The sequence below is a fragment of the Pristiophorus japonicus genome, chromosome 18 (assembly GCF_044704955.1).
Source record: "Pristiophorus japonicus isolate sPriJap1 chromosome 18, sPriJap1.hap1, whole genome shotgun sequence".
NCBI classification, from domain to species: domain Eukaryota; kingdom Metazoa; phylum Chordata; class Chondrichthyes; family Pristiophoridae; genus Pristiophorus; species Pristiophorus japonicus.
The window spans coordinates 30,170,895-30,242,983 of NC_091994.1; the positions used below are offsets into that span (position 1 = coordinate 30,170,895).

The following is a 72,089-nucleotide window of genomic DNA, read 5'->3' on the forward strand; positions in this document are numbered from 1 at the left end:
GTATGAAGAATGTTCCTTACAGGGGGTAAGAGAACATTAATGAATGTCAGCTTAAATCCCTCAGTTTCCCAAAACCCATGACTGTCACAGTTTCCTGGGACTGATCGTACAAATCATACAATCGATTTGCAAAGGCCATGGGGTGTTCGTTAGCCTCTTGCCAGGCATCCCCAGCTGCACGGGTGAAATTGACTGAGTTCATGCCCAAACCGGCACAAATTGCATCCATGACATTCTGCCAACCCTTATTTTTATCATAGATTTCTCATGGGAGTGACGCCTTGAGTTGCCGTGAGGCACATGCCAACATAATTTGTTGATGTCTGTCAACTCTAACTCGGGGTGACAGTGACGGAAATCACCCCAGTCACTTGTTAGGGCACCTGGGATCGTCCCCCAGTTTATTGCCCCCAATTCATGGGCCAGTCCGGCGGGGTCAAACTTCTACTGGTAATAGATATTTCCTGATTTGGAGGCAGGTTATAAGCTATAGAGGAGGTATTATTATCAAATTCATCATCCAAGGGTAACAGGTCATCAAATCGAGTAGTAGTAGTGACTATGTTAACCTGTTTGGTTTCTATCGGGGCAGTTGTCCTGGATAGGGAGGGGGAGGCGCAGAGGGTGAGGGACTATTTGGTAAATGGGGTTATTACTGCACTGGGCTTTTCTTGTTAGGTTGTTAAAATTAACAATGGAATTCCCGGGTTTAAGCAGTAGTTTGTCTCCCCAGTTTTCCCTTCACTTCCATAATTTTTTATTCGCAGCGAGTATGGTCAGCGCTCGCAAAATTGCCCTGGTGTCTTTAAGTTGTGAGATCAGGGATTCATTTTTAATTTCTAAAGCCTTGTTATCTTCATCGACTTGATAGTGGCATGTTAAAGCAAGTCATGCTTCATCTGCCGAGGATTGCTCTTGACGGAGAAGGGCACAGGCTGTGACGTGTCGGTCCTATCAGTTCTGTAAGAACCTTTCAAGTTGTGCATTTCTCTCTATCAGGAGTACAACTTCACCTCCCAAGTGAACGGCACACAAGTGAGCCGCAGGAGCTAGCCTATTTCGGCCTTCCATAATTTCGCACCCACCTGGGACGCTATCTCGCCCCAAATCTCAGAGTAACTCTTCTCGTAATTCCCGTCACCCTGCACAATTCTGATTACCGGTTGGGCCCCCGGGGCCCCTAACGTATCCGAGGGACTGTTCGCAACTTTGTCTCTAAAATACCCATCTGCCATCCCGATAACATCTTTATAAACCAAACCTATCCTCAACTCGTTTCCACCACAATAACCCTTTTGCTGTCCTGCCTGGCTCGCCAATTTGTTAGAGGTTTGCTTATCTCTAGTCTTTCAAATTAGCAGGTTCGAATGCAAACCCATATGGTGGGTATATTGTGTTTAATCGGAGTTTAGGACGGAATATAACACACTAGTTATACAGCAAAAGCATACGACTGTCACAAGTAGCTGGTACCTGACAGACAGTATGCATGCACGAATAACTCTTCTTATTCGTTCTCCTTCTTGTCTCACGTGTCTCTCTCTCTCTCTCTTCTTGAACTACCCAAGAATGTTAGATTAGGGTCAGCATGGACCACTCTCAAAAGAGTGTTCGACCACCTGATCCACTCTTGGGAGACGTACAATCATTTAAGCACAGTATTATTCACGTCACAGTTTCATTCGCTTAACCATATATTTTTAGGTATTCCTAATTTCTAATAGTGAATAAGAGTTCTGTTTGCTCTGAGAATCGTCAGCCCAATTATTGTTGAATGATGCCTCAGTGAAGGTTTCATATTGGCTCATAATTTTGTCAGAATGGATATAATTTGAAAGTTGCAGGCCCATGTGAAATTGCCAATACAAATTGGTGAAAATGTATTTAGTACACCAATGCCGAATTTTTCAATGGTAAAATGCTGCCATGTAGAGGTTATGCATTTTTCTTTGATCTGTTTACTGGAAATACAGTGTTCCAGAGATTTCAGGAGAAGATTGTGCTTGATGGGAACTTGGATTGAAGTTCTTGATACAGCACTGATGTCCTGATTCACTACCCTGTGGTGTGTTTGATTGTAATTCTCACAATAGCACTAAAAGTTGCACTTTAATTTAATTTTCTATCTGTAATACAGGTGAAGTGAGACCTGCAATGCACCTATATTTTGTGTTTAATCATGTGCTCTTCTTCCTTTCTAGCGGAAGCACCAATTGTACCTGCAACACAAAATCCAAATCAGAGCCAGGGACCGTCTAATTTTAACGTGACCTTCATCATAAATAACCTGCCATTCACAGGGAATCTGCACAACGACACATCATCACTATATCAGTCTGCATCACGCAGTATTGCTTATAAGGTACTGCAGAAAAACAATAACTATTAAAACATTTTGGTTATCATTGAGTATATTTATCCCACTAAACTCTGAATACATTCTTCTTGCAGCTGAATAACTTATATCGCAACAGCAATATAAAAGCAGCATTTTCAAAATGTATAGTAGGCTCTTTAAGGTAAGAACTGTTATTTAATCAATACTTGCATTATAAATGAAGGAACATATATGTTCTATCTGCCCTCATGCTCTAGATGTGAAATTATTTTGAATATTTTGATTGGTAATTGTTAGTCCTGCTGATTATTATATAGCATATTGTTTACTGTGATTAAGTTCACATCAGACTCCGTGCTCTGAATATGTTTTTGTTTACAATTTCAATCTTTGAGTACATTGTCACTTCACTGTTGTTTACTAACTAGAGGACATTACAAATGTCCCACTGTGATACCATAGTTAAACACTAAACGATCCTGTCTTCATCATACTCCAGAAACAAAGTAATTAGTCTATTACATTGGGTGGAGCGCACAGATGTCGTCTCACGGTGGGCCCATTTAAAGTTCCAGAATATAGGGGAATAATTATAGATTATTTAACTTTAAAAAAAATTGTTTAAACAAAAACACATACCTCTGACTTGTTGATGTCCAATGGTAACCAATGTTATTTCAACAAATGTTTAACTTAACTATTATTTTCTCGGTTGCCAGTGAAATGAGCAATCAGAAGACCCAAGTGTATGCAAGGTGTTCTTTCAAGAATAATTCTACTGCAGAAAAAGTTGATAGAGTTACTGTGTACCATCAGTTCAATTACAATACAAAGAACATCACGACTTTGGAACCTTATTCTCTGGACAAGAACAGTCTTTACGTAAATGGTATGCACTGTCTGGTTATTTTACATTATCCTGTTGAAACCATTCTGGAATCTCATTGGGGACCTGTGTTCACAGGGAGCACGGGTCATATATTCTGTAGTCCGATGTTGTGGTGCTATCTCTGAAAGGAATTTCCTTTGAATTCAGCTTTCCCACTAGAAGTGTGGTACTGTACTACATTGTTACGTTTTATATCTTATCAAGTGCTCAAGGTTATTCTTGCTTCAATAAGATTATTTCACCAAAGACATAAAACATATTGGCCCAGAAGTTATGGTCGGAGGCTTCCCGCGGGCGTTTTGTACACGTCCCTGGGATCACATGGGCCAGCACAACCAATCCAAGTAGCGGTATTCCCATTCATACTTGCGGTGATTGGAATCATCATAAGTATGAATGGGAACACCCCCAAAAACACACAAATACTTAAAATATATATATTTTAAGCTTCACATATTTAAAATTAATCAAAATAGAATTTAATTCATTATTTTAAAGGGTCTAAAAATAAATTTACCTTATTTAACAGGATTATAAATTATTGAAAAAAATGTCTATTTCTGTCCTCTAAAGTCGTACGTTGATAAATCATAGTATATTGAGCACATTTCTAATTGATTACATTACGCTATTCTGTTTTCAGGCTATCATGAATCAACACCGCCAACCAGTGAGTATGACTTCTGCAGGATGCATGTGTTTACGTTTCGATAGTGCCAATTCATATGCATTCTTGACTATGTTAACAAAGTGCTTAGTTTTCTTCATAGTTCTATAATTAACTGAATTTAAGTGAACACTTATTGTGCTCACTTTTCATGTTAAGCAATCATTCAGTTCGTACGAAATATGATATTTTCAGTTACATGTTGCAACATTCAGTTTATACCTTTTCTTCCCTTTTGTTTTGCATGAATTGTCTATAGCACAAACGGAACTGTAAAATAGAGCAGCAATACAGCTGGGTTGTTTATTTCATTGTAAAATGTTCTTCCTTTCTCGTAGAAGCACCAAATGAGAACCAAACCCCCCCTGGGTTTAATGTGACTTTCACTATAACAAGTTTGCCATTCATGGAATCACTACATGACCACACGTCACCCTTGTACAAATCAGCAGTAACTATTATTACTCATCAGGTACACCATCAGAGCAATATTTATTAAAATGATTTTCTGATCATTTAATATATTCATTTAATTAAAATATCTTTCTTGCAGCTCAATATCTTGTATAGGAACAGTAATATAAAGACCAAGTTTACAGACTGCAACGTAATATCCTTAAGGTAAGTGTTATTCTATATTTTGTCCTCATTTTTTCATTTAATCATTGAATCTTAGACATTTTCACACAGATCTTTTACCTCCACATCCATGCGCCAGTGTTATCTCCACAACAGAGCTATCTGCCTGAATATCATTTCTCTGCTCTTTCCCAGCATCATTTAACAGTTTTCCTTCTCGGGTGTAGCTGGAGGGAAGATAAGCCTAGTCTACTCAACCTCCTCTCAGGAGAATCATCCCAGGAATCAGTCTAGTGAACCTTTATTGCTCAACCCTCTGATACGTCCGTACTATACAGTATAAATGAACACGAGGCTCATGCTTGAGAGAAAATCAGTCTGTGACCTGTCCTTTATTCCATAGCACTCAAGTGATGGAAGTGGGTGGAGCGTGCCCTTTTATATCTGAAGGTCCAGGTTTGGAGTGTCTCCCACAAGTTCACCACCTAGTGGTCATTGTTCTCACAGTGTACAACTTAGGTCAGATTATACATGGGTTACAATGCTGGTTGAATACATGACATCACCTCCCCCGCCAAAGTCTTATTGGGATCACAGGTTGAATCTCTCTGATGCTTTACGCTCTCTTGTAGAGCGCCTGAGTTGGGGCTCCGGTTGTTGGGCGCTGGCTTGAGTGTCTGCTGTTTGCGGTGCCTCAGGCCTGTCCGGACTGCCCACAGTGACTGGGCTCTCCTCCCTTTGGTTCCTGTGTTCGGTCACCTGTGGAGGAGTGAACTCGATACCATGTTCTTCCTCTGCTTCTTCTATGGGGTTGCTGAACCTCCTTTTTGTTTGATCCACATGTTTGCAGCAGATTTGTCCATTAGTAAGTTTAACTATCAGAATCCTATTTCCCTCTTTGGCAACCACAGTGCCTGCGAACCATTTGGGCCCTGCAGCGTAGTTGAGGACAAAAACAGGGTCATTTACATCAATACATCACGCCCTCGCATTCTTATCATGGTAGTCATATTATGACTGGCGCCTGCTCTCAACAATTTCTTTCATGGTGGGGTGTATAAGGGATAACCGGGTTTTGAGCGTCCTTTTCATTAGCAGCTCTGCGGGTGGAACCCCTGTGAGCGAGTGTGGTCGGGATCTGTAGGCCAACAGGAGGAGTGATAAGCGGCGTTGTAGGGAACCCCCTTGGATTCTGAGCATCTCCTGTTTGATTATCTGCACTGCTCGTTCTGCCTGGCCATTTGAGGCCGGCTTGAACGGTGCCGTTCTAACATGGTTAATTCCATTGCCTGCCATGAAGTCTTAGAATTCAGTGCTTGTGAAGCACGGGCCATTGTCGCTGACCAAGATGTCCGGTAGTCTGTGGGCAGTGAACATTGCCCGTAGACTTTCTACTGTGGCAGAGGATGTGCTTGAATTTAAAATGTCACACTCGATCCATTTGGAGTAGGCGTCTACGACAACCAAAAACATTTTTCCCATGAAAGGACCTGCGTAGTCCACATGGATGCGTGACCAAGGCTTGGCGGGCCATGGCCAGGGGCTAAGGGGGGCTTCCCTGGGTGCATTTCCCAGCTGGGCACACGTGTTGCACCTGCGAACAGAAAGTTCCAGATCTGCGTCTATCCCTGGCCACCAAACATGTGACCTGGAAATTGCCTTCATCGTGACAATGCCTGGATGCTCATTGTGGAGTTCTCTGATGAACACCTCTCTGCCCATCTGGGGCATGACTTCCCCACAGTAGGCAATCGGCCTGAATCGAGAGTTCATCCCTGCGCCTGTGAAATGGTTTAAATTCCTCAGGGCATGCCCTGTACGTGGCTGCCCAGTTCCCATTCAGGACACATTTCTTGACTAGAGACAATAGCGGGTCTCTATTTGTCCAGACTTTAATCTGACGGGCTGTCATGGGTGAGCCTTCGCTTCCGAAAGCTTCAACAGCCATGACCATCTCAGCAGTGTGCTCGGTAGCCCCCTCAGTGGTGGCTAGTGGGAGCCTGCTGAGTGCATCGGCGCAGTTTTCGGTGCCCGGTCTGTGCCGAATTGTGTAGTCAAAGGCAGCTAACGTGAGTGCCCATCTCTGTATGCGGGCCGATGCGTCTGCATTTATGGCCTTGTTGTCGGCCAAAAGAGATGTTAGGGGTTTGTGATCTGTCTCCAGCTCAAAATTCCTGTCAAACAGGTACTGGTGCATTTTCTTTACCGCATATGCACATGCGAGCGCCTCCTTTTCTACCATCCCGTAGCCCCTTTCTGCCTGGGACCGACTTCGAGAGGCATAAGCTACCAGCTGTAACTGACCCTTGGCATTGACATGCTGCAACACACACCCGACACCATAGGACGACGCATCGCACGTTAACACAAGTTTCTTACATGGGTCATATAGCGTTAACAGATTGTTGGAATGAAACAAATTGCGTGCTCTATTAAAAGCCCTTTCCTGGCTGTCCCCCCAGACCCATTTGCGACCTTTGCGTAGGAGCACGTGTAGCGGCTCTAGCAGCGTGCTCAATTTGGGAAGAAAGTTACCAAAATAGTTCGGGAGCCCCAGGAATGAAAGCAGCTCCGTCGTGTTACGGGGTCTGGGTGCTCTCTGGATTGCTTCCGTCTTGGACGCAGTAGGGCTGATCCCGTCTGCTGCTACCCTCATCCCCAGGAATTCTACCTCTGGAGCTAGGAAGACGCACTTTGCCTTTTTCAGTCGCAGCCCTACCCGGTCCAGTCTGCGTAGCACCTCCTTCAGGTTGTGGAGGTGTTCTTCAGTATCGTAACCCGTGATGAGGATGTCGTCCTGAAAAACCACCGTCCCTGGAATCGACTTGAGGAGGCTTTCCATATTTCGTTGGAAGATCGCGGCGGCCGAGCGAATCCCGAACAGACATCTGTTGTACTCAAACAACCCCTTGTGTGTCGTGATGGTGGTCAGCTTCTTTGACTCACTCGCCAGCTCCTGGGTCATGTAAGCTGAGGTCAGGTCCAATTTTGAAAAAAGTTTGCCACCGGATAGCGTCGCAAAGAGATCCTCCGCTCTCGGTAGCCGGTACTGGTCTTGGAGTGACACCCGATTGATGGTGGCCTTGTAATCGCCACATATCCTGACCGACCCATCCGCCTTGAGCACCGGCACAATCGGGCTCGCCCAGAATTCGACTGGCCTTCCCTCAGCAGGCGGTCCAATTCGCCTTCTATCTTTTCCCGCATCACGTACGGCACTGCTCTGGCCTTGTGGTGTACTGGCCTGGCGTCCGGGTTTATGTGAATCACTACCTTGGCCCCCATGAAAGTGCCAATGCCGGGTTGAAATAATGAGTCAAATTTGTCCAGGATCTGTGAGCATTATACTCGCTCCACAGAGGAAATTGCATTGACATCGCCCCATTTCCAGTTCATGACAGCAAGCCAACTCCTCCCCAGCAGTGCGGGACCGTCCCCTGGGACAACCCAGAGTGGCAACCTGTTCTCTGAATCTTTGTGGCTCACGACTACCGTGGCGCTGCCAAGCACCGGAATGATCTCCTTTGTGTATGTCCGTAGCTGTGCGTCAATTGGCAATAATTTTGGCCTCCTGGCCTTGGACGCCCACAACTTTTCGAACTGTTTGATACCCATCAGAAATTGGCTGGCCCCTGTGTCTAGCTCCATTGATACTGGGATGCCATTGAGGAGCACTTTCATCATTATCGGTGGCGTCCTGGTGTATGAACTGTATACGTGCTCCACATGAACTCGCTGAACTTCAGCTTCCAGTGATTTCCCCCAGCGTTCATTCCTGCAATTTCTGCAGGTATTTTGCTCATCGCTGCAAATTCCAGCTGAGTGTGTGCCTCCACGCCTCCAACATGAGCTGCTGTTTGAAACAAAAGGTCCCTTGCCAGTCGATCGTCCCTGACTGCCCCTGTTATTGTCCTTGAGTGCGCCATTAACAGGTGTTGATGGCCCCATTACTGGCCGCATTGTCCCTTGCAATGGCGTGAATCGCCGTTCAGCTTGCCATTGTCTCTGTCGAACTCCCCCTCTGGGTTCGACTACATGTTGGGGCATGCCCGACTGCCCTTGCCTGCCTGGAGAACTGTGTGCTTCTTTAACAATGTTGAATCTTTGTTCCAACCATTCCTTAACACAGTACCTCTCGTCTGTTCTGCTCGTGGCCATGCTCGCGTGGTTTAAATCTCAGTTTTTCATCGCCATTGATAGGTCCTTACTATCCAGTATAAATGCACACGAGGCCCATGCTTGAGAGAAGGAAGTGATGGAAGTGGGTGGAGCTTGCCCTTTTATATCTGAAGGTCCAGGTTAGGAGTGTCTCCCTCAAGTTCACCACCTAGTGGTCATTGTTCTCACAGTGTACAACTTCGGTCAGATTATACATGGGTTACAATGCTGGTTGAATACATGACACCCTCTTAGGAAGGTATATCCTCCCTTGGGCAAAGAGACCAAAACTTTACACTGTGCCCCAGGTGTGGTCAAACCAAGAGCCTATATAATTGTAGTAAGGGTTCTTTACTCATATAATCCAATCCTTTGTAATAAAGGCTGACATACCATTTGCTTTCCTAATTGCTTGCTGTACCTGCATGTCCAGGTTCTGCTATCTCAGCGGTTCCATGAGCCTTTAAATGTGTTGTCACTTTAGAACAGGTGTTCCACTCCATTTAGGAAATGTTGGGGTAGTTTTACCCTCTGTGGAGGTTTTAGTTGCCTGACTTGTGGATCGCTTGCACTGATCATCCACCAATGCCGGGAGCAGTCCTGGTGCATTTTGAGAGCTGGCACTAAATAACATACGACTGACTGACTGCGAGCAGAATACAATCCCCCAGGCTCAGGCGACTGGCTCCAGGCTGCCACAATAACAGGCGACCCTGCAGACACTTGGACAGGAAAGGAAAGGTCTCAAGGGGGCATTTAGTGGGCTATGGAGGGGAGGGTGAAAGGTGGGGGGGCCCGGTGTAACAGTGGCCAAGTTGTTTATTGGTAGCTGCTCCAGTCTCCCAGTGGTAGACCCTTGTGAATGTACCACTAGTTGTCGGTTGGCAGAAACGGAGTCAAACCCTACTATTTCTGGGGCACTGTTTTATTGTTACCGCCAGGCGTGAGGTTTCAAAATCTCAGCGGTTGAATCATTTTAGTTTCTAGCTTTTAAAATAATAGTTTAAATCAAAAACGTTTGTATTATTTTCTTGTTTGGCAGTGCTACGAGCAGTCAGGAGACCCAAGTGTATGCAAACTGTTCTTTCAACAATAATTCTGCAACAGAGAAAGTTGATAGAGTTACTGTGTACCATCAGTTCAATTACAACTCAAACAACATCACTACTTTGAGACCTTATTCTCTGGACAAGGACAGTCTCTACATAAATGGTATGAACTGTCTGCTTATTTTACATTATACTGTGGAAACTATCCTGGAATCTCAGTGGGGACCTGTGTTCACATGGAGCACAGGTTGGATAATCTGTACTTTGATGATTTTGTGTATCTCTGAGCGGCATTTCCTTTGAATTCAGCTTCCCCACTGGGAGTGTGGGACTGTATTGTTACCTTTTTATTTCTTATCAAGTTCTCAAGGATTTTCTCTTTGCAATAAGATTATTGCACCAAACATATGAAACATTTTATAGTATATTGTGGAAACTTCAAATTGATAAAATTACACTATTCTTTTTGCAGACTATCATGAAGCAATTCCTCCAACCGGTGAGTATAATTTCTGTTATTTTGTGCTCACTCTTCCTCCTGAGCAATCATTCAGTTCGAACAAAGTTTGATATTTTCAGTTTAATGTTGCAACATTCAGTTTATGCCTTTTAGTCCCTTTTGTTTTGCATCAATTGTCTATAGCAAAAACGGAACTGTAAAATAGATCAGCAATACAGCTGAATTGTTTATTTCATTGTACAATTCTCTTTCTTTCTCGCAGAAGCACCAAATGAAAACCAAACACCCCCTGGGTTTAATGTGACCTTCACTATAACAAGTTTGCCATTCATGGAATCACTACATGACCACACGTCACCTTTGTACAAATCAGCAGCAACTATTATTACTCACCAGGTACACCATCAGAGCAATATTTATTAAAATTATTTTCTGATCTTTTAACATATTCACTTATTGAAACATTGAAAATATCTTTCTCGCAGCTCAATACCTTGTATAGGAACAGTGATATAAAGACGGAGTTTACAGACTGCAATGTAATCTCCTTAAGGTAAGAGATATTCTATATTGTCCTCGCTTTTTCAATTAATCATTAAATCTTAGAAGCTTCAGCACAGAAATATACCTTTTACCTCCACATCCATGCACCAGTGTTATCTCCACAGCAGAGCTATCTACCCGTATACCATTTCTCTGCTCTTTCCCAGCATCATTTAACAGTTTTTCTTTTCGGGTGTAGTTCGAGGGAATATAACCCGAGTCTATTCAATCGCCTCTCATAGGAGAATCATCCCAGGAATCAGTCTAGTGAATATTCATTGCTCTACCTTAGTCAAAGAGACCAAAACTTTACTCTGTGCTCCAGGTGTGGTCCAACCAAGTGCAGAGATAATTATAATATACTTGTAAATTCCAATCCTTTGTAATAAAGACTAACATACCATTTACTTTCCTAATTCCTACTGTATCTGCATGTCAAGATCTGTTATCTCAGTGGACCCATGAGCGTTTTAATGTGTTGCCATTTTGGGAAAGGTGTTCCATTCCATTTAAGAAATGTTGGGGTAGTTTTACTTCCTGTGAAGGTTTTAGTTGCCTGGCTGGTGGATCGCTTGCACTGATCATCCAACAATGCCGGTAGCAGTCCTGGTGCATTTTGAGAGCTGGCACTAAATAACATACGACCAACCAACTGCGAGCAGAATACAATCCCCCAGGCACAGACTACCAGCTCCAGGCAGCCACAATAACGGGTGGCCCTTCAGACACTGGAACAGGAAAGGAAAGGACTCGAGGGGACATTTGATGGGCTATGGAGGAGATGGAGTGCTAGGGAGGGGAGGGTGAAAGGTGGGGCAGTGGGGGGTGGGGGTGGGGTGGGTGGGCGGGGGGGGAGCCTGGTGCAACAGTGGCCCAGGTTGTTTATTGGTAGCCCAGATGAAGAATCCTTGCCCCATCCCCACAAAAATAAATTAAACCTTATCTTCAGGGCTTCTCTGTGGCTGGACTTCCAGCTGAAATTGTGCATGCTCCACTCAGTTGAGCGTTATGTGTAACATAGGACGCAGATTTACACATTAAAGGGACATGCTGCCTCAATCAGGCAACTGCTCCAGTCTCCCAGCGGTAGATCCTTGTGAATATAGTGTCGGTTGTCGGTTGGCACAAACGGGGTCAAACCCCACCATTTCTGGGGCACTGTTACTGCCAGGCATGCGGCCTCAAAGTCTCACACGTCGAGTGACTTTAGTTTCTAGAGTTATTGATAAATTCTGGTGAATAGCAATATTCAATTGGTCACAAATCCAATCTTACTTCAAAATTCTGTTATATATTTCATAATTGTTGTTGTAATTTTCTTGTTTGGCAGTGCTACGAGCAGTCAGGAGACCCAAGTGTATGCAAACTGTTCTTTCAACAATAATTCTACTGCAAAGAAAGTTGATAGAGTTACTGTCTACCATCAGTTCAATTACAACTCAAACAACATCACTACTTTGGTACCTTATTCTCTGGACAAGAGCAGTCTCTACGTAAATGGTATGAATTGTCTGCTTATTTTACATTATACTGTGGAAACTATCCTGGAATCTCAGTGTTCACAGGGAGCGCGGGTCAGATAATCTGTACACTATGTTGTAGCACTGCCTCTGAAAAGAATACCCTTGAATTCAGCCGCCCCACTGGGATAGTGGCGCTGCATTGATACATTTAATATCTTATCAAGTACTCAAGGATGTTCTCGATGCAATAAAATTATTCCACCAAACACATGAAACAGTTTATAGTGTACTGAGAAAACGAAGTTGATTAAATTACGCTATTCTTTTTGCAGACTATCATGAATCAACTCCTCCAACCAGTGAGTATAATTTCTGTTATTTTGTGCTCACTTTTCCTGCTGAGCAGTCACTCAGTTAGAACAAAGTTTGATATTTTCAGTTTAATGTTGCAACATTCAGTTTTGCCTTTTATTCCCTTTCGTTTTGCATGAATTGTCTATTGCACAAACGGAACTGTCAAATAGATCAGCAATACAGCTGAATTGTTTATTTCATTGTACAATTCTCTTTCTTTCTCACAGAAGCACCAAAAAAGACCGCAGAACCCCCTGGGTTTAATGTGACCTTCACTATAACAAGTTTGCCATTCATGGAATCACTACATGACCACACGTCACCCTTGTACAAATCAGCAGTAACTATTATTACCCACCAGGTACACCATCAGAGCAATATTTATTAAAATGATTTTGTGAACATTTGTTATCTTTGTCACATTGAAACATTGAAAATATCTTTCTTGCAGCTCAATACCTTGTATAGGAACAGTAATATAAAGACCGAGTTTACAGGCTGCAACGTAGTCTCCTTAAGGTAAGAGATATTCTATATTGTCCTAATTTCTTCATTTAATCACTAAATCTTAGAAGCTTCAGCACAGAAATATACCTTTTACCTCCACATCCATGCGCCAATGTTATCTCCACAACAGAGCCATCTGCCCGTATATCATTTCTCTGCTCCTTCCCAGCATCATATAACAGTTTTCCTTCTTAGGTGCAGTTCGATGGAATATAAGCCTAGTCTACTCAACCTCCTCTCATAGGATAATCATCCCAGGAATCAGTCAAGTGAACATTAATTGTTCTCCCTGTAATGCAAGTATATCCTTCCTTCGGCAAAGAGACCAAAACTTTACACTGTGCTCCAGGTGGTCTAACCAAGCGACTATATAATTGTAGTAACGGTTCTGTACTCGTATACTCCAATCCTTTGTAATAAAGGTTAACATACCATTTGCTTTCCTGATTGCTTGCTGTAGTTGCATGTCCAGGTTCTGTTATCTCAGCGGACCCATGAGGCTTCAAATAGGCTGTCACTTTTGGGTCAGCTGTTCCATTCCATTTAGGAAATGTTGGGTTAATTTTACCCCCTGTGGAGGTTTTAGTTGCCTGGCTGGTGGATCGCTTGCACTGATCATCCAACAATGCCGGTAGCAGTCCTGGTGCATTTTGAGTGCTGGCACTAAATAACATAAGGTCTCGAGAGGGCATTTGGTGGGCTATGGAAGAGCTGGGATCCTATGGAGGGGAGGGTGAAAGGTGGGGGGTTGGCGGAGTGGACCAGTGCATCCATGGCTCAGGTTGTTTGTGATGAAGAATTCTCACCCCATCCCCACAAAAATAAATAAAAACTTCTGGGCTCCTCATTGGCTGGACTGCCAGCTGAAACTATGCAAGCTCCACACAGTTGAGTGTTATGTGCAACATAGGATGTAGATTTACCCATTAAAGGGAGGTGCTGCAGTCTCGCAGTGGTAGGCCCTTGTGAATATAGCGCTGATTTTCGGTTGGCACAAACGGGGTGATAGCCAACATTTCTGGGACGCTGTTATACTGTTACCACAAGGCGTGAGGGCTCCAAATCTCACACATCGAGTCATTTTAGTTTCTAGTTTTTTAAATAATAGTTTAAATCAAAACAAGTATTCAAACTTTTACAAGTGGGCCGAAATTGAGCCCTGCCCCAAATGGGGTGCAGCTACCATTTTTGAAAGTTTTTAGATACTGGAAAAATTCACATCTTTGAAAAAGATTTTGTCTCGGGGTGGTGTTCCGGTCAGCTGCAGGACAGTGGTGCCCTTGCAGCGTGTTGGCCGCCCTGACCAGTCATCAGTGCCACACTGGTGACGTCAGCGTGTCGCTGACACATCACAACTCCCCTTCCGTTAAAGGGGAGGGCCGCTGCGAACTCTGCAGCCACTTCAGTGGCAAACACTGGGCCAACAGGGAGGGGTTCAGAAGGGTCAGTAGCCTGGCACCCAAGAGGGGGTGCCAGGCTGCCTGTTGGCAGCGCAGCCGAACCCGCGGCCATAACTGTCGGCCCGACCTGGTAGTCAGCCAACAAAAAAAACACATGGAGTCGCCGGCAGTGCCATCCCTCCTTGAAGGGCAGCCGTGCCGCCAAGCCACAGCAAGGGCACTGACAGCAAACGCTGTCAGTGGCACCATCCAGTCGCTGCGCCGCTCCCGCGGGGCAATTTCCAAAAGGGCCAATTTCCAGCGGGGCTATTTGGGGAAGGGGTTGCCGCCAGTTAGTAAGAGGTCGGCGCGTGTACACGGCAGCGGGAAAATGGGCATTGCATCCAAAACTGAGGAAGGGCAATTCCTAAAATGGCGGCCGCTCCGCGGAAATTCGGTGGCCAGTCCACACCAACCCGTGGTCGCTGCTTTCAGGCAGCAACAGGCCTTATAGAAAGAGACAATTTCGGCCCCAATGTTCTGATGAATAGCAATATTCAGTTGGTCTCATCTCCAATCTTACTTCAAAATTCTATTTTATGATTCATTAACTGTTGTTATTATTTTCTCATTTGACAGTGCTACTAGCAGTCGGGAGACCCAAGTGTATGCAATCTGTTCTTTCAACGATAATTCTGCTGCAGAGAAAGTTGATAGAGTTACTGTGTACCATCAGTTCAATTACAACACAGACAACATCACTACTTTGGGACCTTATTCTCTGGACAAGAACAGTCTCTACGTAAATGGTATGAACTGTCTGGTTATTGTACATTATACAGACTGTTCAGTCACCAGAGAACTCACTTTGGGAGTGGAAGCAAATCTTCCTCGATTCCAAGGGACTGCTTATGATGATACGGTGGAAACCAACAACACCTTGTATTTATATTACACCTTTAACGTGGTGAAATGTCACAAGGCGCTTTGAGATTATGAGATAAAAAATTTGACATCGAGACGCATAAGGAGCAATTAGGGCAGGTGACCAAAAGCTTGGTCAAAGAGGTAGGTTCTAAGGAACATCTTGAAGGAGGAAAGAGGTAGAGAGGCGGAGAAGTTTAGGGAGGGAATTCCAGAGCTTAGGGCCTAGGGAACAGAAGGCATGGCCACCAATGGTTGAGCGATTATAATCAAGGATGTTCAAGAAGGCAGAATTAGAGGAGCATGGACATTTCGGGGGGGTTTATGGCTGGAGGAGATTACAGAGGTAGGGAGGGGCAAGGCCATGGAGGGATTGGAAAATAATTCAGCTACAGAGAAAGTTGATAGAGTTACTGTGTACCATCAGTTCAATTACAATGCAAACATCACTACTTTGGGACCATATTATCTGGACAAGAACAGTCGCTACGTAAATGATATGAACTGTCTGCTTATTGTACGTTACAATATAGAAACCATTCTGGAATCTCAGTATCAACCTGTGTCCACATAGAGCATGGGTTGGATAACCTGTACACTATGTTGTAGCGCTAACTCCTAATGGAATATCCTTGAATTCAGCCTCCCCACTGCGAATGTGGCATCGCATTGTTACCTTTTATATCTTATCAAGTGTTCAAGGTTTTCTTTGCTGCTAAAAGGTTATTGCACCAAACAAATGAAACATATTATAGTATATTGAGGAAAGCGCCAATTGATTAAATTTTGCTATTCTGTTTTCAGGCTACCATGAATCAACTCCTCTAAACAGTGAGTATGATTTCTGCTGGATTCATGTGTTTACATTTCTGTACTAGCATTTCCTGTGCACTCTTGATTATTTTAACAAAATGCTTAGTTTTCCTCATAGTTCTATCGTTATCTGGATTGAATTGAACAATTCCTCTGCTCACTTTTCATGTTAAGCAATCACTCAGTTCGAACAAAGTTTGATATTTTCAGTTAAATGTTGCAACATTCAGTCCCTTTTAGTCCCTTTTGTTTTGCATGATGTGTCTATAGCACAAATGGAACTGTCAAATAAATCAGTGGCGAAAGTAAATGTTGGTCCCTTAGAGGACGAGACCAGGGAATTACTAATGGGGAACATGGAGATGGCAGAAATTCTGAACAAATATTTTGTATCAATCTTTACAGTAGAGGACACTAACAACATTCCAACAGTGGATAGTCAAAGGGCTATAAGGGGGGAGGAACTTAACACAATCACAATCACTAAGAAGGTGGTACTCAGTAAGATAATGGGACTAAAGGTAGATAAATCCTCTGGACCTGATGGCTTGCATCCTAGGATCTTAAGAGAAGTAGCGGCAGTGATAGTGGATGCATTGGTTGTAATTTACCAAAATTCCCTGGATTCTGGGGAGGTCCCAGCAGATTGGAAAACTGCAAATGTAATGCCCCTATTTAAAAAAGGAGGCAGACAAAAAGCAGGAAACTATAGACCAATTAGCCTAACATCTGTGGTTGGGAAAATCTTGGAGTCCATTATTAAAGAAGCAGTAGCAGGACATTTGGAAAAGCAAAATTCGGTCAGGCAGAGTCAGCATGGATTTATGAAGGGGAAGTCATGTTTGACAAATTTGCTGGACTTCTTTGAGGATGTAACGAACAGGGTGGATAAAGGGGAACCAGTGGATGTGGTGTGTTTGGACTTCCAGAAGGCATTTGACAAGGTACCACATAAAAGGTTACTGCACAAGATAAAAGTTCACGGGGTTGGGAGTAATATATTAGCATGGATGGAGGATTGGCTAACAAACAGAAAACAGAGAGTTAGGATAAATGGTTCATTCTCTGATTGGCAATCAGTAACTAGTGGGGTGCCACAGGGATCAGTGGTGGGACCCCAACTATTTACAATCTATATTAACGACTTGGAAGAGGGGACTGAGAGGGGACTGTAGCCAAGTTTGCTGATGATACAAAGATGGGAGGAAAAGCAATGTGTGAGAAGGACACAAAAAATCTGTAAAAGGACATAGATAGGCTAAGTGAGTGGGCAAAAATTTGGCAGATGGCGTATAGTGTTGGCAAGTGTGAGGTCATGCACTTTGGTAGAAAAAAAATCAAAGAGTAAGGTATTATTTAAATGGAGAAAAATTGTAAAGTGCTACAGTACAGCAGGACCTGGGGATACTTGTGCACGAAACACAAAAGGTTAGTATGCAGGTACAGCAAGTGATCAGGAAGGCCAATGGAATCTTGGTCTTTATTGCAAAGGAGATGGAGTATAAAAGCAGGGAACTCTTGCTACAGTTATACAAGGTATTGATGAGGCCACACCTGGAATATTGCGTAAATTTTTGGTTTCCATATTTACGAAAGGATATACTTGCTTTGGAGGCAGTTCAGGGAAGGTTCACTAGGTTGATTCCGGGGATGAGGGGGTTGACTTATGAGGAAAGGTTGAGTAGGTTGGGTCTCTACTCATTGGAATTCAGAAGAATGAGAGGTGATCTTATCAAAACGTATAAGATTATGAGGGGACTTGACAAGGTGGATGCAGAGAGGATGTTTCCACTGATGGGGGAGATTAGAACTAGAGGGCATGATCTTAGAATAAGGGGCCGCCCATTTAGAACAGAGATGAGGGGAAATTTCTTCTCTCAGAGGGTTGTAAATCTGTGGAATTCGCTGCCTCAGAGAGCTGTGGAAGGTGGGTCATTGAATATATTTAAGACAGAAATAGACAGTTTCTTAAACAATAAGGGGATAAGGGGTTATGGGGAGTGGGCGGGGAAATGGAGCTGATTCCATGATCAGATCAGCCATGATCTTATTGAATGGTGGAGCAGTCTCGAGGGGCCGTATGGCCTACTCCTGCTCCTATTTCTTATGTTCTTATGTTCAATACAGCTGGGTTGTTTATTTCATTGTACAATTCTCTTTCTTTCTCACAGAAGCACCAAATGAGAAGCAAACAGCCTCTGGGTTTAATGTGACCTTCACTATAACAAATTTGCCATTCACGGAATCACTACATGACCACACGTCACCCTTGTACAAATCAGCAGCAACTATTATTACTCGCCAGGTACACCATCAGAGCAATATTTATTAACATGATTTTCTGATTATTTAATATATTCATCTTATTGAAATATTGACATTATCTTTCTTGCAGCTCAATATCCTGTATAGAAGCAGTGATAATAAAACTAAGTTTAAGGACTGCAAAGTAATGTCCTTAAGGTAAGGTTTATTCTATATTATCCTCATTCTTCATTGAATCAATCTTAGAAGTTTCACCACAAAAAGATTCCATTTGGCATTTCATCCCAGTGCCAGTGTTATTTTGACAACAAAGCTCTCTACCTCATTTCATTTCACTGGTCTTGCTCAATATCTTTGAACAGTTTACCTTTACAAGTGATTATCTCACTTCTCTTAAACATCTGATTGCTTCAGCATCAATAATCAATTGTGGTAAAATATTTCTTCAGGCTGCTTGATTTCCACATTTTGTAATCTTCCAATTGATGCATCCGTTACTGATTCACCAAACAATGGATATTATTTGTTATTATTTACTCTTCCAACCTTTTCAAAACATTTAATGCTACCACCAAATATTGTAATTAGCTGGTCATTGCCAATAAGTCCAGCTTCCTATTTTTTCACTTTCTCTGTGAATAATTATATTCTATACGACCGAATGTGATTCAATTGATTCTATGTTTCTGGTGATAATTATGATTTTATTTGCAATCTCTGTCTTTTGAGATCTACAAACAAATTCATATATGGTCATTTGAAGAATGGCCCTACTGTATAAATCGAGTGCACTACATTGGCCTTGCAGTAACAGCACATTCAAAGCTCTATTTGACCTGACAACATAACAAATGTTTTAGTGCCAGAATATCATTTTCTCAGTCAATGCATGAGCCTTTCAATAACTTTTTGCAGGGGACAGCTAAATAGCGTTCTGCATAAAATTGTTGAATACTTTACTTTCTTTTTTTTGAAAGCAATTGCTTAAGTAAAAACATGTATTCAGACTTTTAAAGAATGAATTGATAGATCATGGTGAGTAGCAATATTCATTTGAATCATCTCCAATGTTACTGCAACGTTCTGTTGCATGTTTCACTAATTGTTATTGTTATTTTCTTGTTTGGCAGTGCTACGAGCAATCAGGAGACCCAAGTGTATGCAATCTGTTCTTTCAAAAATAAATCTGCTACAGCGAAAGTTGATAGAGTTACTATGTACCATCAGTTCAATGACAACACAAACAACATCAATACTATGGGACCTTATTCACTGGACAACAGCAGTCTCTATATAAATGGTATGAACTGTCTGGATATTTCACATTGGGGCTGAATTTGCGGTCGGAGACTTCCCACGGGCGGATGCCCCCGACTTGCAAAAATCTACGAACTTACCTGGTGGTCTGCGAGTTTCGGCAACTTGCGCTCTTGGGCCACTATGCGTAGGCCTGCATAGAGGCGCACCACTCCTCGGGGTACATGCTCTTCGTAAGCGCCCCTGGGATCACGTGGGCTTGCCCAACCATTCAAAGAAGGGAATCTTCATTCATTACTTATGGGGATTCCGTATGTACAGATCTCCCATAAATATGAATGGAGATCACATAAAAAAATACCTCTATACATCAAATAAACCAAAAATGAGTACATTTTTAAAATGAACTAAAATAGCATTTAATTAAATATTTAAAACAAGAATCACATTTTTTGAACAATATAAATGGACATGTTTTAATGGGGTTAAAATAAACTTCCCTTATTGTACAGGGTTATTAATGTACAAATGAATGAAAAAAATATATTTTTATGTTTTTTAAAACTCCTGCTTACGCCTTACATCTGCTTTTACCAGGTGTAAGAATTTCATGGAAATTCGCTGGGCAGAAGTTGGGCAAATCACCCAACTCTTGCCCGTGGAGGTCCGTTTCCCGGGAATACATGCGATCTGTCAAGATAATTCTTCATTTAGCGCATAGGCAGTGCATGACTAAACCCGGAACTTGCGCGGCTCCTACGGGTGTGTATGCATCTCGTACGTGCCCTTAGTGGCCGCAAATTCAGCTGCATTTTATCTGAAATCTCAGTGGGGACCTGTGTTCACAGGGAGCGTGGGTTGGATAATCTGTATGCTATGTTGTAGCACTATCTTCAAATGGAATTCCCTTTAATTCAACTTCAACTGGAGTGTGGTCTGCATTTATACCTTATGGGGGAGAAATTCGGGAACACCTCATTTGGTGACTTTTAAAAGTTGATAAAATTAGAGCCAGACCCTAATGTTTTTTAACTTTTGAAAAATTTGTTTGCGCTGAATCAAGCCCTCCACTTCCTTCCCGGAGCATCAGAGGCAGTAGGCGGGACGGTACTTGCACAGCGCTACACAATGGGCCGTGCAGCGCTGCCGCTTTGGAAGGCCCCTTCCCCCTTCCCCCCCTTAAAGGGAAGGGCCATCGCTGCAGGCTCTGCAAAAGAAGAACTTACCTGGACCCCGTAAGCAGCTGCGATCCAGCCCGATCAGCCCGATGCACTGCAGCAGAGTGCAACGCAGATCGATCGCCGGGGGGAGAAACTTGGGGAAAAAAGATCACAGATAGCACTGTCATTTTTTTTTACTTACCTTGGGCACCTCGTCTTTAAGAATCGCCCCTGAAATGCCTGGCCCCCCGATGAACGCCTCCTGCAGCTGCCAGTGTTTTCGCCCTGCGATGCTACAGGGGATGGGACTGACGTTCAGGTCTGGGGCGCTACCGGGGCGATGCGCGCTGCGATGACGGCACGATCTCCGGGTGAAGATGATCGGTGCGCAATGCCATACCGCCACTGGGAACCTCCCGCTGAAAATGGCGGAAATCTATCTTCTCACCCGGTCGATAAGTACTTAGTGGCCCATTATTGCCCCCCAGTGGCGTAAGTGGGAGGTGCTAAGGAGGCCAATTTCTAGGCCATTATATCTTAACAAGTGCTCTAAGATTTTCTCACTGCGATAAGATTATTACACCAAACATATAAAATATTTTATAGTATATTGAGGAAAGTTCCAATTGATTAAATTACATAATTCTGCTTTCAGGCTATCATGAAGCAACACCTCCAACCAGTGAGTATGGCTTGTGTTGGATTCATGTATTCCCATTTCATGTGTACTCTTGATTATTTTAACAAAGTGCTTAGTTTTCCTCAAACTTCTATTATTAATAGAATTCAATTGAACACTTATTATGAACACTTTTCATGTTTAGCAATCATTCAGTTCGTACGAAGTATGATATTTTCAGTTACATGTTGCAACATTCAGTTTATACCTTTTAGTCCCTTTTGTTTTGCATGAATTGTCTATAGCACAAATGGAACTGTAAAATAGATCAGCAATACAGTTGGGTTGTTTATTTCATTGTACAATTCTCTTTCTTTCTCACAGAAGCACCAACTGAGAAGCAAACACCCTCTGGGTTTAATGTGACCTTCACTATAACAAATTTGCCATTCATGGAATCACTACATGACCACACGTCACCCTTGTACAAATCAGCAGCAACTATTATTACTCGTCAGGTACACCATCAGAGCAATATTTATTAACATGATTTTCTGATTATTTAATATATTCATCTTATTGAAATATTAACATTATCTTTCTTGCAGCTCAATATCCTGTATAGGAGCAGTGATAAAAACACTAGGTTTAAGAACTGCAAAGTAATGTCCTTAAGGTAAGATTTATTCCACATTGTCCTCATTCTTCATTGAATCAATCCATCTTAGAAGCTTCACCACAGAAATATACCTTTTACCTCCACATCCATGTGCCAGTGTTATCTCCTCAACAGAGTGGTCTGCACGTACATCATTTCTCTGATCTTTCCCAGCATCATTTAACAGTTTTCCTTCCCATGTGTAGGTTTCATTCACTCTGAAATGCCATAATTTCTTCATGTTCAATATCTATTTGTGGTAAAGCCTTGCAATTTCTGCTTCAAATCCCAGTTCAGACAGCTTCTTTATGCTGTCATGATGTTCCTAAATTCATGCTCCATTTTATGACTGGTTCATCAACCAATGGATATACCTTTTCACTATTTACTATTTAAATCCTTTGAAAACATTGAAAAGTTCCATGAAATAGCAATAGCAATGTTTTGTCTTTAAGCAGTGATAGCAGATGAACACAATTTCTCATATTTTCATATTGTACTGTTAATAAATATATACAATGGGATAGATTTTAACTTGAGGCCTTGGCACCAAACTGGCGTTGCAGATCAGCCTCACATTAGAGAAACTGTCGGAATTTCACTCATTTGAAATCAATGGAAATGTAGATCAGGCTATTTCTATAACACCAGTTTATAGACTGAAAATCTACCCCTATGTCACAGTATGATTCAATTCATTGTACATTTGTGGTGATAATTTTATCTGCAATCAATGCCTTTTAACACCTACGCACATGTTACTTTACTTGATAGTTAAATACCATCTGAAAAACAGTTTGATTGTATAAATAGAGGGCACTACATACATCTCACTGTCATAGCACCTTTACACCACTGGTTAATCTGAAAGTATAATTTATTTTACTGTCCAGATTCAGTAATCTCAGTGGATCCATGAACCTTTAATTGTTCTGTCACTTTGCATTAGTGCTGCATTCCGTTTGTGAAATGTTGGGATAGTTTTATCCCCTGTAGAAATACATTTGGCTGGCTGGTGGATTACGTGCACCAACCATCCAAAAGTGTTGGCAACAGTCCTGATGCATTTTGAGAGCTGGCACTAAATAACGTACAACCAGTGAGCAGAATACAATCCCTCAGGGACAGACTGCCGGGTCCAGGCTGCCACAATAACAGACAGCCCTGCAGACACTGGGATGGACAAGGAAAGGTTTGGGGGGCTGGAGCTGGTGGGGGCGGGGCAGTTATTGCCCGGTGCAACAGTGGCCCAGGATGTTTATTGGTAGCCCAGATGAAGAATCCTCGCCACATCCACACAAAAATAAATAAAAACTTATCTTCTGTTTTCCTCTATAGCTGGACTGCCAGCTGAAACTGTGCATGCTCCACTCAGTTGAATGCTACATTCAACATAGGATGCAGATTTACACATTAAAGGGACGAGCTGCCTCAATCAGGCAACTGCTCCAGTCTCCCAGTGGTAGACCCTTATGAATATACCGCCGGTTGTCAGTTGGCGCAAACAGGATCAAATCCCACCATTTCTGGGACGCTGTTACTCTGTTACCGCCAGGCGTGAGGCCTCAAAGTTTCACAGGTTGAATACGTTTAGTTTCTAGTTTTTAAATTAATAGTTTTCATAAAAACATATACTCAAACCTTTACAAAGTGATCAGTGAGTAGCAATATTCAATTGGTCAAAATTCTGTTATATGTTTTATTAACTATTGTTATTTTCTCGTTTGACAGTGCTATGAGCAGTCGGGAGACCCAAGTGTATGCAATCTGTTCTTTCAACGATAATTCTGCGACACAGAAAGTTGATAGAGTTACTGTGTACCATCAGTTCAATTACAACACAAACAACATCACTACTTTGGGACCTTATTCTCTGGACAAGAACAGTCTCTACGTAAATGGTATGAACTGTCTGGTTATTGTATATTACACTGTAGAAACTATTCTGGAATCTCAGTGGGGACCTATGTTCACAGGACGCATGGGTCGGATAATCTAGTAGTGGGTAAAATGATGGAATCAATTATTAAGGATGTCATAGCAGTGCATTTGGAAAGAGGTGACATGATAGGTCCAAGTCAGCATGGATTTGTGAAAGGGAAATCATGCTTGACAAATCTTCTGGAATTTTTTGAGGATGTTTCCAGTAGAGTGGACAAGGGAGAACCAGTTGGTGTGGTATATTTGGACTTTCAGAAGGCGTTCCACAAGGTCCCACACAAGAGATTGATGTGCAAAGTTAAAGCACATGGGATTGGGGGTAGTGTGCTGACGTGGATTGAGAACTGGTTGTCAGACAGGAAGCAAAGAGTAGGAGTAAATGGGTACTTTTCAGAATGGCAGGCAGTGACTAGTGGGGTACCGCAAGGTTCTGTGCTGGGGCCCCAGCTGTTTACACTGTACATTAATGATTTAGATGAGGGGATTAAATGTAGTATCTCCAAATTTGCGGATGAAACTAAGTTGGGTGGCAGTGTGAGCTGCGAGGAGGATGCTGTGAGGCTGCAGAGCGACTTGGATAGGTTAGGTGAGTGGGCAAATGCATGGCAGATGAAGTATAATGTGGATAAATGTGAGGTTATCCATTTTGGTGGTAAAATCAGAGAGACAGACTATTATCTGAATGGTAACAGATTAGGAAAAGGGGAGGTGCAAAGAGACCTGGGTGTCATGGTACATCAGTCATTGAAGGTTGGCATGCAGGTGCAGCAGGCGGTTAAGAAAGCAAATGGCATGTTGGCCTTCATAGCAAGGGGATTTGAGTACAGGGGCAGGGAGGTGTTGCTACAGTTGTACAGGGCATTGGTGAGGCCACACCTGGAGTATTGTGTACAGTTTTGGTCTCCTAACCTGAGGAAGGACATTCTTGCTATTGAGGGAGTGCAGCGAAGGTTCACCAGACTGATTCCCGGAATGGCGGGACTGACCTATCAAGAAAGACTGGATCAACTGGGCTTGTATTCACTGGAGTTCAGAAGAATGAGAGGGGACCTCATAGAAACATTTAAAATTCTGACGGGGTTAGACAGGTTAGATGCAGGAAGAATGTTCCCAATGTTGGGGAAGTCCAGAACCAGAGGTCACAGTCTAAGGATAAGGGGTAAGCCATTTAGGACCGAGATGCGGAGGAACTTCTTCACCCAGAGAGTGGTGAACCTGTGGAATTCTCTACCACAGAAAGTTGTTGAGGTCAATTCACTAAATATATTCAAAAAGGAGTTAGATGAGGTCCTTACTACTAGGGGGATCAAGGGGTATGGCGAGAAAGCAGGAATGGGGTACTGAAGTTGAATGTTCAGCCATGAACTCATTGAATGGCGGTGCAGGCTAGAAGGGCCGAATGGCCTACTCCTGCACCTATTTTCTATGTTTCTATACTCCGATGTTGTAGTGCTATCTCCGAATATAATTCCCTTTGAATTCAGCTTCCCCACTGCATTGTTACCTTTTATATTTGTTCAAGTGCTCATAGCTTTTCTGACTTCATTGTGATTATTGCTCTAAACATATGAAACATTATAGAGTATATTGAAGAAAAGCTTGCCAATTGACTCATTTCATTCCAACGTACTATTCTTTTTCAGGCTATCATGTATCAACTCCTCGAATCAGTGAGTACAATTGCTGTTATTTCACTTATTTGTGCTTCTCTACAATCCTTTTGCTCTCTATTATTTGAACATTTTTTTCTGTGCTTCATTTTTTATGCTCAGCTAGGTTCAATTGAACAATTTTTATATAGTACATTGAATTTATCAGTTAGGAACATAGGAAGAGCCTAGGAACATGAGGAGGCCATTCAGCCCCTCGAGTCTGTTCCAACATTCAATTAGATCATGGCTGAGGAGTATCTCAACTCCATTTACCCGCCTTGGTTCAATGGGCTAGATGTTGTACAGCACCCCATTTGGGGCAATAACTTTTGTAGGAACGCAAAGGTATCGCTATGTGTAAAAGATTTGCAGATGATGGAAACTTCCGCTTTAGCACTCCAGGAGGGAAATGGTGTGTTAAATCAAGCGCTACCCCTTCCCTTAGAGCGCTAAAGGGAGTGTGAGGGGCGGTAGTGGCAGAGCGCTGAATAATGTTCAGGGTAACACTGCCATCTTTGGAGGCTCCTTCCCTCATTTAAAGGGAAGGGCCAATGTTAGTTTCATTCAATCTGCATCATATCTCTGAGAGTGCAGGGCTGACGAATCACGGAGTCCAAAAAAAACAAAAGACACCAGACTGGGGAGAATGATAAATTTTGCCCTACCTGACCACCACTGCCTTTAAATAGCACTCTCCATGCGACCAGCCGAGCTGACAATGCCTCCTGCAGCGGCTGTTGTTCACGCTCGCCGGTGCTGCAGGGGCCGGGAGTGAACATTGCAATGGGGTGGTAATGGGGCACTGCACACTGCGCACTGGATGACATCATGATCTACGGGGCGCTACAGAGCGAGTAACCCATTAGCACCGTTACCAGCCCCCGCAGGCGCTAATGGGAGGTGCAAACCAAGCCAATTTCTCCCCCCAAATCTCTTAATACCGTTGCCTTGCAAAAATCTATCAATCTCAGTTTTGATTGTTCAATCAGCAGGTCCTCATATTAGAACTTGAACTACAGTATAATTGCTACTTACATAACCTAGATTATGGATACGGAGATCATACCTAACTAACAAGGTATTAAAGGGAAAGGAAAGTCTATGGGGAGTAGTTTTTCTATCCCTTTCTTGATTGTGTTTGAGAGATGTTTGTAAAAATTCATCTGGCTAAAGTATGCCACCACCATCAGCCAGTGTTTTTTTTTGATCAAATAAAATTATTTTTATGTGGAGACAGCCATATAATAATGTCCCAGAACCTGTATTATTAAATACTATTCACACTATAGGTTCTTTGGAAAATATTTGCTTTGTCCTCTCCCTTGTTGCTGATCAAGTTGTGGTCTTTCTTAAATGTGGCAATAGATATTTTGGGATTTTGGGGACTATTTCTTTGGTAAATTTCTTTATTGTATTCTCTCCCATAATCTTTTTGTATTTAAAAAGGGTGGCCACCCTAATCGTTGCCTTGGCAGTTGCAAATGTATATACTTTGCAAGATATCAGGGGGTTCTCATGGTGGCAGAGAGCACTAACCCTTTATGCAGTGGTATTCTCTGATGTTATCTCATACTCAACCCTCCTTTCCGTAACTTCCGACCCAATACCAAGTCGGATGTCTTTCGGGCGGCCTTGGGTGCTGGATGTTAGTCCCTGAAATTGGCACCTGTTTTACACCAGTAAAATTAGGGGGTGGAAACTGGATCTTGTTTTGCCTGTTTTGCCTGTAGTACAGAAACCTCCCGTGGAGCAGAAAGGTTCCTAGGGAGGTTTCTGTACTACAGACAAAACAGGCAAAACAAGATCCAGTTTCCACCCCCTAATTTTACTGGAGGACTCATTAGTAATGAGAACATGATTTTATTCAAACTACCTGCAGCTCATGCAGTTTTAAGAAAAGTTTGTTTCTGTAGGAAACGAATTATTCAGTATTAAGGTGAGAATCTAGTACAGGTCAAAATTTTAAAATCTGTGGGTGTGGAAACTATCCAAAATATAATTGGGCAATCAGTGAAATGTTTCCCAATTTTTATACATGTTGGAATGTTTGACCAATGCCTTTTAATGACCTTAAGTTGTCTCCATTGTAAAAATTACAAAACAAAACCAATTGGCAATAAGCTGTATTATGTATTTAATTCTGTACTCCTGTTTCTTTCTAGATAAACAAACAATTGTGGTTGTAACACAAAATCCAGTTGAGGGCCAGAAACCTTTGTGCTTTAATGTGTCTTTTGTCATCACAAACCTACCATTGGATCCAGTTCTATTTGACTCCACTTCACATTCGTATCAGTCTGCTTCACGTAACATCATTTATCAGGTATAGCTAAATAAACCAAAAGAATAATTATTGGAGTAATTTACTTATCAAGTAATGTTAATATCCTATAAAAAACAATATATGTTTTGCAGCTCAATGCCTTGTATAGTAACAGCAATATAAACACAGTCTTCTCAGAATGTACAGACATCTCGTTAAGGTAAGGATCTTCTCTTAGCTGTTCCAAGTTTGGTCACAGTTTTGCTCATACACTTTTGAGTTTCTTCTCAGTACACAGCTGCTACTTAAATGGTATTTGACTGGGAGGTTCTTCTACTGACAATACTAATACTTTAAAAATTATTAATTAGACTTGCGATTCTTTGTATTTAGTATTTGAATTACTGTCAGATTGTATGATTCTCCATGTTATACAATCATCAAGAAACAGCCCTATTGTAGAACAAATATCTCAGATATTTTTACTTTGTATTTAAATGAGAGTTATTTTTAAAAAACATGCTTCATATAAGTCCCTTTAAAATACAACTTTATAAAGCAAGCGTTGATCTGTACATATAAAAATGTTCCCAAATTATGAGTCTGTCTGAGTCAGTTTTGATGAGCTGAATACGAGAGAACTGCTGTACAAGTCTACAGTTATCTATAATCTCGCATGTGTGCCAACTGGGATTAGAGTTGGTGGGGCTGAAATTGCCCCTCTCCTTAAGGCCTGTTACCACCGCAAATCGGCAGCCACGCTGCGGAGTGGAGTGGCCGCCGATTTTTCGTGGACTGGCTGCTGCTAGTCCAATTGCCCTCCCGAGTTTTCCCGGCAGTGCCCCGATCCCCCCTCCCACCGCTCTGCTGCTGCCGATTGGTGGTAAGCGCGTCATCACCGTGCGCACCGCAGGCCTACACCGTCCCATCCCCCCCCCCCCCGACGGTGACATTCCCCTCTGAAAATCATTGGCCCACCCGGCGGTGCCAAAACCATTTTTTTCCCAGTGGTCCACTGAGCCTGTGGCCTTCTGCAACAGCGGTGTGACTTCCCTTAAAGGGGAAGATGCACTGCCGCTGCTGCCATGTGATTTTTTTTTGTCGGCCGACTGCCATGTCGGCCCGACAATTATGCCCCTGGGTTCAGCCGGGCTGCCAACGGGCAGCCTGTCACCCACTCTTGGGTGCCAGGCCCCGTCCCGGCCGAAGTTTTAAAATTGCAGAGGTTCTCCCCTTTAAGTGAAAGGGAGAGACGTGGTGACGCAGCGACGTGATGACATCATCGGGGCTGTCACTCTGCATCGCCCCCAACCTTCGCCCCTCAATTGTTGCCACTGTCACGTATCCGCCCCTCAGGTGCTGCCACCGCCCCCATTAAGAGCAACTTCCGGATCCAAGGGAAAGAAAACAACAAAGAGCGGAATGTCGCTCAAGAGGCGACCTGAACCGCAGCTGCGGTAAAAACCATTGAAACGGGGTGGGAGTGCCCCATTTTGGGCGGGGGGGGCAATTTCTACCCCGGTGTCTTTGGATGCATCATTCCAAATGTGGGGTGTGAAGGTGTCTTATGAATGGACTATTGTATTCTCAGGAAAAGCAGGGAGGGATGGTGGATGTTTCTATTCCTTGATTTTGAGATTCACCAGATGGCAACAGGAGTATATTTGACATGTATAGCAGGCATCACATTGGAAATCAAAGATGGGATGTTTAAGGAATTATCGCTAAGGTTCTTGGACATAGTTACCTGTTTTTATAATCTGCTTTAATAAAGTCCTGTTGATGAACCATCATCAAGGAGTGGGAACCACTTCTGACAATGCCACATGAGTTTCTATTGACCGGCATGCTACATGCACAGGAGCTGTCTTTTCCAACGTATTTGAGACTGAAGTCAGTCCCACTTGGTGGACTTGATGTGCTAATGCCTCTAAATTTATACAAATTCAAATCAAATTCATTTTGACATTTTACATTTTAATTTGTTGCACTGTTTTCTGGTGATGACAAATAGCAGAGGCCAATTGGAATGCTCATCACTGGCCTCTCTGGACCAGCCACCACTGTTGTTACCACTGGGTTGACTTCCGAGTATCCCTTTTCCCTAGAGTGTCAGAGTAAAGCACTCTGCAAACTCCTGACCCTCCCATCTGCGTGTGCAATTCTTCACAAAATATAACTTTAAACAGCACCTATTAATCAATAAGATTAAAATGTAATTGCATCCTATACTCAAAAACAACTCTGAGTCATCTTTTAATTTTTTGTTATTTGCATTTTTTAAGGTTAAAGATATGCAATTGTTTTAATTGATTAATAAAATTTTCTCTAAAGATTAATAGTATTACTTATGAATAATTTTTGATGATTAATTCATTTTCTTGGCAGTGCTACAAATGATGATGGTGTGAAAGTGCATGCTGCCTGCTTTTTCAACAATGGTCCTCAGAACGTTGATAATGCTATTGTGGAGCAGGTGTTCAGAGACAGAACAAACAGTACCTCTACTTTAGCAACTTACAGACTTAACATCAACAGTCTCCAGATAACTGGTATTTCATCATTGACCATTTTATTTAAACTCTGTCTTACTTAATGCCCTATATATATCTCAATATCTCAATCAGACTATCTCTTAATGCTCTATTTATATATATATATCTCAATATCTTAATCAGACTATCCATATCAACATGGAATTTCAACTGAGACAACTCATTCTAAATACATGCACTTACTTTTTCAAGTTATCTGCTAAGTCATCTCCTTAACTTGTGAATAGACAAATATTTTTCTTTGTTGTTTCATGATAAGATTTATTATTTGAATAATAAACCAAATACATGCATCATTTCTTATTACACTTCCAAAGGACATCAATCTGGGGAGGGCCCATTCTTCCACTAGTTTAACATGGTGGATTGCTAACCATCGACTTGTTAACCACTTAGATACTTATAATCTCTTGCTTATGATTAGATTAATTCTACTGTTAGGTCACTGCTTTTTTGTTCTCTTTTTTTAAATGTTTTTTGTGCTTTCCAAGGCAAGAGGTGTTAGCATTAGGGAATAGAGAGTGTCTTCTCATTTCAGGCAGCCCGCATGAACATCAAGCATTCCAAAGTCATGGTTAGATGCTGAAAAATTTTCCTTTTATTTCACCCTAACGACATTAGTCCATCATTACAACATTTCATTTCCCACTCTAGCCACATCTTGTGGTTTCACTTCAGTGTCAATTTGGGGTAGTTTTGTAGTTCATGTTTAGTAGAAACTGGATTGACGTGGCCCAAAATGTATTTTTCACATGCCAAGCAGAGGCAGGAGATTTTCATCCTATTATTCTGAGGTGGATTCAAACACAGTCAAACAAAGGTGAAAGAACTATGTGCAAACTCAAACATACCCCGTCTCCTCCTTTACTTGTTGTTCACTAAACTAACACTTGGCTGCAATTTTACTGCTATCGGACTGCAAATACCAAGATGAAGCAATTATTTTACCTACAAATAATCTCCCCGCCACCCCCTTTCTCACCTGACAGTTTTGACATCTTGCTGCAGTATAGTTCCATGAATGTTGGCAGCTTCTCAGTACCTGGCCCAAGTGGCATTATTCAATGTGTGAGTCTTGGCAGTGAATGTTAGCAGGCTATTCAACAACAGGAGACATCAGTTAGGCCCAATACTGCCTTCATCCTGCTTCCACTTATATAAGTGTTGCTGGGTAACAATTGTCTGAAAGGTCTTTACTTGTTTATCTGCCCTCCAGCCTAAAGGAACTGAGTCCAATTATAAGGTGCCGATCACAGTCCCAGCTGAGCATTGCTCAGGCACCAAACCCAGGCCCTTCCTGGTCTGTGTGACTTAGATACTTACCGGATAAAGTCTTTGAGCCATAGATTGATAATGAAAACTGTTAAACTGACCGACATTGGAATAGAACTTCATGTTCTTTGTCTGCATGGAAATCTTGAACTAACTGGAAATGACATACTTTACTACCAATTTATATTCCAGGTTCAATTCTAGTGTCCTTTAGGTATGTTTAGGAAACAAATTTCTATCTCCAGACTATTCTTACTTTGAAGAGTGAACTAGAGAAAATGCTATTCAAATTTTAACTTAACAAAAATTATAAATAAATAAATAACTAATAAAGAAGCACAAAATGTAAACATCTTTAAAAAGTTAAGACCTAAATGACACCATTGATCAGCTCCTGAATCCTGAATTGCTTTGCTTTTCAAGCTGCCAGATGTAAAATGTAGATTTTACAGTCAACTAATTTCTGCATTAATTTTTGGACAGTATTAAAAATGTGTCTCATTTTAGGCTGCGAGGAACTGAAAGCCACTGCTACGATCAAAGAACTGGATCTGCTAATAGTTTCAGAACGACAAGGAGACCTCGCCTTTCAAATTAACTTCACAATAATAAATTACAACTTTATTGATGAACTCCAAAATTCACGTTCGCCAGAATATAAACGAATGGCAGCCAATATTAACAGTCAGGTATGGACTTCTGTTTTTTATCAACTTCATTAGCATTGAAATATTTATGAAAAATACGTGGCTTGAGAAATGGTGCAAGGGGGAGGGATTCAAATTCCTGGGGCATTGGAACCGGTTCTGGGGAGGTGGGACCTGTACAAACGGGACGGTCTGCACCTGGGCAGGACCGGAACCGATGTCCTAGGGCGGAGTGTTTGCTAGTGCTGTTGGGGAGGGTATAAACTAAAAAGGCAGGGGGATGGGAATCTATGCAGGGAGACAGAGGGAAGTAAAAAGGAGGCAGAAGCAAAAGGTAGGAAGGAGACAAGCAAGAGTGGAGGGCAGAGAAATCAAGGGCAAAAATCAAAAAGGACCACATTACAACATAATTCTAAAAGTACAAAGAGTGTTAAAAAAACAAGCCTGAAGGCTCTGAGTCTCAATGCGAGGAGCATTCGTAATAAGGTGGATGAATTCACTGCGCAGATAGCTGTTAACGGATATGATGTAAGTGGGAGTACGGAGACCTGGCTCCAAGGTAACCAAGGCTGGGAACTCAACATGCAGGGGTATTCAATATTCAGGAAGGACAGACAGGAAGGAAAATTAGGTGGGGTAGCGTTACTGGTTAACGAAGAGATTAACGCAATAGTAAGGAAGGACATTAGCGTGGATGATGTGGAATCTGTATGGATAGAACTGCGAAACACCAAAGTGCAGAAAACATTAGTGGGAGTTGTGTACAGACCACCAAACAATAGTAAAGAGGTTGGGGATGGCATCAAACAGGAAATTAGGGACGCGTGCAATAAGGGTACAGCAGTTATCATGGATGACTTTAATCTGCATATTGATTGGGCTAATTAAATTGGTAGCAATAATGTGGAGGAGGATTTCCTGGAGTGTATAAGGGATAGTTTTTTAGACCAATACGTTGAGGAACCAACTAGAGAGCTGACCATCTTAGACTGGGTCTTGTGTAACGAGAGAGGATTAATTAACAATCTTGTTGTGCGAGGCTCCTTGGGGAAGATTGACCATAATATGGTAGAATTCTTCATTAAGATGGAGAGTGACACTGTTAATTCAGAGACTTAAAGAAAGGTAACTTCGACGGTATGAGATGTGAATTGGCAAGGATAGACTGGAGAATGATACTTAAAGGGTTGACAGTGGATAGGCAATGGCAGACATTTAAATATCACCTGGATGAACTACAACAATTGTACATCCCTGTGTGGTGTAAGAATAAAAAAGTGAAGGTGGCTCAACCGTGGCTAACAAGGGAAATTAGGGAAAGTGTTAAATCCAAGGAAGAGGCATATAAATTGGCCAGAAAAAGCAGCAAACCCGAGGACTGGGAGAAATTTAGAATTCAGCAAAGGAGGACTAAGGGTTTAATTAGGAAGGGGAAAATAGAGAATGAGAGTAAGCTTGCAGGGAACATAAAAACTGACTGCAAAAGCTTCTATAGATATGTGAAGAGAAAAAGATTAGTGAAGACTAATGTAGGTCCCTTGCAGTCAGAATCAGGGGAATTCATAATAAGGAACAAGGAAATGGCAGACCAATTAAACAAATACTTTGGTTCTGTTTTCACTAAAGAAGACACGAATAACCTCCCAAAAATACAAGGGGACTGAGGGTCTAGCGAGAAGGGGGAACTGAGGGAAATCCTTATTAGTCAGGAAATGGTGTTAGGGAAATTGAAGAGACTGAAGGCCGATAAATCCCCAGGGCCTGATAGTCTGCACCCCATAGTACTTAAGGAAGTGGCCCTAGAAATAGTAGATGCACTGGTGGTCATTTTCCAACATTCCATGAACTCTGGTTCAGTTCTTATGAATTGGAGGGTATCTAATGTAATCCCACTTTTTTAAAAAGGTGGGAGAGAGAAAACAGGGAATTATAGACCGGTTAGCCTGACATCAGTGGTGGGGAAAATGCTGGAATCAATTATTAAAGATGTAATAGCAGCGCATTTGGAAAGCAGTGACAGGATCGGTCTAAGTCAGCGTGGATTTATGAAAAGAAAATCATGCTGGACAAATCTTCTAGAGTTTTTTGAGGATGTAACTAGTAGAGTGGATAAGGGAGAACCAGTGGATGTGGTTTATTTGAACTTTCAAAAGGCTTTTGACAAGGTCCCACACAATAAATTAGTGTGCAAAATGAAGGTACATAGTATTAGGGGTAATGGATAGAGAATTGGTTGGCAGACAGGAAGCAAAGAGTAGGAATAAACGGGTCCTTTTCAGAATGGCAGGCAGTGACTAGTGGGGTGCCGCAGGGTTCAGAGCTGGGACCCCAGCTATTTACAATATACATTAATGATTTAGACGAAGGAATTGAATGTAATATCTCCAAGTTTGCAGATGACACTAAGCTGGGTGGCAGTGCGAGCTGCGAGGAGGATGCGAGGAGGCTGCAGGTGGACTTGGACAGGTTAGGTGGATGAGCAAATGCATGACAGATGCAGCATAATATGGATAAGTGTGAAGTTATCCACTTTGGTGGCAAAAACACGAAGGCAGATTATTATCTGAATGGTGACAGATTAATAAAAGGGGAGGTGCAACGAGATCTGGGTGTCATGGTACATCAGTCATTGAAGGTAGGCATGCAGGTACAGCAGGCAGTAAAGAAAGCAAATGGCATGTTGGTCTTCATAGCAAGGGGATTTGAGTATAGGAGCAGGGAGGTCTTACTGCAGTTGTACAGGGCCTTGGTGAGGCCACACCTTGAATATTGTGTGCAGTTTTGGTCTCCTAATCTGAGGAAGGACATACTTGCTATTGAGGGAGTGCAGCGAACGTTTACCAGACTGATTCCCGGGATGGCAGGACTGACACATGAAGAAAGACTGGATCGACTAGGCTTGTATTCACTGGAATTTAGAAGGATGAGAGAGGATCGCATAGAAACATATAAAATTCTGACGGGATTGAACAGATTAGATGCAGGAAGAATGTTCCCGATGTTGGGGAAGTCCAGAACCAGGGGTCACAGACTAAGGGTAAGGGGTAAGCCATTTAGGACCGAGATGAGGAGAAACTTCTTCACTCCGAGAATTGTGAACCTGTGGAATTCTCTACCACAGAAAGTTGGTTGAGGCCAGTTCATTAGATATATTCAAAAGGGAGTTAGATGTGACCCTTACAGCTAAAGGGATCAAGGGGTATGGAGAGAAAGCAGGAATGGGGTATTGAAGTTGCATGATCAGCCATGATCATATTGAATGGTGGTGCAGGCTCGAAGGGCCGAAAGGCCTACTCCTGCACCTATTTTCTATATTTCTATGACAACATTTCCCAGAAAATGTTCTTACTTTAGTGAGTTATTCATTTCATTTTTAAATATTTTTCAGTGCAACAAACAAAATTTACTTTTGATGAATTTTGTTCTATTTTTACCCATTTTTATTTTAAATATTTTATATGTTTAAAAAGGAGAAGACTTAAACACACTATAAATCTTTTGCAGCTTTCAGATTTATTTGAAAAGAGCACTTTAAAGAACTGCTATAAAGGTTGCCGCGTCACTGATTTAAGGTAAGAAAAAGATTTACTATTCTTGTTAAGTAAAGGCACTTAAAAGTCAAAAAAAGGTGGCCCACTACACAAAAAATCATTGTGACTAGTTCAAAATTATTATAGTCCGGGCACTGGGAATAGGAGGCATAACTGGATAGCAGAAAATAAATTCAAACTAGAAAAAGAAAGACCATACACAGGAAATAACTCAGACTTTAAAATAACTATCCTTTAATTATTCAGCTGAAAAAGAAAATACAGTTTTCATCGAATCAAAGAAATTTACAGCACGGAAGGTGGCCATTTCGTCCCATTGTGTCTGCGCCGGCTGACAATGAGCTATCCATCCTAATCCCACTTTCCAGCTCTTGGTCCGTAGCCGTGTAGGTTACAGCACTTCAAGTGCACATCCAAGTACTTTTTAAATGTGGTGAGGGTTTCTGCCTCTACCACCCTTTCTGGCAGTGAGTTCCAGACCCCCACCACTCTCTGGGTAAAGACATTTCCCCTCAAATCTCCTCTAAACCTTCTTCCAATTACTTTAAATCTATGCCCCCTGGTTGTTGACCCCTCTGCTAAGGGAAATAGGACCTTCCTATCCACTCTGTCTAGGCCCCTCATAATTTTATACACCTCAACAAGGTCTCCCCTCATCCTCCTCTGACCAAAGAAAACAAACCCAGCCTATTCAATCTTTCCTCATAGCTAAAAATTCCTTTTTAATTGCACCCCTGCACTTTCTATACTCCTCGAGAGTTTCTGCAGTATTAAGCGCTCTGTACCTGTCATAAGCCTCCCTTTTCTTTTATCCTACCATGTGTGTCCCTTGACATCCAGGGGGCTCTAGATTTGTTAGTCCCAACTTTTTTCTTTAAGGGAACATACTTGCTCTGAACCCTGTGGATCTCCTCCTTGAATGCCTCCCACTGCTCTGACACTGCTTTACCTTCAAGTAGCTGTTTCCAGTCCACCTTGGCTAAATCCCATCTCTGCTTAGCAAAATTGGCATAACCTAAATGAGAACTTTTACTCCTGGTCTAACTTTGTCCTTTTCCATAACTACCCTAAACCAGGTTTTAACTTTAAAGCTTCAATAGTTGGACTCAACACTTATGTTAACTGTATGGGGTCTAGTTTATGCAGTAGTGTGAAGGCAAAAAAATAGCCAAAAGAATGAGCTGCACTATAAAATACTGCAAGAGAAGCATGAGCCAAATAAAACCAATTCACCCCAAAGTTTCTGGACTCCATGGAGATAGTATGGCTCCGGGTGGGGTGGAGTGTAAAATGTTGCGATACATGGAGTATCACCGTTGTGGGGGGCGGGCTGGTTGGGCCGCATGCTCTTTACCTGTCTGCCATTGTTCATTGTTGATAGATTTATGGCTGAAGGGGGCAGAGGTTTGGGGCAGGACACAGTTCTACTGGCACTCTGCCCTATTTACACTCGCCATTTAAATCCCAGTGTGGGGGTGGGGGTGCCTGTGGACAGATTCGTCACTCCTTCCCTACCTTCTCTCCTGGGTCCCCCCGCTTCAGACAGGTGGGAAAAGGGGAATTCCTGGCCGCAGCCTAAATCAGGAATGTATAAATTAGAATTCTAAAAAATGTATTTATTCATGGGATGTGGGCGTCATTGGCAAGGCCAGAATTTATTGTCCATCTCGAATTGCCCTTGAGAAAGTGATGGTGAGCTACCTTCTTGAACTGCTGCAGTCCATGTGTCTACTTCTTTGTAGCGGTTTTGGTACAACTAAGTGGCTTGCTAGACTGTTTCAGAGGGCAGATAAGAGTCAACCACATTGCTGTGGGTTTGGAGTCACATATAGGCCAGACCAGGTAAGGACGGCTGATTTCCTTCCCTAAAGGACATTAGTGAACCGGATGGGTTTTAACGACAATCATTACTGATGCTAGCTTTTTATTCCAGATTTATTAATTAATTGAATTTAAATCCACCAGCTGCCGTGAAGGATTTGAACTCATGTCTCCAGGTCATTAGTCCAAACCGCTAGATTACTAGTCCAGTAACATAACCATTATGCCATTGTACCCTTAATTCAATGCAAAATCATGTACAGAAAGCAAAATAAATAAAGTGAAAGAAAATTGGGATTAAGGCAGAAATAAAAAAAGAGACTTTTTAAAAATGTCCAAAAATAACTACATTCTGAAGGAATGAACTCCATGCTTGTAAAGTTAAATGTTCAGGGCCATAGACGTTGTTTGGCAGTAGCTAAGACTTATCACACTGTTAAAAATTCACTTACACCTGAATGTACCAGCCCTAACTTTTTCTGGCGTGTTTAATGGATAATGTAATGTATGCACCTGTGGGTATGCTCATAGGTTTGTAGAACTGTTGAAAAAGGGGCAGTTGAAAAATGTTTGGAGTGTCCCCCAGATCGGGGGGCACTTTGATTTAACTGTAATTTCGTTTTCAGCCAAAAGAGTTGTAGAACTGTTGAATTAGAGTGGCTTAGCCAGTCACGTGATGTTCACAAGACTCAATAAAACCCCAGCCAGTTGGATTCAGGGCATCCACGATGAGGTGTGCAGTTGTGAGTCTGGTGGATGAACTGGTAATGTGTAGTGTGATTGTTAAACCTTTTGCTAATAAGCCAACTAGTTCTTAACAGCAATGTGTTGTTACGAATTCTTAAGCAAAGAACCCATGAAGCAAATACTTTGCAGGTATCTAGTGGGTAAGTACCGCAACTTCATGCCCTTCAGGTATTTTAATGCCAAATCTCTCAGTGAGCAGTGTACTGGTGTAGCGAAGCTTGTAGAGGAGCAGGGCAAATCGGATGGCAACTTTTGGATTTCCATGTTTAACTGCGCATGTATGGAGGCTGGAAGTTGCTGTCCAATTTACACATTGATAACGGTGAGCACTGTTAGCCCCACCATTTTTTCTACCGCAAAATCCGGTCCATTAACTACGTTCAACATGGACATATGTTTTCATTGGAGAAGAAAATCATAATTATATTGATGTCTTTATTTTTGATCTGCCCCAACAGCCCAGGACCACTCAAAGTTTCTGCTTTCTGCTACTTTGATCCTGCTAAAAACACTACACCAATCGTTTCAGAGGAACTCAAAAAAGAATTTGATGCAGGAACAAATGGAACAAAGTGGCTTGGCAGAGCATTTCAACTTATGAGTGATAGTGTATCTGTGGGTATGTATCAGTCCTACATTGCTATTCCTAATTTCGAGTCACTTATTCTATGTTTATTTTTCAGAAGCAACAAACTGCATTCTCATGTCTGGTCTTTGCTAAAGCCATATACATGTACACTCGGGAGGAGAAATTCGGGAGTGCCCCATTTGGGGATGTAACTTTGAAAAGTTGAAAACATTAGTGCCTGGAGCTTGAAAACAGAAGGCTGAGGGGCAACCCAATTGAGGTCTTTAAAATTCTGAAAGGTTTTTGATAGAGTGGATACAGAGAGAATGTTTCCACTTGTTGTGAAGAACATAACTAAAGGCCGTTAATATAAGATAGTCACCAAAAAAATCAAATAGGAAATTCAGAAGAAACTTTTTTACCCAGAAAGTGGTGAGAACGTGGAACTTGCTACCACAGGGAGTGGTTGAGGCAAATAGTATCGATGCATTTAAGGGGAGGCTAGATAAGCATATGAGGGAGAAGGGACTAGAGGGTTATGCTGACAGAGTTAGATGAGGAAAGATGGGAGGAGGCTCGAGTGGAGCATAAGCACCGCTATAGACTGGTGGGTCAAATGGCCTGTTTCTGTGCTGTATATTCTATGTAATCCTATGTATTCCCTAGCCAAGGTGCATTAAATCTAAAATCCATGGACTCAACTTCAGATCAATCCTTGCCCTCACTCCATTATTTTTCATAACGCTTGCCCAACTGAGTGGAATACGTATAGTATATTACCTAGATGATTGAGATATATTTAATTATGTTATTTTCATTATTATTGTTTTGTACAATTATATTGTTATATTGTGTTTATCTCCATGCAGCCGCCATGCCGTCTGTCGATTCTGACAGAACTGAATTACCGTACTGGGCCATCATAGTTATAGTATTGGTCATACTGCTCGCTGTGTTTATACTTGTGATGTTAGGCTTTTTGGTAAGTACATTCAGTTCTTCTATGACATATTACCACATGTAAGAACTGTTATCACCACACATTAAGGTGCCCAGATTTTCTCATCTGTACCAGGTTGCTCACCAATTACAGAATTATTTGATAAAATTAAACGAAATAGGACAGTTGAAGAAGCAATTTCACAGTTACCCATTATTTGTCAGTAACAATTGATGGAAAAGATTTCCAGAACAATTACAACTATTTTCACAATTGCATTCAAAATCAACAATTTTTCAAATGTGTAGTTTGACCTCTGACTTGAAGGATGTACCTGAATGTTCCTATTCCAGAAATGGACATGAGAACATTTTGAAAAAAGTGTTTTCCAGATCTTTCATGTATTTAATTTATTTCTACAACTTTTTTGTCCTGTCAAAATTTGATTTTGATACATGTATTCCAAGCTGGTATTCCCAATGTCAGAGTAATAGTTTACTTACCAGCAAACACCGTGGAAGCGATGTCACTAAAGGAACAGATTAGGAATGAAGAGAATATGTGGGTGGACCAGTGCAGGTGGCATGATGCTGCTGAGTGTTGGCATGTTAATATGCCACTCCAGTAAGTTCCCCTGAATAATTGGTTGATGCCAGGCAGCATCTCCATGTAAGATCCTGGCACCTCCTGATGTCTGGCCACATGGGGCACTGGATGTGGTCTCACTCTCACCTACAGAAGTATTCAGTCAGGCAGACCAAGAACAGGATAAGTTACAGGTGCACTATAACAAGAAAAACAATCGATCAAACAAAAAAAACAACTGATTAACAGTCTAACCTATATTATACCTGGCATGGGAGCACTTGCTGCTGTCACTCAGTACCAAAAGTGGGAAAATATTCCATGGTGCACCATAGCTGGATAAACACTACCATTCAACTAAAGGAAGAACAGAAATATAGATCTTCTTAAAAAAATTTTACGTCCAAGCGCACTTCCTGTGCACCATTTGACTTGTCGTTTCATGTTTTTCTGTCAACATTTTCCTCATTATAACTTCCCGTGTCCACATTTATTAGTTTAGCCTTTGTAAGCTTGCCATGCTATTACTGCACACTATGGCCACACAATATGCATGGGCCCAATGTGAAAAATGTCAGAGTCTGCTGCTGCCACCTGGTGTCATGTTCAAGTTATTTTCCCCCCCTCCCCCGCCCTCAACATGCTCCTTCCTTTTCTCTGATAATACTTAAAATTGTCATATCAAAAGAGCTTAAGCATAGTGGCAAAAGTAATTTAATTTAACAGTTAATAACATCTGGCAATCCCTTTTCGCTTGGCTTGGTGTCAGCAGCCTACAAGCATCTACAATCCACTTGCCCAACTGCCAACTGAGACAATTTCTCTCTCACAATGGCCCCATCGAGCCTCTGGCAGAAACTCCCTCAGTAAAAGGCCTTATGCTGTATAAATTATGGGAACACTCAAACCACAGACAGAACCCTACGATTCAAGCAGCACTTAATCTGTAACTGATATCGTTGAGCCTCAACCCCACCAAAAATCATGGCCTCCCTCCCTCATTGAATAGAACCTTTAGCACCTAAACCACCCCATCCCAATTAGCAGTAGCTTCCCGTTTCCAGCAACCAGGTTTGCTGCACTGCATATATGCAATATGTTCAGCACCCCAGCTCCCTGTTTTGGTTTGATGGTCTATTACACAACCCTAGATGCACTTTGGTATTTCTGAAGAGTTTCAGTTGGATTGAATGTTTCCCCACTATTTTCTCCACTTGCAATATTCCCTCACTCCAGTATTTTTATTTCATTTCAAATAAAGGTGGCCACTCCACCACCCACCTATCATATACTTTCCAAACAATGTCTTTAAAAACCTAGTGTAAGCTGTAAAGTTAGATACGTGTTCATGAGATTTGTTTCCTTTACTTCTGTGATGCACAGATTAACTTTGTAGAGCCTTTCCTAAGGAAAACATCATAGGTTGGACAGGATCCGTTTTAATCGGTAGCTCAAAATGATCAGTCAAATGGCCTTTTCGCACTATATACTTTTCCTATCTCGGTAGCCTGAGCCTGTGGCTTGTGTCACACATTGTAATACTTCATGCATAACAGTTTATAAATAAATGTTATCCTTTTCTTTTAGATTGCATCATGTGTACAGCAAAAGTATCATGGCTTCTACCACTTCATACAAAATCCTTTTGGAATCTACTATACACATCTGAATGGAAAGAAGTAGTCCCATAGCTCTTGAATATTACAACAATGATAGTAAATAGATTAATCATAATGACATTTTACTCTTATGAATATATTGAAAAGATAAAGTTTCAATTATTATATATTTCTGACTCTTTTAGCACTGCAACTGGATTGCTGCATTTCTTCCCCAAGGTGTTTATTCTTCCTTGATTTTATTCTTGGAAGAATATCTGTTTGGTTTACTTTGATATGCATGCAAACTTCTATGAATAGAATCTTAGAAACGCATTTTATAAATTCGACATTTCTCAGAAAGTAAAAATGATTTCAGCCAATCTTCAAAGTTTCAAACATTAATGACCTATTACTACAAAATATGATTAGCCAAGGGATGCTATTATCTGTATGCATTGAACTTACTGATTTGAATATAACTGAGGTGGGAGAATGGATTAACAAACTACATGTAGTTAAAAAAAATAAACATTCATATATTGAACAAAAACTGTCTGCACAATTAACGTTTGTACTTGGAAAACGATTTCAATTTAGCCTTAAATGTCCACTTCAGTGCTGCATCCACTGACTACTCAAAAGTACTGAGGGCCACGACCAGCCTGGGCTTGGCCTCCTCTGCTTCGTCTTCTACACAAAGAACCAAGCTGTGAGCTGGCTCGACTTTGGAGCTGGCCGAATTCATCAAGCCCCACCTGGCCAGCTGCCCATTTGGTGCCCGCAGTTTAATCGCTTTTATTTAAGTGAGGCTCGATGCTGAATTTGGCTCGGCGCTCAGGCCAGCACAAAGTAGTCACTTCACCGACTTGCGGCCCATTTCGGGCATGTCAGTCTTCTTTCCCAATGTCTCGTAAAGTACGAGAGAGAGGAATGCAAAGACATTAAGCCTGCACATACTAATATTCAAAGAGTGTAATGTACTTTTTAATATCTTGACATGGTTATCTGCATACAAACTGCAAATCTGTACTTTAACATCAACAGTGTGTTTGTGATTCTACTATTCCATTATATACTTATAAGAAATTATCAGGATGATTCTACTGTCTGACTGCCAATGTGGAGTTCAAAAGAAACACACCTCAGGAAACTGTGGGCATGCAGCCCTGACTGGCATGCCTGATTGCAGAATCAACCCTTGGAGATATAAATTAAAAATGCATACATTTTGATAGTCTAAGAATAAAAAGAGATTTTACATAATTCCTATATATTTTCTTATATCTTATTTTTATAACTGTTAATTTAAAATGACACCATTGTACATTATTTAATGACACCATTATACATTATTATGTGAATGAACTGAGATTTGTTATCACAAATACTTAATAAAAATGATCAATGTTTTAATCCTTGACTAAGCCACAATACTTTATTGACTCTCACACAAGAAATATTTTCACAGTTTCATTCAGGAGCATCGTTATAGATAGTGAAAGTTTTAATGATATTGTAGCTAGCATTCTTATATCAAACATTGGTAACATCTCAGTTAGTGTACTGTGTGCAGTGTTGGCCTCTACCTTATAGGAAGGATATTGAGACTTTAGGGAGGGTACACAGCAGATTCACCAGGATGAGGAAATACAAATATGAAGAAAGATTTGAAAAACTGTCTTTTGTTATTTGAACATCACTGATTACAGGGTGATATGATAGAAGTATTTAAAATTATGAAAGAATGGTACCAGGGTATGTAGAGTTGTGAGGAATTAATCTCCAGAGATAGTAGCTGAGGCATGAATTATCTCAAGATTCAACTTTCGATTGGATCGATGGATGGAGAAAAAGGGGTTGCAGGAATGTAGAAACAACATGTGAAAATTTGATCAGAACTATTTGCCTGCATGGAGGTTAGATGCTAACAAGGAGCAGTTGAGCCAAACGGTCTGTTCCAGTGTTGTAGTTTCGACATGTTTCTATGCATCTGCAACCATACACTGAGCTGTAGACAGTTACTGTTCCATTCAAAGTTCAGTAGATGTTGGGAGTCCCGTAGTACACTGAACTCTTGAGCTGGTGAACACAACCATATATAATATACAGCAAATGCTGGAAATCTCAGCAGGTCAGGCAACATCTGTGGAGAGAAAAAGAGAGTTAATGTTTCAGGTCGATGACCCTTCGTCAGAACTGGTGAATGTTTGAAATGAACAGGGGAGAAGAGGAAAGAACAAAAGGAAAGGTCTGTGATAGGGTGGCGAACAGGAGGGATTAGAGACAAAAGGGATGATGGGCTGACTTGAGATGGTAATAACAGAAGTTAGAAAAAAGTTAGTTGAGATAGGGTGTGAATGGTAGAATAATTAGCAGCTGCCATGGGGGACAGAGAGAAAAAAAATTACATAGGTTCAGTGGGGGGGGGGGTGAAAAAAGGGGGAAAGGGAACCAAGTATGGTCAGAGATTATGGTCTGAAATTATTGCACTCGATGTTGAGTCCAGAAGGCTGTAAAGTGCCTAAATGAAACATGAGGTGCTGTTCCTCGAGCTTGCATTGAGCTTCATTGGAACAGTAGGAGGCCGAGGACGGAGATGTCAGAGTGGGACTGGAGCGGGAAATTAAAGTGACAGGCAACTGGACTAAATGGAGGTGTTCTGGAAAGCAGTCACCCAATTTGCATTTGGTTTCCCCAATGTAGAGGAGACCACATTGTGAGCAATGAATATAGTATACTAAATTGAAAGAAGTACAAGTAAATCGTCGTTTCACTTGGACGGAGTATTAAGGGCCCTGGACAGTGGGAAGGGAGGAGGAAAAAGGGCAGGGAGGAGAAGATGTGATTGGTGGTAGGATCACTCTGGAGGTGGCGAAAATGGCGGAGGCTGATCCGTTGAACATGGAAGCTGGTGGGAAGAAAGGTGAGGACAAGGGAAACTCTGTCGTGGTTCTGAGAGGGAGGGGAAGGAGTGAGAGCAGATGTGCAGGAAATAGAATAAACACGGTCGAGGACCATGTTAACATGGCGGAGGGGAATCCTCGTTTGAGGGAAAAGGAAGACATGTAAGAGGCACTAATGTGGAAGGTGGCATCGTCAGAGAACATGCGATGGAGATGGAGAAACAAGGAGAATGGAATGGAGTCCTTACAGACTGTGGGGTGGGAGGAAGTGTAGTCCAGGCAGCTGTGGGAGTCAGTGGCCTTATAGTGAATGTTTGTCAATAGTCTATCCCCAGAGATGGAGACGAAGAAGTCGAGGAAGGGAAGGGAAGAGTCAGAGGTGGACCATGTGAAGGTGAGGGAAGGGTGGAAATTGGATGTAAAGTGAATGAAATTTTCTAGTTCAGGGCGAGAACAGTCATCATTGTACAGGAAAAAGAGGTGAGGGAGGGGGACCTGAGTAGGACCGGAACAAAAATGTTCCACATATCCCACGAAAAGGCAGGTATAGCTAGGAGCCATGTGGGTACCCATAGCAATACCTTTAATTTGGAGGAAGTGAGTGGAGTTAAAGGAGAAGTTGTTCAACGTGAGAACAAGTTCAGCCAGGCGGAGGAGGGTGGCGGTGGATGGGGACTGGTTGGGCCTCGAGGCTGTGAAGGGAAGATCTCCAGGGGAGATGAGGTCAGTGACAGTCTGGGAAATGATGGCTTGATGTTCAGTAGTGGGGTCATGGTCCAGTGGGGGGGTAGGAGGAGGGAGTAGTCTCTGCAAGGTAGAGGTCGGTTCGTCAAACAACAACACCGCCACCCTTGTCAGCAGGTTGAATGTCAAAGTTAGTTGGATCTGAGAGAGCAGAGTGCTGCAAGTTCAGAGGGAGGTAGCCCACTGACTCCCACAGCTACCTGGACTACACTTCCTCCCACCCCGCATCCTGTAAGGACTCCATTCCATTCTCCCAGTTTCTCCGTCACATAGACTCTGACGACTCCACCTTCCACACTAGTGCCTCTGACATGTCTTCCTTTTTCTTCAATCAAGGATTCCCCTCCGTCATGGTTAACATGGCCCTCGACCATGTCCGTTCTATTTCCCGCACCTCTGCTCTCACCCCTTCCCCTCCCTCTCAAAACCACAACAGGGTTCATCTTCTCACCTTTCACCCCCACCAGCCTCCACATTCAACGGATCAGCCTCCGCCATTTCCGCCACTTCCAGCGTGATCCCACCACCAATCACATCTTTCCCTCTCCTCTACTCTGAGCATTCCGAAGAGACCACTCCCTCCGCGACACCCTGGTCCATTCTGCCATCACCCCTCCCCTTCTCATGGCACCTTCCTGTCATGTATCTTACATTATTATATATAACTGTATCCCAACATGCTATACATGACTGTAATAAGATATGACCTGTAACCACCAGCATACCTTACCACCGGGGGTGCACTTGCAAGAGACAGGTATATAAGCACAGGTCTCAGGCAAGTGCAGCATTCCAGAGCTGTGAAATAAAAGGTGCAGGTCCAGAGTGACCTTGACTTCACTACATGCCTCGTGTGAATCTGTACTGAGGGGACAGGACTTTACACTTCCCATGCAAGTGCAGAGATGCAACACTTGCCCTTTTACCTCCTCCCTTCCTGCTGTCCAGGGCCCCAAATACTCCTTCCAGGTGAAGGAGTGATTTACTTGTACTTTTTTCAATTTAGGATACTGTTTTAACTGCTCATAATGTGGTCTCTTCTACATTGGGGAGACCAAGTGCAGATTGGGTGACTGCTTTTCAGAACACCTCCGTTCAGTCCATAAGCATGACCCCAAGCTTCCGGTCGCCTGTCACTTTAATTTCCTCGCTCCACTCCCACTCCGACATCTCTGTCCTCGGCCTCCTACACTGTTCCAATGAAGCTCAATGCAAGCTCGAGGAACGACACCTCATCTGTCATTTAGGCACTTTACAGCCTTCTAGACTCAACATCGAGTTCAATAATTTCAAACATTAACCTCTGACCATATTTGCTCCCTTTCCTCCTTTTTGTTAACACCACCCCACAGCACCCCCCCGCCCCCCACCCCGAACCTATGTAATTTTTTTTCTCTTTGTCTCTCATGGCAGCGACTAATTATTCCGCCATTCACACCCTATCTAGTGTAACCTTTTTCTAACTTCTGCCATTGCCATCTAAAGTCGGCTCATCATCCCTTTTGTCTCTCTAATCTCTCCTGTCCTCCATCCTATCACAGGCCTTTCCTTTTGTTCTTTCCTCTCCACCCCATTTCAGTGCTCCTTAAGATCTGGTAATTTCGAATATTCACCAGTTCTGACGAAAGGTCATCGAACTGAAACATTAACTCTGTTTTTCGCTCCACAGATGCTGCCTGACCTGCTGATTTCCAGCATGTTCTGTTTTTATTTCCGATTCCAGCATCGCAGTATTTTGCTTTTGGACACAACCATGTGCTTGGCTATGAGGGGTGATTCTTCACTTTCAGTGGGGAGTGGTGCTTGGAAATTGTGAGCGTCCAGGCATAACTTTCCATCATGCCAATGATTACCCCATGCCTTCATCATCTCAAGGCTCAACTTCGCTAATGTTCTCCTAGATAAGCTCCCTTTTGATAGTAGTAGTATAGTATTAGGCAGTCCCTCGTGTCAAGATGACCCGCTTCCACACCAAAAAGGGATGAGCTCAAAGGTGTTTCCAGAACTACATCCTGAAGGGTGGAAGATGCCTGTGTGTGAATTATTTAACATGGAGTGGCAGTTGCACACCAGCCACCACATGGCCTTGACAGAGCAAGGTCTTGGTCCAGTGGCAAGGGTTAACCAAGGCAGCTGGAGACCAAGCTCTGCTGCATGGACCTAGTACGCACACATACTCCTACTGTCCATAGATCGCAGTGTGGGCTGAGCCATGCTGCACCTTCCCTGTGCCTTGACCCCACTGTTGTTATAAGCTGCACCACTCCTGGGCCTCTGTCTCGCTGCTGGGCTCCTCGACTCCGAGCCACTCCTGGGCCATGACCGCACTGTTCCTTGACTCCAACCTCGCCACTCCTGGGCGATGACCCCGCTGCTCCTGGCCCACAACTCCGCTGCTCCTGGGCCATGACCCCACCACCCCGAACTCTCGCCTTTCCTGGGCCCCGAACTCTCGCCTCTCCTGGGCTCCGATCACACCACTCCTGGGCCCCAATCTTTCGCCACTCCTCTGCTGCCCCGCTGCCTCTCCTCCTGCACCTGGGTCCCGACCCGCTCCAATCGGTGACCTCGATTCTGGTGACGCCAATCCAGTCGCCCTCCTCGAAGCTGTCACATTCCTGGAATGGCTCGCTCTGCTCCCTACAGGGGCCGCTCCAGCTCTTATAGCCCTGACCTGAAGTTGATGTTTCTCCCTTTTGATAAGGTCCCATATGGCAAACTGGTCACAAAGGTAAAAGCCCATGGGATCCAGGGCAAATTGGCAAGTTGGATCCAAAATTGGCTCAGAGGCAGGAAGCAAAGGGTAATACTTGATGGGTGTTTTTGTGACTGGAAGGCTGTATCCAGTGGGGTTCCGCAGGGTTCAGTACTAGGTCCCTTGCTTTTTGTTGTATATATCAATGACTTGGACTTGAATGTGGTGGGGGTATGATTAAGAAGTGTGCAGATGACACTAAAATAGGCTGTGTGGTTGATAATGAAGAAGAAAGCTGCGGACTACAGGAATATATCAATGTACTGGGCAGGTGGGCAAAACAGTGGCAAATGGAATTCAATCCAGAGAAGTGTGAGGTAATGCATTTGGGGAGGTCTAAAAAGGCATGGTGCTGGGGTAAAAGGAAGACTTCTCTCCCTCCGGGCGGACTATCTGATATAGGTAATCGACACCTCGCCCTTCGCCCTCCGTATAACGACCACGGAATCAAACAAATGAAACCTGAGGTTTAACTGGCTTTATTTTGAGCAAATGCAAGGGAGGAGTCAATCGTGGAACCTTCAAAATTCAAGCGGTTTCGAGTATAATTTATATAGGTTTTGGAGAGGGGCTACCCTCCTACAAAATCATCGATAGGTCTATTGCTATCAGCGGAGTTACATTGATTTGCCGTCTCTTATCAGACTGGCTCTGAGTGATACATGCAATTGTCCATCTCCCATCATATGTTCATTGTGTTGTTCCATGATTTGCACTTTGCCATAGTCTATATGTCGCCTGAAGTAACTGTTCCAAAATACTGGTTTCTTATCTCTTCCTCAGAGACTTCTAATCAAAATTGTAACTGCTGACTTGTTATATGTTACTAAGGTTAAGGATGAATTAACCATACAGTTTTAATTCGTTATAAGTGTGCTATACCTACATAAGCAAGTGTTACATACAATCATCGATTCCTCAGACCCTCCTAATACTGATTAGTTCACTACCTTCAACATTGTGTTCTGACCACCATACTGTCTGCTCTTTGCCTGCTACAATTCTATATCTCTTACACAAGGGAATACACATTAAATGATATGACACTGAAACTGTAGAGGAACAAAGGGACCTTGGAGTGCAGGTCCACAGATCCCTAAAGATAGCAGGCCGGGTAGATAAGGTGGTTAAGAAGGTATATGGAATATTTGCCTTTATTAGTTGTTGCATGGAATACAAGTGCAAGGAGGTTATGCTTGAACTATATAAAACACTGGTTAGGCCTCAGCTGGAGTTCTGGACAACACATTACAGGAAAGGTATGATTGCACTGGAAAGGGTGCAGAGGAGATTTACAAGAATGTTGCCTGGACTGCAGAATTTTGGCTATGAGGAAGGATTGGAGATGCTGGGTCTGTTTTCTTTGGAACAGAGGAGGCTAAAGGGAGACCTGATTGAGGTGTATAAAATTATGAGGGGCCTGAACAGAGTGGATAGGAAGGACCTGTTTCCCTTGGCAGAGGGGTCAACAACCAGGGGACATAGATTTAAAGTAATTGGGGGGAGGTTTAGAGGAGATATGAGGGAAAATGTCTTCATCCAGAGGATGGTGGGGGTCTGGAACTCACTGAAAGGCTGGTTGAGGCAAAAACCTTCACCACATTAAAAAAATACTTGGATGTACAATTAAAGTGCAGTAACCTATAGGGCTACGGACCAAGAGCTGGAAAGTGGGATTAGGCTGGATAGCTCTTGGTCAGCCAGCGAGGACACGATGGGCTGAAATGGCCTCCTTCCGCGCTGTAAATTTCTATGATTCTATGATAAGCTCCCTGTCTCACCACTCCAAGGATCTCAACTACGAACGTCCGAACAATAATGGATAAGATGCTTCATCCAGCCTGTCCCACACAATTGCGATGCCTTGTGCATCACAATATATAGACTCCACATCCCACCCAAAGTCATGTGATATCCTGGGAGAGGCGTAAAATAAGATAAAAACCAAGATCAGTATGAAAATAAAGGGCTCAATTTTCCCCAAAGCCGGTTTTTATCATATTTGAAGAGTTAAGCCCATTTATTTGGAGCCCAAATACTCCCCCCAAAAATCTAGAAAGTGAAACATATAACACATTCTGGCCAGCTCACAGCGGCCTGCACAAGCACCTTAATCATTGCAGCAGCATTCCAGCATTAAAGTATTAAAGTGTTTATGTCAAAAGTCTGCCCCGACCCCCTTCCACCCCCTCCCAGTGCCCGGTGCTGCTCCTAACCCTGGCCAAAGGGCCTTCCGGTGCTGGTGCCGGTTGCCAGTTGCCGCTGCTAGCCCTGGCCAAAAGGCCTCCCTCCCCTCCCGGTGCCCGGTGCCACTCCTAACCCTGGCAGAAGGGCCTCCACCTCCCAATGCCGCTTACCGCTCCTAACCCTGGCCGAAGGGCCTCCGTCCTCCCGGTGCCGGGTGCCGCTCCTACCTCTGGCCTAATGGCTTCCCTCACCTGCCGGTGCCGGTTGTCATTCCTAACCCTGGACGAAAGGCGTCCCCCCTTCTCTCCTCTCTCCCCTCCCCTCTCCCACTTTCTCTCCCTCTCTGCTGCTGCTCTCCGGGCCGTCTACCTGCACCTGCTGTGCTGATTTTCTTACTTGCACCGATTTTACTAACTGGCCAGATTTTTCCAGAGCGGTCACATACGCCGTCCTAAGAAAAATTGGAGTAAATCGGAGCTGGCTAAACTTGCTTAAATGGCCAGAATTGGCCCGGGTGGCAGGTTACGCCCCCAATGACGCAATAAAAACCCTAAAAAAAATCGTAAATAACTGAGTTATGCTGCCGCACAATCTTTGGGGAAACCATTCATAAGATGCACTGCAGCAACTCGCCAAAGCTTCTGCGGCAGTACCTCCCAGACCCGCGACCTCTACCACCTAGAAGGACAAGGGCAGCAGGCGCATGGGAGCACCATCCAAGTTCCCTTTCAAGTTACACACCATCCAGACTTGCAAATATGTCGCTGTCCCTTCATTGTTGCTGGGTCAATGTCCTGGAACACCCCTCCCTAACAGCACTGTGCGTGTACCTTCACCACAAGGACTGAAGCAGTTCCAGAAGGCAGTTCACCACCACCTTCTCAAGGGCAATTAGGAATGGGCAATAAATATTGACCTTGTCAGCGACGCCCACATCCCGGAACGAATTTTAAAAAATAGTGATAATAGTGATAATAGTGAAGTTCTTCTCCCTCAAGTTGGGCTCTGTTGTAATATGATGAATTAACCATTTTTCTACCATTGAAATATATTGGCCCGGCTTTTATGGTGGTAATGATGATGAAACTGTCAGGGTTTGTCGTCAAAACCTCTCTGAAAGTGACAGCAATGTTTGGAATCAGCGAATGCACAGATAACTGCAGAAATCCATAAGTTGCTGTCAGTCACTCCCTGCTCCTCCACAGATTATGCTGTGGAATTCTCTGGAGCCGGCAATTGATTCAACCCACAGTTCCTGGTGAAAAATTCTGCTCTTGCACTGGAATATCACAGTTAAACCTCCACCCCACTCCCGACCCCCACCCGCCCCACAAAAAAAAAGTTAAGCCATGTTGAAAGAGGTGTAACTGGGATTTTAATGGCGTATTGACTGCTGAATAACTGCTTTGGCCCTGAAACACGAATTTTATATTTGTGGAATGTTACATTTTTCCATTACTATGATAAGAATTACATGGTTTCAATATAATTTTTTTAAAGTTTGTTTATATTTCAGCTTCTACCTATATCCTATGTGTATATCCCAATCTTTATTTTGCTCGCTATAAAATTTATAAAAAGTAAATGATAATCTGTGCATTTTATTTCCTGATTTGCTGTCGGTGAGAATTCTTCAATGTGATTGGCTGCTTAGCCTGCTTGGTGACATCACTTGTAAGAATAAAAGTGTTTATTAATTATTAAAATTGATTCTGTGTATGTATAAATGTTAAAAGTGTAGATTATACGGAAAGGCTTGTTTATGTTGAAACAAAATGGAAGCTCACAGAGCTGCCGCATGGATTTTGTGTATTGGAAAGGCATTTAAACTAGTCAAGAGATGGCTGAGCCAGGCCAGACAGCCACATGTGTGAGGAAAGCCAATAAAGAACTGCCCTGGAACCAAGAACCAATCCTGAGGTGTTCTGAGGGACAATGGCTTTTGAGAGGGTTAAAAGAACTCAGCAAAAGACTTTTCTCTCTCTCCTGAACCAGCCAGCCAAAGGGAAGTAACGTATATCACTCTTTATTATAACCTCATTGTATCTGTTGTAACTAAGGTGCATGTGCATGTGTGTGTGCTTTTTTTTAATAAACTGTTGTTTTAGAAGAATTGTCTCACTGTCAAATTTAATGCCAGAGATTTAGAAATCTTACACACTGTTGCTGGACGCTGGAGATTCACTTGATTTGGTGCGAGATTTGCCGATGACCGCAAATTCTAGGCCAATAAATTTATCTTTTCAATCACTGATGGCCTTAACCTCATTAACTCTTAGATAGCCTTAACCTCATTAACTCTTAGATAGCCTTAGATGGCCTTAACCTTATTAACTCTTAGATGGCCTTAACCTCATTAACTGTTAACAACTTATATAATTGCATGCTTTTGACAGTCGATTGGAGGGCGGACCATGCCTAATTCTAGGCAAACAAGGATACAGTAGTTTGTGTAAGAGAGTGGCTGGTTGAAGCTAGACAGAGTGGAGCCAATCAGGCTGTGTGTGATCAGTTTGGGCTGATGCAAGAGCATGCATGTATCACAGAGCCAAAGGGAAAAAGGACAGAAAAATACCGACCTTGAATCTGCTCATTGTTCCTTGAAATGATTTGTATGATTGCTTCTGCTAATGTTACAATAATGTCTTGTTATACCCAATTGGGATTGCCAAGTCCCTGACACGTAGAACCATTAACACCCATCACCTACCTGTTCTTCACCTGCCTTTTATTGCTTTACTCAATTGCACTAATAAAAGAACTGTTCATTTCTGAACACTAGGGGATGCTACATAATCAAGTTTCATCAACTGAAACCTCCTTCAAACAGCAGCGCAGTGACTCATCAGCCATTAAAGAAAAAAGACTTGCATTTCGATAACGCCTTTCATGACCACCAGGCGTCCCAAATTGCTTTAAAGCCAATGAAGTACTTTTGGAGTGCGGTCACTGTTGTAATGTGGGAAACGCGGCAGCCAATTTGTGTACAAGATCACATGAACAGAAATGTGATAATGACCAGATGATCTGTTTTTGTTATGTTGATTGAGGGATAAATATTGGCCGGGCCATCGAGGATAACTCCCCTGCTCGTCTTCAACGTAGTGCCATGGGATCTTTTACGTCCACCTGAGAGGGTAGATGGGGCCTCGGTTTAACGTTTCATCCAAAAGACGGCACCTTGCACAGTGCCGTATTTCCTCAGCCCTGCACTGTAGTGTCAGCCTGAATTTTTGTGCTGAAGTCTCTAGAGCGGTCTTGAACTTACAACCTTCTGATTCAGAGGCGAGAGTGCTGCCCACTGAGCCACAACTGACACATCAGCGCAAATTACATTCACCTTCAGAATACTGTGTCCTGCAAGCTATCCACTTAAAACCACATTCTTATGTTAAACCTCCTCTCCATATACCTGACCCCCAATCACACCCTTATCATGACTGTCTATTTAGGACACCTTCTATTTACGTGTTTTATAAGAAATATTTATTATTTCCATTCCTTTATTTTTTTTAATCTATCACCACCTTGTCCTTCCATCACCTGCAAAACAACTGGTATTTATATAGGTTTTTTAACATGCAAAATGGCCCACCAATTTGCCGAGAAATAGTAAGAGGAAGAGAATGCCGAGCAAGGGGAAAGAGTTTCGGAGAACCAACCAAAGTCTTAGGTGAAAAAATGGAATTTGAGAAGGCTTTTACAGGAAGGAAGCGAAATGAAGAGCAATTTGTCGAAGGAGTCCCAGAAACTGCAGCTCAGGCAGCTGACGGCTGTGACACCAACGGTGCGGCAAAGGGAGAGAGAGAGATGCTCAGAAGGCCAGAGTTGGAAGAACGAAAGTGCAGGAAGAGTGCCGAGCCTAGAGTAGGTTGCAGAAGTAAGATAGAGCCGGGCCTTTGAGATGAGGATGAGGATTTTCAATTTGACGCATTGGTTACAAGGAGCCAGTGTAGGTCGGTGAGGATGGGTGTGCTGGACTTAGTGTGGTGCAAGAAAGTCTGTGCGGCCTGCGAGCACCATTGGAGCAGGCCGGGGAGCGGAAGGAGTGGCGTGGCGGCGTACCACTCCAGGGAGCAGCACGTGCTGGAGCAGTAGAGAGACGGCAGCGAAGAGGGTGCCTGGATTGGATGTCACCAAGGTCCAGGTCACTAATTTGGAGCGTGGACAGGTACAGCAGGAGCAGCGAGGTTGGAACGCAGGAGCGGCGAGGTTGGGGCGCAAGAGTGGCGAGAGATCGTGGAGCGACATGATCGGAGACCAGGAGAGGCGAGGGCCCAGGGGCAGCACGGGCCAGCCCACACTGTGATATGTGTGTGCACTGGGTCCGTGCAGCAGAGCTGGTCTCCAGTCGTCTTGGTTAACCCTTGCCACTGGACCAAGACCTAGCTCTGTCAAGCCCGTGTGGTGGCTGGTGTGCAATGGCCACCACATGTTAAAAAAATCCACGCACAGGCATCTTCCACCGCTCAAAATTTAGTTCTGGACCTGGAATGTTGGGTCCTTCATTGAAACATCTGTCAACTTTTTAGCATGGAAGCAAGTCATCCTCGATTCGAGGGACTGCCTATGATAATGATGGTGCAGGAAACTGGAAGCTGCACTTTGGATGTTTCATTTTATGGAGGGTGGAAGAACACCAGCGAGGAGAACATTGAGATGACTAAATGTGTGGGTAAGGAATTCAGCAGCAGAGGACAGTAGGTGTGAAGAGGAATTGTTTTTATTTTGCCAATGTACAGCTAAACGTAGATTTGCTTTCTGCATGGCTTGATGGCAAACAAGAAATCAGACAGCACAGAGATAGTCATGAACTGGTTGAACTGGGTTTCTTCAGCATACATGTCTTAGGTGTGCCAGTGGATCATGTTGCCATGGGCAGCATATGAATTACAAAAAGGTAGCACCAACAATAAATCATTGAGGACTAAAAAGGTGATGATGCAGGAAAGAATATTAGATGAGTCTTTCTCACCATTTACTGACATGTTCACATCATGAGATGCAATTGGGATCTTGAATATAAGATGCCAAAATGAACTCATCTTTGTATTGTCCCACATAAACTAAGATTATGCATTGAGAATTGCATCAATAAAGTGAACGTACCATTAATCAACATCTGGTCATTATCACATTGCTGTTTGCGGGCCCTTTCTCTGCGCAAATTGGCTGCTGCATTTCTGACAATACAACACTGACTACACTTCAAAAATACTTAATTGGCTGTAAAGCGCTTTGGGATGTGAGGAGGTCATGAAAGGTGCTATATAAATGCAAGTTTTTCTTTTATTTTTTAGAGTCTAAATTATTGTGGGCACAACTATAATTTAACAATAGCTTACTAGTATTTGAGTTTTTCTTAGTAACAGTATAATAAAGTTATGTCAGGTGTCAAGATTACAATAGCAAGGTTAAGTTTTTGGGGGCCAATTTTCCACATTGCCAATTGTTGGCACAGTTGTGGAGGTACATCCGATTTTCAAGTGGCTGACTGCGGCAAAAAAAAAGTTGCAAGTTTCGCCGGAATAAACTTTCAATTTGGAATGGCACAGATTGTCCTTAAGCTCTGTGGATGGAGCTTTAGGTCTGCGCTGAAAAACTGAGGTTACCAGAGTAATGAGCAACACACTGAAGGGTCGAGGCTGGAAAATGAAACATACAAGATGCAGCAAGACATAAGCAATTGTAGAGTCCCGGTGCCGCTCCTATCCCGGGCCGAATGGCCCCCCGTAATCCCATTGTTACAATAGGATTGAGAAAATATCTCCAAGAAAATTGGCAAGTGAGTTCATGAGTGACATGAGTGGATTATGGCCAGCTCACAATATTAATCACAGTGCTACTAGTTATGATCTATTCTTACTTTTACTCTTTATTTTAACCAAACAATTCTACTGGTTCTATGAGTTAATGACAGGTAGACCTTTAAAATGACATACAACGTACAAGTTACACAGAACAAATATTCAGTGTTGAAACAGAATCCCACATTACACTTTAATTGAACTATTATATTAACCATTAAGACCGACTGTCAAAGGGCATTGCATCTGCTGTTAACTCAGCCTCTGACTATCCCAGGCAGTACGGCCCCCCTGCTCCCGGTGCCGGTGCTGCTTCTATCCTGGGCTGATTGGCCCCCGCTACCCCCGGTGCTATCAGAGTGCACAGAATTCCTAACTTGCATTCTGGAGAACTTTTTTTAGCTAATACGTAGCAAACCCCATAAGAGGAGGGCAGTTCTGGATTTAGTGCGAGGGAATGAAGCTGAGCAGATAGAAGGAGTATCAGTGGGAGAGCATTTTTGTGGTAATCATAATTCAGTTAGTTTTAGCATAATTATGGTTAAGGGACAAAGAAAATACAGGAGTAAGGGTTCTAAATTAGGGGAAGGCCAATTTTACTAGGCTGAGAAGTGATTAAGCAAAAGTGGACTGGAAACAGTTTCTTGAAGGTAAATCAGTGCCAGAGGAGTGGGAGGCATTCAAGAGAGAAATACATGAAGTTCAGGGTAAACATGTTCCTACAAAGAGAAATTTAGAGCCCCCTGGATGACAAGGTGCATACAGGGTAAGATAAGACAAAAAAGGGAAGCCTATATCAGATATCGTGAGCTCAACACTGCAGAAAGCTTGGAAGAGTATAGAAAGTGCAGGGGTGAAATTAAGAAGGAAATTAGGAAAGCAAAAAGAGAGCATGAAAAAATACTGGCAAGTAGAATCAAAGAAAACCCACAGATATTTTACAATTACATAAAGAGCAAAAGGATAACTAAGCAAAGAGTAGGACCAACTAGGGACCAAAATGGTGATCTATCTGTGGAGGCAGAGGATATGGGTAAGGTGCTTAATGAATACTTTGCAGCTGTCTTCACAAAAGAAAGAGGGGGGCGATGCCAAGATTGAAGTTCAGGAGGAAGATAATGAAATATTGGACGGGAAAAACATAGTAAGAGAGGAAATATTAAGGGTTTAGCATCCTTGAAAGTAGATAAATCAACAGGACCGGATGAAATATACCCTACAGTATTAATGGAAGCAAGGGAGGAAATTGCGGAGGCTCTGACCATCATTTTCCAATCCTCCCTGGCTACAGGAGTTGTGCCTGTGGATTGTTGTGCCATTGTTTAAAAAGGGATATACGAAGCAATTACAGGCCAGATATTTTAACCTCGGTGGTGGGCAAATTACTGGAATCAATTCTGAGCGACAGTATAAACCTTAATTTAGAAAGACACAGATTAATCAAGGTCAGTTAGCATGGATTTGTTATGGGAAGGTCATGTCTGACTAACTTAACTGAGTTATTTGAGGAGGTAACTGTTGTGTATCTGTAAAGCATGCACTCCCATGTTCCACCACCAGGGAGTGCATCCCCTGAAGTCCCAAGGGATCCCAGCATCCCTTGGGAGCTCTGTATATAAGCCGGCCCCTAAGGCCTGTTCCTCGCTCTGGAGTGGCTTAATAAAGACTGAGGTCACTTTTACTTTAACCTCCCTGTGTGCAGTCTCGTCTGTGTTAAGAACACAACAACTGGCGACGAGTATATGAATCCAACGCAAAGATGCAGCAAACTGTGGGCATCCTGGAGAAGTTCTCGGAAGGTGAGGACTGGGAAGCCTATTTCGAACAGCTAGACCAGTAATTTGTAGCCAACGAGCTGGACGGTGAAGGAAGTGCTGCAAAAAGGAGAGCCGTCCTCATCACGGTCTGCGGGGCACCAACTACAGCCTCATGAAGAATCTTCTGGCTCTGGTGAAACCCACAGATAAGTCATATGAGGAGCTGTGTACACTGGTTCAGGAGCATCTTAACCCGAGGGAGAGCGTGCTGATGGCAAGGTATCGGTTTTACACGTGCCAGCGATCTGAAGGTCAGGAAGTGGCGAGCTACGTCGCCGAGCTAAGGCGACTTGCAGGTCAATGTGAGTTTGATGGCTACCTGGAGCAAATGTTCAGAGACTTTTTTGTACTGGGCATTGGCCACGAGACCATCCTACGAAAACTTTTGACTGTAGAGACACCGACCCTCAGTAAGGCCATTGCACAGGCGTTTACGTCTGTATAACACCAAACAAATCTCTCAGCACACAAGTGTTCGCAATGTTCATAAATTAACTGGAACTGTGTTTGCGAGCAGAAATGTACAGGGCAGAAACCATGAGTCTGCAACTGCCAGCAGGCCTCAGGTGACCGAGATGACTCAGAGTCCGCAACAAAGGATGAATGCAAGGCAATTCACACCTGGTTGGCGTTGTGGAGGCTTCCATTCAGCCTATTCATGCCGCTTCAAAGGATATGTTTGCAAGAGCTATGGAACAATGGGGCACCTCCAATGAGCTTGCAGACGAGCTGCAAGCTCTGCAAAACATGCTAACCAACACGTGGCAGAGGAAGATTGGTCCATGGTGGATCAAAGCAATTTTGAGCCTCAGAGAGAGGAGGCAGATGCTGAAGTACACGGGGTGCACACATTTTCGACGAAATGTCCACCTATAATGCTAAATGTAAAATTGAATGGCTTATCCATAGCCATGGAACTTGACACTGGTGCTAGCCAATCCATCATGAGTAAAAAGATGTTTGAGAGAATGTGGTGCAACAAGGCACTCAGACCAGCCCTGAGCCCCATCCACACGAAACTGAGAACGTACACCAAAGAGCTTATCACTGTCCTGGGCAGCGCCATGGTCAAGGTCACCTACGCGGGCACGGTGCATGAACTGCCACTCTGGATTGTCCCGGGCGATGGCCCCACACTGCTTGGAAGGAACTGGCTAAGCAAAATCCTCTAGAACTGGGATGACATCCGAGCGCTATCACATGTCGATGTGGATTCATGTACCAGGTTCTTAACAAATTTCCTTCCCTTTTTGAGCCAGGCATTGGAAACTTTTCCGGGGCCTTGTTCCCAGAGGCACGACCCATTCACCACAAAGCGCGAGCGGTACCTCACACGATGAGGGAGAGAGTGGAAATTGAGCTGGTCAGGCTGCAACGCGAGGGCATCATCTCCCCAGTGGAATTCAGCGAGTGAGCCAGCCCGATTGTTCCAGGACTCAAAAGTGATGGCACGGTCAGGATTTGCGGCGATTATAAAGTAACTATTAATTGTTTCTCGCTACAGGACCAATACCCGCTACCTAAGGCAGACGACCTATTTGCGATGCTGGCAGGAGGCAAGATGTTCACCAAGCTCGACCTGACTTTGGCCTACATGACGCAGGAGCTGGAGGAAGCTTCGAAGGGCCTCACCTGCATCAACACGCACAAGGGACTATTCATTTACAACAGATGCCCGTTTGGAATTTGGTCGCTGCAGCGATCTTCCAGAGAAACATGTAGAGCCTACTCAAGTCGGTACCACGCACGGTGGTTTTTCAGGACGACATATTGGTCACGGGTCAGGACACCGTCGAGCACCTACAAAACCTGGAGGTGGTCCTCCAGTGACTGGATCACGTAGGGCTGCGGCTGAAGAGGTCGAAATGCATCTTCATGGCAACGAAGTGGAGTTTTTGGAGAGAAAGATCGCGGCGGACGGCATTTGGTCCACAGATGCCAAGACAGAGGCTATCAGGAACGCGCCCAGGCCACAGAGCGTCATGGAGCTGCGGTTGTTCCTGGGACTCCAACTATTTTGGTAACTTCCTACCGGGGTTAAGCACCCTCTTAGTGCCCTTACAAGTGTTATTGCGTAAAGGTGAGAACTGGGTATAAGGAAAAAAACAAGTAATTGCTTTTGAGAAAGCCAGAAACATTTTATGCTCCAACAAGCTGCGTGTATTCTGCAACCCATGTTAAAGATTTGTGCTAGCATGTGATGCGCCGTCGTACGGAGTCGGGTGTGTATTACAACAAGCTAACATTGCGGGTAAGTTGCAACCTGTCGCCTATGCCTCCAGGAACTTGTCTAAGGCCGAGAGGGCCGACAGCATGATTGAGAAAGAGGCATTAGTGTGTGTGTTCAGGGTAAAGAAAATGCATCAGTACCTGTTTGGCCTCAAATTTGAGCTGGAAACCAATAACAAGTCCCTCATATCCCTGTTCGTTGAAAACAAGGGGATAAATACTAATGCCTCAGCCCGCATACAAAGGTGGGCACTCGCGCTATCAGCGTATAACTATACCATTCGCCACAGGCCAGGCACCGAGAACTGTGTGGATGCTCTTAGTCAGCTACCATTGCCCACCGCAGGGGTGGAAATGGCACAGCCTGCAAACTTGTTGATGATGGCGCAGCCTGCAGATTTGCTGATGGTCATGGAAGCATTTGAAAATGATAAATCACCTGTCACGGCCCACCAGATTAGGACTTGGACCAGCCAAGATCCTCTGCTATCCCTAGTAAAGAACTGTGTACTGCATGGGAGCTGGGTCAGTATCCCCATTGAAATGCAAGAGCCAATCAAGCCGTTCCAGCAGCAAAAGGATGAGCTGTCCATTCAGGCAGACTGCCTGTTGTGGGGTAATTGCGTAGTGCTACCAAAAAAGGGCAGGTAGACATTCATCTCGGATCTCCACAGCACACACCCGGGTATAGTAATGATGAAAGCGATAGCCAGATCCCACGTGTGGTGGCCCGGTATCGACTCTGACTTCGAGTCCTGTGTACGACAATGCAGCGCATGTGCTCAGTTGAGCAACACGCCCAGAGAGGCACCACTAAGTTTGTGGGCCTGGCCCTCCAGACCATGGTCAAGGATCCATGTCGACTATGCAGGCCCGTTTCTCGGTAAATTGTTCCTGGTGGTGGTGGATGCTTTTTCAAAATGGATTGAAGGTGAAACAATGTCGGGAAGCACCGCCACCACAACCATTGAAAGCCTGAGGGCCATGTTTGCCAACCACGGCCTGCCTGACATACTGGTCAGTGACAATGGGCCATGTTTCACCAGTGCCGAATTTAAAGAATTCATGACCCGCAATGGGATGAAACATGTCAACTCGGCCCTGTTTAAACCAGCCCCCAATGGGCAGGCAGAGCGGGCAGTACAAACAATCAAACAGAGCCTTAAACGAGTCACAGAAGGCTCACTCCAAACCCGCCTCCAACCGCACGAGGCCCCACTCGCTCACAGGAGTGCCCACATGAGCTACTCATGAAAAGGACACTTAAAACCAGACTCTCGCTGGTTCACCCCAACCTGCATGATCAGGTAGAGAGCAGGCGGCAGAACAAAATGTAAACGATGGTCACGCCACTGTGTCACGGAAAATTGATCTGAATGACCCTGTTTATGTGCTTAACTATGGACATGGTCCCAAGTGGATTGCGGGCACGGTGATAGCTAAAGAAGGGAGTAGGGTGTTTGTAGTCAAACTAGACAATGGACAAATTTGCAGAAAGCATCTAGACAAAATGAGGCTGCAGTTCACAGAATGCTCTGAACAACCCACAGCAGACACCACCTTTTCAAGCCCACAACACACACCCAAAGGATCAACGATACCACCCTGGACCAGGAAATCGAACCCATCACGCCCAACAGCCCAGCAAGGCCAGGCTCGCCCAGCAGCCCTACAGGGCCAATAAAACACCAGCCCAGCGAGGGCACAGCCAACACACCAGAACAGACATTTGGACTGAGGCAGTCCACCAGGGAAAGAAAGGCTCCCGACCGCCTCACCTTGTAAATAGTTTTCACTTTGACTTTGAGGGGGAGTGATGTTGTGTATCTGTAAAGCATGCACTCCCATGTTCCGCCACCAGGGAGTGCATCCCCTGAAGTCCCAAGAGATCCCAGCATCCCTTGGGAGCACTGGCCCCTAATGCCTGTTCCTCACTCTGGAGTGTCTTAATAAAGACTGAGGTCACTGTTACTTTAACCTCCCTATGTGCAGTCTCATAAGAACATAAGAATTAGGAACAGGAGTAGGCCATCTAGCCCCTCGAGCCTGCTCCGCCATTCAAAAAGATCATGGCTGATCTGGCCGTGGACTCAGCTCCACTTACCCGCCCGCTCCCCATAACTCTTAATTCCCTTATAGGTTAAAAATCTAGCTATCTGTGATTTGAATACATTCAATGAGCTAGCCTCATCTGCTTCCTTGGGCAGAGAATTCCACAGATTCGCAACCCTCTGGGAGAAGAAATTCCTTCTCAACTCGGTTTTAAATTGGCTCCCCCGTATTTTGAGCCTGTGCCCCCTAGTTCTCGTCTCCCCGACTAGTGGAAACAACCTCTCTGCCTCTGTCTTGTCTATCCCTTTCATTATTTTAAAAGTTTCTATAAGATCACCCCTCATCCTTCTGAACTCCAACGAGTAAAGACCCAGTCTACTCAATCTATCATCATAAGGTAACCCCCTCATCTCCGGAATCAGCCTAGTGAATCGTCTCTGTACCCCCTCCAAAGCTAGTATATCCTTCCTTAAGTAAGGTGACCAAAACTGCACGCAGTACTCCAGGTGCGTCCTCACCAATACCCTGTATAGTTGCAGCAGGACCTACCTGCTTTTGTACTCCATCCCTCTCGCAATGAAGGCCAACATTCCATTCGCCTTCCTGATTACCTGCTGCACCTGCAAACTAACTTTTTGGGATTCATGCACAAGGACCCCCAGGTCCCTCTGCACGCAGCATGTTGTAATTTCTCCCCATTCAAATAATATTCCCTTTTACTGTTTTTTTTTTCCAAAATGGATGCCCTCACATTTTCCGACATTGTATTCCATCTGCCAAACCTTAGCCCATTCGCTTAACCTATCTTAATCTCTTTGCAGCCTCTCTGTGTCCTCTACACAACCCGCTTTCCCACTAATCTTTGTGTCATCTGCAAATTTTGTTACACTACACTCTGTCCCCTCTTCCAGGTCATCTATGTATATTGTAAACAGTTGTGGTCCCAGCACCGATCCCTGTGGCACACCACTAACCACCGATTTCCAACCAGAAAAGGACCCATTTATCCCGACTCTCTGCTTTCTGTTAGCCAGCCAATTCTCGATCCATGCTAATGCATTTCATCTGACTCCACATACCTTTATCTTCTGCAGTAACATTTTGTGTGGCACCTTATCAAATGCCTTTTGGAAATCTAAATGCACCACATCCATCGGTACACCTCTATCCACCATGCTTGTTATATCCTCAAAGAATTCCAGTAAATTAGTTAAACATGATTTCCCCTTCATGAATCCATGTTGCGTCTGCTTGATTGCACTATTCCTATCTAGATGTCCCGCTATTTCTTCCTTAATGATAGCTTCAAGCATTTTCCCCACTACAGATGTTAAACTAACCAGCCTAAAGTTACCTGCCTTTTGTCTGCCCCCTTTTTTAAACAGAGGCGTTACATTAGCTGCTTTCCAATCCGCTGGTACCTCCCCAGAGTCCAGAGAATTTTGGTAGATTATAATGAATGCTTCTTCTATAACTTCCGCCATTTCTTTTAATACCCTGAGATGCATTTCATCAGGACCAGGGGACTTGTCTACCTGGAATCCCATTAGCCTGTCCAGCACTACCCTCCCTAGTGATAGTGATTGTCTCAAGGTCCTCCCTTCCCACATTCGCATGACCAGCAACTTTTGGCATGGTTTTTGTGTCTTCCACTGTGAAGACCGAAGCAAAATAATTGTTTAAGGTCTCAGCCATTTCCACATTTTCCATTATTAAATCCCCCTTCTCATCTTCCAAGGGACCAACATTTACTTTAGTCACTCTCTTCCGTTTTATATATCGGTAAAAGCTTTTACTATCTGTTTTTATGTTTTGCGCAAGTTTACTTTCGTAATCTATCTTTCCTTTCTTTATTGCTTTCTTAGTCATTCTTTGCTGTTGTTTAAAATTTTCCCAATCTTCTTTTCCCACTAACCTTGGCCACCTTATACGCATTGGTTTTTAATTTGATACTCTCCTTTATTTCCTTGGTCATCCACGGCTGGTTATCCCTTCTCTTACCGCCCTTCTTTTTCACTGAAATATATTTTTGTTGAGCACTATGAAAGAGCTCCTTAAAAGTCCTCCACTGTTCCTCAATTGTGCCACCGTTTAGTCTGTGTTCCCAGTCTACTTTAGCCAACTCTACCCTCATCCCACTGTAGTCCCCTTTGTTTAAGCATAGTACGCTCGTTTGAGACATTACTTCCTCACCCTCAAACTGTATTACAAATTCAACCATATTGTGATCACTCATTCCGAGAGGATCTCATCTGTGTTAGGAACACAACAGTAACAAGGAGGGTTGATGAGGGCAGTACATTTGATATTGTTTACGTGGATTTTAGCAAGGCTTTTGACAAAGACCCACATGGCAAGCTGATCAAAAAAGTAAAAGCCCATGTGTTACTAGGGAGAGTGGCAAATTGGATCCAAAATTGGCTTCGTGGCAGGAAGAAAAGGGTAATGGTTGAGGGGAGCTTTTGTGATTGGAAGGCTGTTTCCAGTGGGGTTCCGCAGGGCTCAATGCTCTGTCCCTTAATTTTTGTCATATATATTAATGATTTAGACTTAAATGTAGGGGGCATGATAAAGGAATTTGCAGATGATACAAAAATTGGCCGTGTGGTTGATAGTGAGGAAGAATGCCCTAGACTGGGGGAAGATATTGATGAACTGATCAGTTGGGCAGAAAAGTGGCAAATGGAATTCAATCCATAAAAATGTGAGGTAATGCATTTGGGAAGTGGGAACAAGGCAAGGGAATACACAATAAATGGGAGGATACTGAGAGGTGTGGAGGAACAGAGGGACCTTGGAGTATATGTCCACAGATCCTTAAAGGTAGCAATACAGGTCGATAAGTTTGTTAAAAAGGCATATGGAATGCTTTTCTTTATTAGCCGAGGCATAGAATACAGGGAGAGCAGGAAAGTTATGCTTGAACTGTATTCAACATTAGTTAGGCCACAGCTTGAGTACTGAATGCAGTTCTGATCACAACATTATAGGAAGGATGTGATTGCACTAGAAAGGGTGCAGAGGAAATTATGAGGATGTTGCCTGGACTGGAAAACTTTAGCTATTCCAGTGAGGAGAAAAGGGCATAAGAAAAAATATAGGCATCCGTGGCTAACTCAAGAAATAAAGGACGGTATCCAATTAAAAACAAGGGCATACAATGTGGCCAAAACTAGTGGGAGAACAGAAGGTTGGAAAGTGTTTGAAAGCCTCGAAAGAATGACTAAAAAAATGATTAAGAAAGGGAAGATAGACTATGAAAGTAAACTAGCACGAAATATAAAAGCAGATAGCAAGAATTTCTATCGGAAAAGGAAAAGAGTGGTTAGAGTAAATGTTGGACCCTTGGAGGACGAGACTGGGAAATTCGTAATGGGGAACATGGAGCTGGCAGAAACTCTGAACAAATATTTTGTATCAGTCTTTACGGTAGAGGACACTAATAATATTCCAGAAGTGGATAGTCAAGGGGCCAAGGGCGGGGGAGCGGGGGGAGGCGGAGGAACTTAACACAATCACTAAGGAGGTGGTACTCAGTAAGATAATGGGACTAAAGGCGGATAAATCCCCTGGACCTGATTGCTTGCATCCTAGGGTCTTAAGAGAAGTAGTGGCAAGGATAGTGGATGCATTGGTTGTAATTTACCAAAATTCCCTGGATTCTGGGGAGATCCCAGCAGATTGGAAAACTGCAAATGTAACGCCCCTATTTAAAAAAGGAGGCAGACAAAAAGCAGGAAACTATAGACCATTTAACCTAACATCTGTGGTTAGGAAGATGTTGGAGTCCATTATTAAAGAAGCAGTAGCAGGATATTTGGAAAAGCAAAATTCGGTCAGGCAGAGTCAGCATGGATTTATGAAGGTGAAGTCATGTTTGATAAATTTGCTAGAATTCTTTGAGGATGTAACGAACAGGGTGGATAAATTGGGAACCAGTGGATGTAGTGTACTTGGACTTCCAGAAGGCATTTGACAAGGTGCCACATAAAAGGTTACTGCACAAGATAAAAGATCATGGGGTTGGGGGTAATATATTAGCATGGATAGAGAATTGGCTAACATACAGAAAACAGAGTAGGGATAAATGTTTCATTCTCGGGTTGGCAATCAGTAACCAGTGCTGGGATCCCAACTATTTACAATCTATATTAACGACTTGGAGGAGGGGACTGAGTGTAACGCAGCCAGGTTTGCGATGTTACAAAGATGGGAGGAAAAGCAATGTGTGAGGAGGACACAAAAAATCTGCAAAAAGACAAAGACAAGCTAAGTGAATGGGCAAAAATTTGGGCAGATGGGATATAATGTTGGAAAGTGTGAGGTCATGCACTTTGGTAGAAAAAAAATCAAAGAGCAAGTTACTATTTAAATGGAGAAATATTGCAAAGTGCCGCAGCACAGCGGGGCCTGGGGGTACTTGTGCATGAAACACAAAAGGCTAGTATGCAGGTACAGTAAGTGAATCTTGGCCTTTATTGCAAAGGGGTGGAGTATAAAAGCAGGGAAGTCTTGCTACAGTTGTACAGGGTATTGGTGAGGCCACACCTGGAATACTGCGTGCAGTTTTGGTTTCCATATTTACAAAAGGTTATACTTGCTTTGGAGGCAGTTCAGAGAAGGTTTACAAGGTTGATGCCAGAGATAAGGGGGTTGACTTATGAGGAAAGGTTGAGTAGATTGGGCCACTACTAATTGGAATTCAGAAGAAAGAGAGGTGATCTTATCGAAACGTATAAGATTATGAGGGGGCTTGACAAGGTGGATGCAGAGAGGATGTGGTTCCGCTGATGGGGGAGACTAGAACTAGAGGGCATAATCTTAGAATAAGGGCTGCCCATTTAAAACTGAGATGAGAAGAAATTTTTTCTCTCAGAGGGTTGTGGATCTGTGGAATTTGCTGCTTCAGAGAGCTGTGGAAGCTGGGACATTGAATAAATTTAAGACAGAAATCGACAGTTTCTTGAACGATAAGGGGATAAGGGGTTATGGAGAACGGGCAAGGGAAGTTGACGTGAGTCCATGATCAGATCAGCCATGATCGTATTAAATGGCGGAGCAGGCTCAAGAGGTGATATGGCCTTCTCCTATTTCTTAAATTGTTATATGAGGAACGATTAGATTGACTGGGGTTGTTTTCCTTAAAACAGAGGAGGCTGAGGGGAGATTTAATTGAGGTGTATGAAATTATGAGGAGCCTAGATAGACGGGATAGGAAGGACCTATTTTCCTTAGCAGAGAGGTCAACCAGGGGGCATAAATTTAAAATAGTCGGTAGAAGAATTAAAAGGGAGATGAGGAAAAATGTCTTCACCCAGAGGATGATGGGAGTCTGGAACTCAATGCCTGAAAGAGTGGTGGAGGTAGAAACTCTCATCACATTAAAAAGTACTTGGATGTGCACTTAAAGAGTCATAATCTGCAGGGCTACGGACCTCGTGCTGGAAGGTGCGATTCGGTTTGAGTAGCTCTTTTTCGACTGGCACGGACATAATGGCCTCCTTCTGTGTCATAATTTTTCTATGATTCTATGACATAGGCCCTAAATTTGCCGCCCTTACGGGCGCATACAAGGTGCGCACACACCTGTAGAGACACCGCAAGTTCCAGGTTTAGGCATACGAAGCGCATGTGCCGAAACCCAGAACTTGCGATCTGTCAAGAATCGTCTGATAGATCACACGCAAGCGGAAGAAAAGGGCCTCCGTGGGCTATTTACCGAACTTCTGCCCAGCGAATGCCCGTGAAATTCTTATGACATAAGGCCTGCTTTTAGCAGCGCAAGACTTTTAAAGGACAGAGAAAGACATTTTGTTCAATAATTTAAACATTTAAAATCCTGTTAAATAAGATAAGTTTATTTTAGACTCTTTAACATATGTTTAAAAAAATATTTTTAATTATGTTTTTGTTTTAAATAATTAATTAAATTCCATTTTGATTCATTTTAAACATGTGATGTTTTTAAAATTTATTTTAAGTGTTTGTGTGTTTTGGGTGTATTCCAAAATCATACGGAACTCACCACAAGTATGAATGAGAAAACTCCTACTTTGATTGGTTGGGACGGCCCACGGAATCCCAGGGACAAGTGCGAAGCGCCTACGTTCCTGGGATACGTAGGTCACTACACAAGCCTTCGTGTAGAGGCCCAGGACCACAAGTCTCCGAACCTCCCGGACCACCAGGCAAGTTTGTAGCTATTTTTCAGGTCGGAGGCAATCTGATGGTCTATAATCTAAAGGAATGGAGAATGGACGTGGTACCTATAGCAAAACATGTTACAGGATGTGTGACCAGCAGGGAGAGAGGCAGTCGTAGTGATTCTGGAAAGTGAACCGAGAAAGGGAATAGGACTCTCGACTGGTTCCCTAGTGCTCCCACCCACCCTGTACTCCATGTCTATAATGCTGCCTTGCTGCTTCCAAGTTAGGTTGTTGTTTAAGGCTCAGAAATGCCGAGTGCTTGCGATCTATTAGCTCTTGGATCTCCTGGTCATTCTCATCAAACCAGTCTTGGTGTTTCCTGGTTGAGTGACGAAACATCTCTTCATAGGTGCTGTTATGGAGGCCTGGAGGGCAGACCAAGCGCTGTGGGCATTTAAAAAATGTCTCCGCAAGATCCTGCAAATCGCCTGGGAGGACAGATGCACCAATGTTAGCGACCTCGACCAGGTCAACATCTCCAGCATTGAATCACTGAACACACTTGATCAGCTATGCTGGGCAGGCCACATTGTTCGCATGTCAGACATGAGACTCCCAAAGCAAGCGCTCTACTCGGAGCTCCTTCACAGCAAACGAGCCAAAGGTGGACAGAGGAAACATTACAAGGACACGCACAAAGCCTCCCTGATAAAGTGCAACATTCCCACTGACACCTGGGAGTCCCTGGCCAAAGACCGCCCAAAGTGGAAGAAGTGCATCTGGGAGGGCTCTGAGCACCTCGAGTCTCATCACTGAGAGCACGCAGAAATCAAGCGCAGGCAACGGAAAGAGCGTGCGGCAAACCAGTTTCACCCACCGTTTCCCTCAACAACTATCTGCCCCACCTGTGACAGGGACTGTGGTTCTCGTATTGAACTGTTCAGCCACCTAAGGACTTGTAAAAGAAAATTGACATTAGGGGTATAAGTGAAATAAGGTTTAAAGTGCTGGCTTCTAAATCGGCTCAGCAAAAAGGGCAGAAGTTCTGTAGCTGACCTCACACATTCTAACATATTCCAGTACCAAGGACCCAGAGGCCTCTGATTCAACATTGATGTACTCGAACACTAGATAACATTAAGATACGTTCAGTCCGACAAGATAAGACCACACGGAAGACTCTAAACAGACTTTTAGGCGCCATGTACGAGCAGCAAATTCTAAACCAATGAGGTCATCCCAGTTAAGGTCTAAGGTTGCTTTGAGATCCTAGTCTGTCAATCCAAAATATTACTGATAAGGTAACCCAATTAGAGATCGAGGGAGGTCGTACCAGGGAGCGAAGGAATCTATGAAATGTATAAATGATGTATGATTTTGCAATTCGGGGAACATCTCCACTCACAGGCGGCTGTGATGAGAAGTGTTCCCGGACGTCCGTAATTAAAGATCGTTATACCTTGCCATCTGTCTCCATCTAATGACTTCGAGGGCTGCTACGTGGGTTGGGACCATTTATATCAGAGGGCCCGCTCGTGGGAAGAGAAGCCTTCCCATTTTTCCCCTTCAATTTGGCGTTGCGAGCAGGGTACAAGAACTTCCCGAACAGAACAATGATCCAGCTGTTGGGGTGAGTAGGTTTAATTTACCACCTTCAAATTGGAACTGTGGCATTGTAAACCGGGAGGGAAGGACATGTGTACAAAGGACCATCTGTAGCAGGTCCTGGAGGGATGGAGACAGAAGATAGGGACGATCTCGGGGTGGGAGGGGGGTTAAAAGGCATACTCTGAGTTGCGCGCATGTAGGAAGTGCGGCAGTTTGAGGGTACGACGCAAGGGAAGACATATGGACAAGACCTATTGACCCAAGCGGTACGAGCGCACGCGCAGAGACGTGACATATTGACCTCGAAGCGTGGCAGTATGGGTGTATGGGGCAAAAGAAAGACATATAGACGACGTCCCCGCAAAGACGAGACATATTGACTCAGAAGCGTGGCAGTCCGAGTGTACGGCGCCAAGGAGAGACATATAGATGACGTCCTGCATCCCAAACACGAATTAAAGGGACTGCCCAAGACCCCTACACCTTCCCCAAAGTAAGATGGGTAACCCGGCTAGTAAAAAGGTGAATAAAACCAATGAGGGAACAGGAATCCAGGCCAGAAAAAAAATGGAGGACGAATGTAACTGGGGACCAAAAGGGTCTCTACAAAATTTGTTGGGCAAAAAATACGCAACATTAATGGAAGAAATGAAACAGAAAGAGTGGCAGCCCACAGATACCCCGTGATACGTCCTTACTACACAGTATAAATGCACACGAGGCCCATGCTTGAGAGAAGATCAGTCTGTGGCCTGTCCTTTATTCCCTAGCACTCAAGTGATGAAGGTGGGTGGAGCTTCCCCTTTTATACCTGAAGGTCCAGGTTAGGAGTGTCTCCCACCTAGTGGTCAGTGTTCTCACGGTGTACAACTTAGGTCAGTTAATACATGGGTTACAATGCTGGTTGAATACATGACATCACCTCCCCCCGCAAAGTCTTATTGGGATCACAGGTTGAGTCTCTCTGGTGGTTTACGCTCCCTTGTAGAGCGCCTGAGTTGGGGCTCCGGTTGTTGGGCGCTGGCCTGAGTGTCTGCTGTTTGCGGTGCCTCAGGCCTGTCCGGACTGCCCACAGTGACTGGGCTCTCCTCCCTTTGGTTCCGGTGTTCGGTCACCTGTGGTGGAGTGAACTCTATATCGTGTTCTTCCTCTGCTTCTTCTATGGGGTTGCTGAACCTCCTTTTTGTTTGATCCACATGTTTGCGGCAGATTTGTCCATTGGTAAGTTTAACTTTCAGAATCCTATTTCCCTCTTTGGCAACCACAGTGCCTGCGAGCCATTTGGGCCCTGCAGCGTAGTTGAGAACAAAAACAGGATCATTTACATCAATACATCGCGCCCTCGCATTCCTATCATGGTAGTGATATTGTGACTGGCGCCTGCTCTCGACAATTTCTTTCATGGTGGGGTGTATAAGGGATAATCGGGTTTTGAGCGTCCTTTTCATTAGTAGCTCTGCGGGTGGAACCCCTGTGAGCGAGTGTGGTCGGGATCTATAGGCCAACAGGAGGCGTGATTAGCCGGTTTGTAGGGAACCCCCTTGGAATCTGAGCATCCCCTGTTTGATTATCTGCACTGCTCGTTCTGCCTGGCCGTTTGAGGCTGGCTTGAACGG

At 43.5% G+C, this 72,089-nt stretch overlaps 1 protein-coding gene across 1 annotated transcript; it reads left to right on the forward strand.

The window, feature by feature from the left end:
* The first annotated feature begins 1,588 nt into the window (after positions 1-1,588).
* LOC139229010 (mucin-16-like) lies at positions 1,589-42,307 on the forward strand. The gene is made up of 32 exons (XM_070860674.1): positions 1,589-1,658; positions 2,202-2,362; positions 2,452-2,519; positions 3,058-3,227; positions 4,233-4,366; positions 4,448-4,515; positions 9,674-9,843; positions 10,153-10,179; positions 10,403-10,536; positions 10,626-10,693; positions 12,014-12,183; positions 12,479-12,505; positions 12,728-12,861; positions 12,952-13,019; positions 15,026-15,195; positions 16,115-16,141; positions 18,295-18,428; positions 18,519-18,586; positions 19,519-19,688; positions 21,461-21,487; positions 21,809-21,942; positions 22,033-22,100; positions 23,814-23,983; positions 25,667-25,693; positions 27,838-27,998; positions 28,091-28,158; positions 30,327-30,490; positions 32,273-32,454; positions 35,917-35,984; positions 38,990-39,150; positions 39,969-40,081; positions 42,212-42,307. The coding sequence occupies exons 1-32, from the start codon at positions 1,589-1,591 to the stop codon at positions 42,305-42,307; spliced, it is 3,477 nt and encodes a 1,158-aa protein (XP_070716775.1).
* The last annotated feature ends 29,782 nt before the right edge of the window (positions 42,308-72,089 follow it).

Excerpts from the sequence above, each read along its gene's own strand:
- LOC139229010 (XM_070860674.1), top strand. The coding sequence starts at position 1,589 with ATGGACCACTCTCAAAAGAGTGTTCGACCACCTGATCCACTCTTGGGA. Across the intron at positions 16,142-18,294 it reads TGAATCAACTCCTCTAAACA|AAGCACCAAATGAGAAGCAA; the intron begins GTGAGTATGATT and ends TCTTTCTCACAG. Across the intron at positions 21,943-22,032 it reads CAACTATTATTACTCGTCAG|CTCAATATCCTGTATAGGAG; the intron begins GTACACCATCAG and ends TCTTTCTTGCAG.